Source organism: Lolium rigidum, chromosome 1, assembly GCF_022539505.1.
Source record: "Lolium rigidum isolate FL_2022 chromosome 1, APGP_CSIRO_Lrig_0.1, whole genome shotgun sequence".
NCBI classification, from domain to species: domain Eukaryota; kingdom Viridiplantae; phylum Streptophyta; class Magnoliopsida; order Poales; family Poaceae; genus Lolium; species Lolium rigidum.
Window position 1 is genome coordinate 13,138,324 of NC_061508.1, and position 60,948 is coordinate 13,199,271.

Sequence of the window (60,948 nt, forward strand, 5' to 3'; positions counted from 1 at the left end):
CCGGTTAAAAATTGCCCAACCCATGGACTGACTACTTGGATGATCATCCAAACCTTCTATGCGGGACTAAATTTTTCTTCGCGGAATTTATTGGATTCAGCTGCTGGAGGTACCTTTATGTCCATCACTCTTGGTGAAGCAACAAAGCTCCTTGATAATATGATGGTTAATTACTCTGAATGGCACACGGAAAGAGCTCCACAAGGTAAGAAGGTAAATTCAGTTGAAGAATCCTCTTCCTTGAATGATAAGGTTGATGCTATTATGTCTATGCTTGCGAATGATAGGACTAATGTTGATCCTAATAATGTTCCACTAGCTTCATTGGTTGCCCAAGAAGAACATGTTGATGTAAACTTCATTAAAAATAATAATTTCAACAACAATGCTTATCGGAACAATTCTAGTAATAACTATAGGCCATATCCTTATAATAATGGTAACGGTTATGCTAATTCTTATGGGAATTCTTACAACAATAATAGGAATACACCCCCTGGACTTGAAGCCATGCTTAAAGAATTTATTAGTACACAAACTGCTTTTAACAAATCTGTTGAAGAAAAGCTCAATAAAATTGATATTCTTGTTTCTAGAGTTGATAGTCTTGCCTACGATGTTGATCTTTTGAAATCGAAAGTTATGCCTAATAGGGATATTGAAAATAAAATTGTTACTACAGCAAATGCCATCCAAGTTAGAATTAATGAGAATATAAGATTAATGGCTGAACTGCGTGCTAGGTGGGATAGAGAAGAAAATGAAAAACTAGCTAAAAAGGAAAATGTAGCTAAAGTTTGGACTATTACCACCACTAGCAATGCTAATGATTCATATGTTGCTGCACCTCCTACTATTAATGGTAAAATAATTGGTGTTGGCAATGCTTCTACTCCTAGTGCAAAGCGCGCAAAATTACCTGAAGCTGCTAAAGCTAGCTGAAGCTGTACTGTGATAAAACTGCTGAAATTTTTTCCAACCTTGGGGATGATAATCCCATTGCTTTAGATTGTAATGATTTAGATTTCGATGATTGCCACATCTCTGAAGTTATAAAGTTCTTGCAAAAACTTGCTAAGAGTCCCAATGCTAGTGCTATAAATTTGGCTTTCACAAAACATATTACAAATGCTCTCATAAAAGCTAGAGAAGAGAAACTAAAACTTGAAACTTCTATTCCTAGAAAGCTAGAGGATGGTTGGGAGCCCATCATTAAAATGAGAGTCAAAGATTTTGATTGTAATGCTTTATGTGATCTTGGTGCAAGTATTTCTGTTATGCCTAAAAAGGTCTATGATATGCTTGACTTGCCACCATTGAAAAACTGTTATTTGGATGTTAATCTCGCCGATAATGCTAAAAAGAAACCTTTGGGGAGAGTTGAAAATGTTCATATTATGGTTAACAATAACCTTGTCCCCGTTGATTTTGTTGTCTTGGATATTGAATGCAATGCATCTTGCCCCATTATATTGGGAAGACCTTTTCTTCGAACCGTTGGTGCTACTATTGATATGAAGGAAGGTAATATTAAATATCAATTTCCTCTCAAGAAAGGTATGGAACACTTCCCTAGAAAGAGAATGAAGTTACCTTATGATTCTATCATTAGAACAAATTATGATGTTGATGCTTCGTCTCTTGATGTTACTTGAGAAACACTTTCTGCGCCTAGGCTGAAAGGCGTTAAGAAAAGCGCTTATGGGAGACAACCCATGTTTTTACTACAGTATTTTTGTTTTATATTTGTGTCTTGGAAGTTGTTTACTACTGTAGCAACCTCTCCTTATCTTAGTTTTATGTTTTGTTGTGCCAAGTAAAGTCTTTGATAGAAAAGTAAGTACTAGATTTGGATTACTGCGCAGTTCCGGATTTCTTTCTTTGTCACGAATCCGGGTCTATCTCCTGTAGGTAGCTCAGAAAATTACGCCAATTTACGAGCATGATCCTCAGATATGTACGCAACTTTCATTCAATTTGAGCATTTTCTTTTGAGCAAGTCTGGTGGCCTAATAAAATCCATCTTTACGGACTGTTCTGTTTTGACAGATCCTGTCTTTTATTTCGCATTGCCTCTTTTGCTATGTTGGATGAATTTCTTTGATCCATTAATGTCCGGTAGCTTTATGCAATGTCCAGAAGTGTTAAGAATGATTGTGTCACCTCTGAACATGTGAATTTTTATTATGCACTAACCCTCTAATGAGTTGTTTCGAGTTTGGTGTGGAGGAAGTTTTCAAGGATCAAGAGAGGAGTATGATGCAATATGATCAAGGAGAGTGAAAGCTCTAAGCTTGGGGATGCCCCGGTGGTTCACCCCTGCATATATTAAGAAGACTCAAGCGTCTAAGCTTGGGGATGCCCAAGGCATCCCCTTCTTCATCGACAACATTATCAGGTTCCTCCCCTGAAACTATATTTTTATTCGGCCACATCTTATGCACTTTGCTTGGAGCATCGGTTTGTTTTTGTTTTTTTTGTTTTGTTTGAATAAAATGGATCCTAGCATTCACTTTGTGGGAGAGAGACACGCTCCGCTGTTGCATATGGACAAATATGTCCTTAGGTTCTACTCATAGTATTCAAGGCGAAGTTTCATCTTCGTTAAATTGTTATATGGTTGGAATTGGAAAATGATACATGTAGTAACTCTAAAATGTCTTGGATAATTTGATACTTGGCAATTGTTGTGCTCATGTTTAAGCTCTTGCATCATATACTTTGCACCCATTAATGAAGAAATACTTAGAGCTTGCTAATTTGGTTTGCATATTTGGTTTCTCTAGAGTCTAGATAACATCTAGTATTGAGTTTTGAACAACAAGGAAGACGGTATGGAGTCTTATAATGTTTACCATATGTCTTTTATGTGAGTTTTGCTGTACCGTTCATCCTTGTGTTTGTTTCAAATAACCTTGCTAGCCTAAACCTTGTATCGAGAGGGAATACTTCTCATGCATCCAAAATACTTGAGCCAACCACTATGTCATTTGTGTCCACCATACCTACCTACTACATGGTATTTCTCCGCCATTCCAAAGTAAATTGCTTGAGTGCTACCTTTAAAATTCCATCATTCACCTTTGCAATATATAGCTCATGGGACAAATAGCTTAAAAACTATTGTAGTATTGAATATGTACTTATGCACTTTATCTCTTATTAAGTTGCTTGTTGTGCGATAACCATGTTTCTGGGGATGCCATCAACCATTCTTTGTTGGATATCATGTGAGTTGCTATGCATGTCCGTCTTGTCTGAAGCAAGAGAGATCTACCACCTTCATGGTTGGAGCATGCATATTGTTAGAGAACAACTTTGGGCCGCTAACTAAAGCCATGATTCATGGTGGAAGTTTCCGTTTGGACATATATCCTCAATCTCATATGAGAATAATAATTGTTGCCACATGCTTATGCATTAAAGAGGAGTCCATTATCTGTTGTCCATGTTGTCCCGGTATGGATGTCTAAGTTGAGAATAATCAAAAGCGAGAAATCCAAAATGCGAGCTTTCTCCTTAGACCTTTGTACGGGCGACATGGAGGTACCCCATTGTGACACTTGGTCAAAACATGTGCATTGCAAAGATCCGGTAGTCCAAGTTAATTAGGATAAGGTGCGGGCACTATTAGTATACTATGCATGAGACTTGCAACTTGTAAGATATAATGTACATAACTCATATGCTTTATTACTACCGTTGACAAAATTGTTTCATGTTTTCAAAATAAAAGCTCTAGCACAAATATAGCAATCGATGCTTTCCTCTTTGAAGGACCATTCTCTTTACTTTTATGTTGAGTCGGTTCACCTATCTCTCTCCACCTCAAGAAGCAAACACTTGTGTGAAGCTGTGCATTGATTCCTACATACTTGCATATTGTACTTGTTATATTACTCTATGTTGACTATTATCCATGAGATATACATGTTACAAGTTGAAAGCAACCGCTGAAACTTAATCTTCCTTTGTGTTGCTTCAATGCCTTTACTTTGATTTATTGCTTTATGAGTTAACTCTTATGCAAGACTTATTGATGCTTGTCTTGAAGTACTATTCATGAAAAGTTTTTGCTATATGATTCACTTGTTTACTCATGTCATTACCATTGTTTTGATCGCTGCATTCACTACATATGTTTACAAATAGTATGATCAAGGTTATGATGGCATATCACTTCGGAAATTATCTTTGTTATCGTTTTACCTGCTCGGGACGAGCAGAACTAAGCTTGGGGATGCTTGATACGTCTCCGACGTATCGATAATTTCTTATGTTCTATGCCATATTATTGATGATAATCAACTTGGGCTTCCGATTCTTCTTATTCTTCGAGTCGTGGGCCTTCAGTAAACCCCGGGTACTATCTTCGGCAGGCCCATTGGGGATGCCTATGTCAGCGACTCCCAGTTCACGACTTCAAACTCGGTCTTTTCCTTCCTGAAGTTGTCGGATTTGCCAAAGACGACGTTCAGGTAAACTTTGCCAAGAGAGTACGCTGGTGAAGTAGGTAGAATCCCATGAAAGCGGGTGTCCGATTCTTCTAGCATTCTCATGGTGATCCCCATACTCTTGATCGTGTCGAGAAATATCAGGTTTAGTCCGCTTCCACCATCCATGAAGACTTTGCTCATCTTGAATCCCCCGACCTGCGCCTCGACTACTAAGGCCGCGTGTCCTGGTTTCGGTATGGTCATCGGGTGGTCCGCTCGGCTGAATGTAATATTCGAGACGACCACTCCATATATTCAGGGATGTTCGCCATGATGCTTTACGCCGGGTTGATTTCTCGAGTGAGCTTCTTCATTTCTCTTCTTGAAACTCCTGTCCTGTGGATCATACTCATCCGCCCACGTGGTGGTGGGAATGCGTCGTTGGGTTGGTGAGGTTGAGCTCGCTGGACCCGATGTTGTGGTGGAGGTGGTGGTGGTGGTGGTAGCGGTTGCTTGTCCTCCTCGTTGGATGAGTTTGTGCATGTCAATGAGCTGCCGACGGTCCACGAGCAAATGGCTTGACTTCGTTTTGCCAGTCCTTAGAATCGGTATACGAGTGCAAGTAACAGGGAGCGTTGATCTGCTCAGCGTAGGGCAGTTCGGGAGTCCTCTGCTGCCGTGGTTTATAATTGTCACGGTTTCCAGAGTTGCTCCGATTGCCGTCCTGTCGATCGTCTCTTCTATCGTCATATCGGTCGTCCTGCCGATCGGAGTATCCTGCAGCCACCGGGTTGTTGTCGTCATAGCTGCGGTTCTTCCTTCTCTTGTGACCTTCGACCACCCGAATCGTGCTTCGGCTGGTCGTCGTCCTCGTCGTCACTGCGCTGTCGCGGCTTTCGCACGTTGTCCTCGCCATCAGCCCAGCTGTTGGCGATTTCCATTAACTTGGTTATGGTTTTTGACTTTTTGCGTCCGAGTTCTTCTATGTAGCTTTCACGTCGGATGCCATCGCTGAAGGCGTCGATTTCTATGTCGACAGATACGTCTTCGGCAGCGTTTAGGAGTGATACGTCTCCGACGTATCGATAATTTCTTATGTTCTATGCCATATTATTGATGATACCTACATGTTTTATGCACACTTTATGTCATATTCGTGCATTTTCTGGAACTAACCTATTAACAAGATGCCGAAGTGCCGGTTCTGTTTTACGTTGTTTTTGGTTTCGAAATCCTAGTAACGAAATATTCTCGGAATTGGACGAAACGAAAACCCGGGGGCCTATTTTTCCACGGAGCTTCCGGAAGACCGAAGAACACACGAAGTGGGGCCACGAGGTGGCGACACCACAAGGCGGCGCGGCCCGGGGGGCCTGCGCCGCCCTATGGTGTGGCCCCCTCGTCGAGCCCCGACTACGCCCTTCCGCCTACTTAAAGCCTCCGTCGCGAAACCCCCGATGCGAAAAACCACGATACGGAAAACCTTGCGAGACGCCGCCGCCGCGATCCCATCTCGGGGGATTACGGAGATCTCCTCCGGCACCCTGCCGGAGAGGGGATTCATCTCCCGGAGGACTCTACACCGCCATGGTCGCCTCCGGAGTGATGAGTGAGTAGTTCACCCCTGGACTATGGGTCCATAGCAGTAGCTAGATGGTTGTCTTCTCCTCATTGTGCTTCATTGTTGGATCTTGTGAGCTGCCTAACATGATCAAGATCATCTATCTCGTAATTCTATATGTTGTGTTTGTCGGGATCCGATGGATAGAGAATACCATGTCATGTTAATTATCAAGTTATTACACATGTGTTGTTTATGATCTTGCATGCTCTCTGTTTCTAGTAGAGGCTGCGGCCAAGTTTTTACTTTTAACTCCAAGAGGGAGTACTTATGCTCGATAGTGGGTTCATGCCCGCATTGACACTAGGACGAGTGACGAAAGTTCTAAGGTTGTGTTGTCGTTGTTGCCACTAGGGATAAAACATTGGCGCTATATCCGAGGATGTAGTTGTTGATTACATTACGCACCATACTTAATGCAATTGTACTGTTGCTTTGCAACTTAATACTGGAAGGGGTTCGGACGATAACCTGAAGGTGGACTTTTTAGGCATAGATGCGGTTGGATGGCGGTCTATGTACTTTGTCGTAATGCCCAATTAAATCTCACTATACTTATCATGTCATGTATGTGCATTGTTATGCTCTCTCTATTTGTCAATTGCCCGATTGTAATTTGTTCACCCAACATGCTTTTATCTTATGGGAGAGACACCTCTAGTGAGCTGTGGACCCCGGTCCATTCTTTAATACTTGAAATACAAATCTCGTTGCAATACTTGTTTTTACTTGTTTTCTCTGCAAACAATCATCTTCCACACAATACGGTTAATCCTTTGTTACGGCAAGCCGGTGAGATTGACAACCTCATCTGTTTCGTTGGGGCAAAGTACTTTGGTTGTGTTGTGCAGGTTCCACGTTGGCGCCGGAATCTCCGGTGTTGCGCCGCACTACATCCCGCCGCCATCAACCTTCAACGTGCTTCTTGACTCCTACTGGTTCGATTAAACCTTGGTTTCTAACTGAGGGAAACTTGCCGCTGTGCGCATCACACCTTCCTCTTGGGGTTCCCAATGGACGTGTCAACTACACGCATCAAGGAGTTTGGTGAATCTCCCGATGTATGCGCGCATTGATTCCTTCTGCTTTTGCTGGCAATGCCGTAACTCTTCGATCCCGACGGGCCTTTTATATGTTGCTTGGAAATTGGCAACGAAAGCATCTACTAGGTCGTCCCATGATTTGATGGAACCCTTCGGCAGACCCCTTAACCAGGCTCGCGCTGAATCCTTTAGGTAGAGCTGCAAGCACTGCATTGCTGCTATCTGGTTCCCCTTATGCAGAATCACAGTCTGCAGATAGTCGTCTATCCAGGACCTTGGCTCCTGCTGCCCATCGTATTTGGCGGCGTTAGTAGGGGTGGGTTTGAACTTCCTGGGTGGCATCGCCTCACGGATTTTGTAGCTTAAACAATCGGCTCCCCTGAGCTCGCCGTCGTTCTCCTGACTCTCATCCGAAGAATCACTGTCATACTCCTCCCTGGCGGCGCGTCGTCGCCTTGCTTTGTCGATCCTGCTCTGAGTGATCTCGTCCCGAGCATCTCTCGCATGATGCTTTGAGCCACTAGCCTGCAACGTGGCCCTTTCCTTCCGCGGAACTAGATTATCTCCCAATATTGCGAGACTTTCTAGGGCACCTCGGTGGGCTTGAGCCATAGAACCTTCAGGGCGCTGATTGATGAGGTATGCGGCGAGGTTGGCGGTTGCTCTGCGCGACGGTTTTTGGCCGTGGCATGCCCGCGGTGTCCGTGGTCATAAAGGACTTGGTCAGGTTCGATGTTATCTCTCTAGCATCGTCTTCCGATAGCCTATATAGTCTTGATCGATGCTTGCCTGCCCCTTGAGTACTTCGAGAGGCGCTTCCTTGCGAGCCTCTTCGTCGTTCGCTGGATCGGTCTGCCGCAGATAGGCGTCTCTTGAGGGTGGTTTGTTCCTTGAATAATCGTTCCCGGTTTTTTTCCAAAATAGAGCGGTAAGCATTGAGGGTGCCAACCGTGGTTCCTGCCGGGAGCGATGTGTTGTTAAGCACGGCTGCTTTGGCTGCTGCCCACTCTTCCTCTGCGATGGTGTGGTCGATGTTGTTGTTGCTGGCGCTGTTCTCAAAACTAGCTCGCTTGCTGGAACGGGGGGTGCGATCTCCGTCTCCCCTGTTAGCAACGTAAACTTGATGGTGCGCCGCTCCTCGGGTGACACCTCGGACGATGTTGTCGACGCTGTCCTCTCCCGATGAATACTGGGCATTGCAGATGAACGTTGTGTCGCTCGATCCCAGCCCGTGCCTGGTGTCGCAGTTCAAGCAGTAGTACGAGGTTAATTCCGAAGATGCGGGATTGTCGGATCCAACCGACATGGACGACGTCGAACGGGGAGTCGAGGGTGCGGGCCAACTCGTCGAGCCGGTCAGACCAGCCGAAAGGTCGAGTGATGATGACGCGCTTGGACTCGTTGATCCGGAGATGGGCGACTCCAGCAGCCGAAGGATTCCTTCTGAGTTGACGTTGTAGTGGACGCTCCCGAAGGTCATCTCCATGTTGCCTTGCAGATCGGAGAAGGTCGAGCGAGACGAGTCGCTGTGCGGGGTGAATTCATAGGAGCCGAAGCGAATCGGGCTCCCCGATTTTGGTGATGATGGTGTTGACGAAGTCGCCGATGACATGATGGGCTCTACCGATGTCCGATCTTGTGCTGACAGGTTTCCCACAGACGGCGCCAATTGTCGAGGGTACTCCTCGGCAATGCCCTCCGATTGGGGCTTAGGGTTGACGGAATCCTGCAAGCTGACACGAGACATCGGTTCACAGACAAGCGGGGAGAGCGATTTACCCGGAGTTCGGGGCCCTCGATGAGGTAAAACCCTTACGTCATGCATGTCTGTTCTTGATTATGAAGATATTGGGTTACAATGGGGTGCCGAATAGTTCGGCTGAGATCTCGTCGAGAGGCTAAGTGCTATGATGACCTAGCTCTAGACTTTTTGGTGGCCTAGATTGCTAAGATTGATTGTGTTTCTCGGCAGCCCCTCTCCTGGCCTTTATATAGGAGGCCAGGTCTCAAGAGGTCTAACCGAGTACGACTAGGTTTACAGTAGTTTTAGATCTAATCTTTCCTTGTTTGGCCGCCTCGTTTTCTTGCCTGCCAAGGAATCTTCTGGTGCGCCATCCGAGTGGCCCATCTTCCCTCCAAGTGCCTTTATGGGCCTCCAACTAGACAATACGGGATAGGGCAATGTCGGTTACCTGAAGGGTAATGCCCACGTCAGAAGGTATGGCAGCTCATCTCTTCGCTCTAGTTGCTTTAGGGGAACTCTACATCTGGTTCTCCCAGATCGAGCAATGGTGACGTTCGGCACCGTTCTCCCTCATGTGGGGCATCGTTTTTGGAGCACCAGGTTGAATGGTTAGAAAGGTGGAGATGTGTGGCATCTACCGCATCGACGGCGGCAGGTCTCGACGGTGGATGAATGATGAGGGATAGGCGCACGGCAGTGGCATTGTCTAGCTTAGTGGAGGATTCAACGATAGGTTTGTCAATGCCAATGTGTTGATCCCTCCTGAATATGACTTTGCAAAAGATGGCGGTGGATTCTACAGCGGCGCGCATACGATGCATTTTGAGGGTCTTGTTGGTTATGATCCTAGCTCGTCGTTGGGAGGCTTGGTGAGGCCTCTAAAATTAGATGATGTGCGTAGATGTGAGGTCAAAATACATAGCCTCGACTATGACCACCCCTATCATCAAGCTTTGCAAGAACCAGTGGCGACGCCACGAGGGGCGGGGAGGGGCAACATCTATAGGTCAAAAGACAACACTAGGAGATGGGCTGCAACACCGGCCAGGCTCCTAGCTCCTATCGTAGGAGGTGACTGGTCACTGGTCAATCGGGGTACATAATACTCCCTCTATAAAATAATGTATCGGTTTAGTCTAGATATACTCCTATATGCATCTATGCCCTAAAACATATTTATATACATGTAAATTTAGACGACAGAGACGAACCGGTACCCTTGCTTGTCGCTCCCTAGGGTGACACCAGTGGTGTTTCCTTGCGCCACCGCCAAAGCCCCCTACCGCTGCCCTTCATGCCGCCGCTGCCGCCGGCCCTCGCCGTAGTGGTGGCGGCCCCAGCCGCCGAATGGTTGGTCTGGAATGGTGGGTTGTCAGGGATGGCTGCCATTGCTGCTATGGTAGCGGTGGCGGATGCGTCTCCGTGCAGTGATCTTGGCAGCGTCCATGGTCGGGGAGGTGGTGGAGGTCCTCTCCGCCGACGCCATGACCAGCGGTGGAGGTTCAAGGCCGGGTTGGGTGCTGGTCAAAACCCTAGATCTCGATTTCGGGTTCTCCCGTGCTGCCTCCCGGTCATCTACACTGCGTGGTAGGGCCGATTCCGGCGGGGATTGACCCTGCTCTGCCATCACCATTCTCATTGTTGGCCTTGCCTTTGGGCCGCTGGTTGGTTTGGTGTGGCAGCTTGCATGTTGCCGGTGGGTGGTGTGGGGGCTGCTCGCGTGGTTTGAATAATGGTGGCGGTCCTAGGGTTCCTCTCGCGCCAAGACGAAGATCTACTTGCTGCATGTCCTTCAGGATTTGGCTGGAGTGTTGAGTTTCGGAAGGCTCCACCGGCGAATGTAATAGTGCACCTTATGCCCGGAGTTTGCTGGATCAGGTGGTATTCGGTCATGCGCACCTATGCTTTTATTCCGACCATTTGGTTCTGGAGGGAGCGGCGCGAATCTCTGTTTTGTGTTACCATCAGATGACATTCTGGTCCATGGTGAAATCATAGGCGGAGAATATGATGAAGGCCAAATTGGAGGACTAGCGATGGAGGTTTGAGTCTCGGTGTTGTTGAGGGACTTGCTTCGTATTCTGGATTTCGCAGCAGCAGTATGCACGTGGGGGGCGACAACACATGTGAAATTCATAGTCTCATATTTCAGGGTGAAAATCCAAGGTCTGGCCTTAATTGGTTGTGTCTAGCAATAGTTTTGTTGAAGGCATTGTTTTGAGAGTGAAGACTATCTTCAGGGTGAAAACCTAAGATCTTTTGATCGAGCGACGACGACGCTTGTGCACCGTTCCCTTCTTCGAGGCATCGCTTTTGGAGAGACTGGAGTTCAGGTGTTGTCTTGGTGGTGGATGTACTGAAGCTACTAGAGCTAAAATACCGTAGCGGGACTTTTTTCTCTTAGTTTTTTTTCTTTTTTGGTTGTGTGCATCCATAGTACCATTAGAGTATTGCATTGCTGTAGGGTGTAATTGGTATCTTTCGATATTAATATATACTCTTTATCGAAAAAAATGTAAATTTAGATAAAGTTAAGACACATTTTTGTGGAGAGAGGGAGTAACAGATTTACCATAATTAGGGTTCATGGAGTTTGTGGTTCTTGCTTCTTTGTGCACTTCAAAGTTATTGATCTGCACAGCTCTACATACACGGAAGTAGCAGCTTTTTCTTTTTCTTTTTGAGGGACACGGAAGTAGCAGCTAGGTACATCCCGTCTTGCACATACGCCAAGCCTGTCTGCAGTGCACAAATCTGGATCGGCCGAGGAAAAAGAGATAGGGCGTGATTGGTGAAGGTTCGAATGGGGTACGTGGATAGGCCCCACAGCCCGGCACGCGTTGATGGGCCTGGACCGACTACCCGACAAGGCGGCAGGCAGAATGGGACTGCCCATGGACCCGACACCCTCTTGTCGCCCAACGTCCCATGTTGTCCAAATCCCTCGCTCGCGCTAGTGCCAGCCGGGTGGCACGTCCCACTCAGAGCCCCCTACTGAAAAAGAAAGGAACACCGTTCAAAGCAAAAAAAAAAAAAAAAAAAAAAAAAAAAGACAGCGTTGAGCGTCTCCCGAGGATCAAATTTTCGAACCCTAGATCGCTAGCCGTCCGATCGAGTTCGTCAAATAACGTCTCCTGCACCCACCGTTGGTGATGAAGTTGCGAGAGGATGTGCTCACTTAGCTTGATGAAGACGACATCCACTACTAGGGAAAGGCTTACCACCGGCGAGTTGAAAAGGCTTACCGCCGGCACTTTCGGATTCGCCGGCGATCACCTCGCCGGTGGTAAGGGGTTACCCCCGGCGCTTTCGTATTCGCCGGCGGTAATATGAGATTACCCCTGGCACTTTCCCATACTCGCCGGCGGTAATAGGATACCACCAGCGCCTATCCTATTCGCCGGGGATAACATGGATTACCGCTGGCGAATCACGAATATGCCAGTGGTAAGTAAATCAGGAAACAAAAAAAAGGCAGGTATCAAACTGGCATATTCGTGATTCGCCAGCGGTAATCAAACTTTAGATTTCATTCGAACACATGAAAACACAAATAGTCACGTCAGCCATTCTGTATGTTCATTTTACAAACAAAAAATCGATATGTCCCCAACAGCTCCTCCGCCCACAGATCCATGACCGTCCCAGCAGCTCCTCAACCCACAGATCCATCACCGACCCCGGCAGCCTCCTTCGCCCCCGGTCAGCACCGCGCCGATCTCCTCCGGCAAGCACCGCGGTAGATCATCCCGGGATCTCGTTGACGATCGTCCCGAGTATCTCGCACCCCCGCCTCCTCGCCTCCTTTGCTCGGCACCTCGCCGCCCCAAGACCAACAGCAGTAGCAACGCCTCCCTAGCAGCAGGAAATCTGTGTAAGCAACAAAACAACATCAGCGAGAATGAAACCACCAAGTTTGGATCAAAATTGCACTCCTCCACCAGAACGACGCTATACTAAATTTTTATTAAGCAAGTTCAGCTAATCGCATTTTTTACAGTGTACACAAGCACTAAATTTATTGCAGTTACTCCAACACAAAGCAATAAAAAGATTGACACTAGCAAGCAATATTCTACCATTACCAATTTAACATTAGAGAATCAATGATTATATATCTCACAATCATATTCTTAGCAAATCGATCACACGAAAGGGGTGGAAATTATATTTAGTGGCTTTCAAAACAATAGATGGAACTTAAAAACCAAGCACATCATACTCATGACACATTTCAATAACAACAAAACCTTGTTCCAGTTAAGTCACAGGGCCACCGTCAAGTTTTTTCAGCGTTCCATCAGACACTTAAAAGGTTGTCGTCATTTGAAGGTTAGGAGATGGGACCTGATGTACCAGCCACACCTAGCACTGACGGATGCAGTAACCTTTTCTCAAAATACTAGATCAACCATATGATTTCACTACACCATAGTTTCGAATACCACAGAGAACCACACTATCATACAGTGCTTTAACGAATGAATATAATTCTATGTTATATCAGCATTTCCAGTACCAGCTCATTACTTGAGAATGGTATAATTGTCGAACGAACCAATGCAGTTGTGTTATAAGAAAACTTCGAGTAATATAATTCCTTTAGTAACAGTACAAACACAAATATAGCGCCAATGAAGTTGAACAATGGAAAACTAGATAAAAGAAGGCCATATATTGTAACTTGTAACATGTAAGGTAAAAGAAGATCGTATGGTCGTAAATTTGTTGTCTTGACATGCTATCAGTAGCAATTAATTAATCAGAACATTGCTCACGAGTTCCCAATTTAACAGAACTTGTGCAAGAATGCAAAACTTGTGCTGCTAGTAACAAAGGAGGAGATGGGTCTCACCAGCAGCCGAAGATACAATTCAATCACGCTTGGAGCTCGGCACTGCCCTTGGATACAACTCCCACCCCATGGCCACATAGCCTGCAGGTGATACAATTCAATCATTCAAACAAGGGGTGAAGCTAGAAGTAATACAAGTAATGTAAAACTGGTTAAGTATTCTGCAACATTTTCGGAGTACATACAATGCATGTGTTGTAGGCATTTAGCAAATTAAACTCAACCTCAAAAGAGGGAAATTAACCAAGTTTGAGCAATAAATGTAATGGTAACAAATCAAAGTGGTAATAGAACGAAGTGGGAGTACTAGTGTTCACTATCTGCTATAAACATGTATACAAAGAAAAAATAGCTGCATGCTAGTAAGGAAGTAGCAGAAGAGAGTTCACCATATCGCCTTAGTAATTTCACTTGGTATGTTGTTCTCTGTTACTTCAAGAGAGTTCACCATTACTAAGGCGATATGTATGTAAAATCTCTTGAAGTAACCAAGCATGGCGTGTGCCAAAAGCGATAAATGAAGTGATAACCAAGTTTAATGTTGCAGAAATTCTATAGTACATAAAGTTGAGTTCTACACACAAGACAACACATGTCCTACATAACCAAATGCATTTTCGTTCTAGAAGTGCTTCTGAATTTCATCTCACTTCTTGTCCAACTATGATGCTAGTTAATATTTTTTGTAAGAATTTTCTTTTGTAATCACATTTGCTCTCTTTTGTTAACTAAAGCTGGCAAGTTGTTATTCTGGCTTACATATATCTTGTCTGAATATTCATTTACAGATCCCTTTACAGATCGATCATAAAATAGACCAGCACTTCATCTGACCTATACACATTTATCTAAAGAAAGATAAAATATAGCATCGCGGTAAGCACATACCAGATTGGAGGACGTAGAGGCCCAGAAGGAGGAAGGCCGGCGGCGGGGACTAGCGGGCGGGAGGCTTCAGGTCGAGGACGCGGTCGAGGACGCGATCGCGGACGCGATCGCGGATGAAGGGAGGTGGCCGGAGGCGTGCCTGGGTCTTGGCCACCGTCGCTGGGAACTTGGCCGCCATCTCGTGCTCCCTGCGGGTGGCTCGCCGTTGCTGACGCCGTGATTCCTGGGGCCGCCGCCGGGGCCCTGGTGTGGAGCGGAGAGGGAGAGGGAGGTGGAGGTCCGAGCCGAGGCGGGCGGCGAGGAGAGGGGAGGCGAGGGGGAGGCCAGCGGAGGGGCCTCGGCCAGGGCGACGCGGAGCCAGTAGGGGAGTCGCTCGGAGGGGAAGACGAAGCGGATGAGGGCGATGGCGGCCGGGGGCGTGGCGGCGGCGAGGACGGCGGCGGCTAGGGCGGAGGCGTAGGTCATTCTCCAATGGGGAGCGGGGCGGGGCTAGGGTTTTGGATTTGGCAATGACGACGCAGAAGGAGGGGCGTGGGAGTGGATCGAGTGGGGGTGGGGAGCAAGCGACGGGCTGGACGCGTGCTAGGCAAAAGGAAAAGGGTGGTCCGCGGGGTTAGCCCCGGCGAAATCCATCTGGCACTGGCCGCGATTGCCAGCGGTAGGGCCTATTACCGTCGGCACCTACGGTCCACAAACGCCGGCGGTAAGTGCGGGCTGGGTGGCCTACCCTGACACTCGTTACCCCTGGCATGTTCGGTTCGTGTTCGCCGGCGGTAGAGCCCGCTACCACCGGCGCTTCTGGGCCAAATCGCCGGCGGTAAGGCCAGGCCCAATTGAAACCCCCTGGAAGGCATTACCGCTGGCATCTTTAAATCGTATTTGCCGGCGGTAAGGTGTGCGGCTATAAGCCTTTCTCTAGTAGTGATCGCCAGAAAATGTCTTGCAGTCACGGTGGGAATTGTTGTACTCCCAGCTTGATAAGGATGCAGTTGTGAGATGCTCGGGCAACTCCCCGGCAACGGCGTCAGGAAATATCTTGATGGAAATTTATAATGGATTGATTGCCTTTATGACATTGGGACTCCAGAGCATAGTGTTGTAGTCAGCAAATAATTTTCACCCACGATGGTGACTTGAGGGTTTATATCGAACTCTCGGGAAACTGTAGTCCTGTCCATGTCGTGGGCCCCACCAAAACTGCAGACCTGCTAACTCCCTAGCAACGGCGCCAGAAAATGTCTTAATGGCAATTCACAATGGATTGCCTTGATGGTGTAGAGTTATCTCTTTTCCTCTTCTTATAGCAATCATGTAAAGTAAAGAAATTGCCTTATGTCTCCAACTCCACCGTGTGGTTAACAAACATAAGATTTTGTATTAGTGTTTATAGATAAAAGATGTAGTAAAAGTATAGCAAACTAAATAAACTAAGTAAATGCAATAAAGAGATAGTTGTTTTTGGTTTTGTGTGTGATTAAGTAAATAAAAAATATTTTTGTATTTTCGGATTAAGATATTGCTGCAAATAGAAATTAAGATAAATACAATGGAAAGGTGTTTCTTATGATTAAAGTTGGACCCGAGTTCATGGGTTCACTTGTCTACTCTCTTTTTAAAAGAGTGGATTCAGTGATCAGAAAGATACGTGAGGATAGTCTAACTATCGTTGGATCAACATTGAGATTCCTTTTCTGTCTATGCTACTGGAGACGATGGTATGGATTCGTGGCAACTCCAGAATCGGACGGGGCGACCCGAGAAGGTCGCCTCCACCCTCACCTCCCTCTGCAACTCCGATGGCCGGCAGTTTGGGACTTCGTTGGAGAGCAGCGACGGGCAACCGTCGTCAATTGGAGTACAACGGAGACGACCATGGTGGACACCGTGAGCTTGGAGACGGCGGGGAATGGGCGCTGCCACACTCGTCCTCACATCTTGCGTGGAGCCGGGTCGATTTCTGCTGCCGCCCTACCTGATTTCCGCCATATCTGCCCCCAGTTCCCGTATCCTCTCTCTCTCTCACGTCTAGTCCAAGCGAATTTAAAGGCGATTCGGATCAAGCGGCAGTTGAGGACGGTGCCTTTCGGCCAGTAGACGATGTGCAACGATCGAGGACGAACGGCGTCGCGCGCGTGGAGGAAGGACAGCGACACGTGGTGGTGGAGGAGGGCTGATGACGCGCTGATGTGGATAGGCATCAGACATGAAGTTCCCTGCGATGGGTTCGAACGAGAGCAGTGTAGGGGCGGCTCGTCTAGGGTCGTGACGGCGTGCAGGGAGTCAAGAGGCACACTCCAACTCCATGGCGCTCCGGCGTCACCTCAACGGGGCGACCGTGTCCGGGCTCGCCTCGCACGGCTCCACCCATCAATTGGAGAGCAGCAACGGTGGGAGCTCTTCCTCAAGAAGCACGGCTCTTCGACGCGGTCGGCCGCCATGGTCATCTCGACGGAGGGCGGCGGAGCAGCTGCGGAAGAGCGGGTCTGTCACGGACGCGGGGAAGCACTAATTTGTCCTACCGCGCCCAAATCCGGTGGCATGGAGGTGGTCGTGCGCGTGCGCTGCTGCTGTCGTGGGCGTGTCCAGGCTGCCACACGAGCGTAGCAGCGAGGAAACTGGGAGAGCGTGGCTATAGCTTCGTTGGCCTAAGATAAACATAGCAATCCGAAGGATTTGGTTCTTCAGTCAACGTGGAAGTGATAAGGTGAGAAGCGGTTGAGAGGGAAAAAACTTAACGATGGGGCCCCATCTTATGGTCGCTGGTGGTGATATGCATCGGATACATCCTTAACGCGGTAGTGAACGGCGTGAACGGCGTTAGACATGTATCGAGTAGGCATAGCGTGCTTACCTATACATGTGATCATCCAGTCATCCGACTTTCTTAAATTTGTAGTGGATAATAACAATCCACCAATGAGATAATACTAGTGGAACTTCAATATGTATTTGATAAGCATTCATATGGGCATCACGTCCTAACATAAAGATGATGCAACACATCTCTCTTACACTCCACAAGAAAGGGAAAACTCCAAGCAATCTTGTATTAAGAATTAACAGAGCATAGTCATAAGTATTTTAACATGATATTTTAATATCAAATATGCTACCTTGAACAAACAAGTTATCACTTTTGTCACGTGATAAACATAGCACATGCATTCACTTTATCCCTAGCGAGGTAGCAAAGAAAAAGTCAAAACCATAATAGATCATGAATTTGTTGTCACTATTCAATCATTAAAACCATGCTACTACATATAATACACACATCTTCACACACATGTTCTTGTATACAAGTTGGATCAGAACCATACTTAAGAACGGGGTACATAATATACATCTATCAATATATCTTACACAAAATTGATTCCAGTATTATATCACAATATCATAGAATAAAGATCCACCACATATGAATTACATATATGACCATAATCATGTTGGGCAGCTCATATGGTACTAAGATCTATAAATCACAAGAGAGAAATAGATCAAACTACTCCCACAAACCAATAGTCCAGGGGTGGACTACTCCCTCTTCATCGTGGTGTTGATGTGAAAGACGTTGGAGAAGGTGGAGATCCCTTCGTCGGCGCCTCGGCATATATATACCGAAGCAGTTCGGTGCGGGACGAAACATTCCGGTGGGGATTTCTACGGCGGTTTCGCCAAAACCTTCACAAATAGAAATTTCTTCAAAAACTAAAACCACCTAAAGAGTGTGATGGATGTATATTGTGGTAGTATGTCTGTATATGGATTTGACAACATCCCCGAGAATCCGACCCCACCCCTCTTAATAATGCGATGTTTGCGATTAAGTCAAATATAAATCAAGGGAAGTAAAAGCCAAAACACTGGTGCTTCTCTTGTATAGAAAATGGGGGGCCTTCCACCACCTTCCAACAACACTTGCGAACTTAAACCTGCGTAGACACTCACAAGTAACATTAGTCCACACCTCAGCTCCGGTGTCATCATTAGCCAACATAAAGGTTTAAAGGTAAAATACCCTTAGACATGGACCCTATATTTCAGTGTAGGGAGGCGGAACTTGGTTCTCTACGGGGAACTACAGCGGTTGGAGGAAATCGACGAAGAACTCAATACCGCCATCGGTCCTTCTCGAAATTGGCAGTCGAATGAGCTTCAGTAGGGGGAGGGCGAAATCTAGGAAAATGGAGAAGTCCGGGAGGAGGTCTGAGCTAGGGTGGCGACTCGAAGACGTCCACATCATACTTTTGGACCGAGCTGAGAAAGGAAGGATATTGGAGACACGATCACTGTGGAGTTTTAGACACATGCTCCTCGCCACGTCCGACACCCTCGATGGAGATTGGAGCCACGGGGCCTAAGAGATGGTGGCGACTTCGTTGGCGAATCGGCAGTGACTAGTGGGTTAACCGGGAGAGAGATAGGAGATAAAAGGGTTTTTTTATTATTTTTCTTAATTGGATTGATAAATAGGTCCCATTCCACATTAGCAAATTAGCCCTACCAAATGGGTCAAAACCGCGTCAATTATTAAAAAAAACGTGGTGATATTTTGCTAAAAACTTGGAAAAATGTGGTGGTATGTTCCGCAAACATAAAGTGCTGATCTTTGATAAATTTCAATTTACAAGCGGCGGTTTTATGCTATTAAGTGGCTCAATCTGCACAGGAAGAGAAGATCAAGGGACTACTTTTCTTTCTCTCGAAGCCTCCCCCAGTTTCGCCACAGTTGAGAGTCGGCCGCTGCCGGCCGGGCCGATCCGATGTCCCTCCTACCGGAGTTGCTGGCTGGAGATGGAATAGGAGAGGCGCCGGATCTAGGGCTGTAAATAATAGTCTCAGTAGTTGTAGGACTTGTGTGTCTCGGCAGCCTGCCGGTCTTCAGCGTTTTGCTGCTCGTCGGCTTCTTGCCGGGAGGTGGGGACTGAATCCTTTGAGCTGGATTCGGGCCTTGCCGGTGGTGTGTCTTCTCGTCACGGCGCTCCGGTGGTCGGAGCCGGAGGCGACGGCGAGGACCACCGCCTGGGACCTCCGTCGATAAAGCTCAAGCTTCGGCCCTGTTTCTCCCTTTTGCTACCATGGTGGGAGGAGAAGGGAGGTGGAGCAGCTTGAGTATTTTGCATCGGATTTTGGTGGAGTTTCAGTCTGCTCTATGGAGGGTGCTGTGCTCTTCCTTGTCCTCCTGATATTTCACCCTCTTTCATCTCCGGCTCCTTGTGGTGGTGGTGAAGAGTGGGTCTGCGGTGCCGGGGACGGAGTCCCGGCCGATGTTCCGGAACCATACCTTAGTTCCTGTCCATCGGGACGAGCATTCTTGCGGCTCTCAAAGCCTCGATGGCGATGGCGTATGCGGTTGAGACGCGTGACGTCTTTTTTTCCTCTTCTTTACCGCAATGGAGTTTGGAGTGGAGGAGCATGGCGGAAGAGAGGCCGTGGTTGGAGACGACGCACTGTGGAAGATTAGCCCCAGATGGACTTCTTTGTATTGTCTTTATTTGCTGGGGTTGTTTGTGCAAATGTGTTAGGATAGCTGTGGTAGTAGTTTCTAGTGGTGTGTGTGCGTGTCATGTACTCTGTATGAGTTGATCTTTATATGCATGTACACTTTCGCAAAAAAAAAAAAAAAAAAAAAAAAAAGTGGCTCAATCTACTTTTGTAACCTTCGAGGTTGGTTCAAGTTTGTACAAATTTAGTGTTCCACTACTTCTTCATCCAAGTCATGGTACGAAACTGAGATGCAAAAGAATGACACTAAAAAAGCATGCTGGGAGCTTGGATCCATATTAAGAAGGGGAGAGCCGCCCCAAGGGCAATTTGTGGCTGCAGTTTATGATATTTGGATATTTGTAAATTTGCTTGCACAAAATTATATAAAAGAATTTTCTGAACATATGTTACATCGTCTAAGAAAATGCTCATGCATGATTAGCTTCCAAAAAAATTGACCGGAAAGAATTACCAAAACTTTTTTAAAATTATGTCATGTGTAGTTAGAATATTAATGTAGGTCGAAAGAAATGCTTGTAATGCTTTATAATTTCAACTAGTTAATATAAAAACAGGAAAAAGTAAAATAGCATACAAAATAAATAAAAAATGAAAACTAGATATTAAAATAATGTACAACTTACTAGTTTTTTGTTTGAGGGGTTGTACAACTTACTAGTTGAATTCTATACACTGTCCATTGCAAGCGCTGAGATTCGGCGATGGGCTGGGCCCATTTGATCGCTACTGTCTACATGTTCCTTTCTCGAGCGTGGATTGGTCGGGCTGCTCAGTTTTTTTGCTTGGCTATTTTCTGGTTTTCGCTCTCTCTTTTCTTTACCGGATTTTTTTGTTTATGTTTTCATTCTTTATTTTATCTTTGCGCTTTTTATTTTTCCTTCTATATTTTATATTCAATTTTCGATTTTCATTTATATTTTCCTTTTTCTTATTTCTTTACTTTTTATGTTACTTTCGTATTAAAAAATGTTCACATACTTTTTGAAAAATGTTCACGACGTTTCAAATGTTTTCATACAAAAAAAATTGGTTTTGAATATTAAATAATAATCATGAGGTTCAACAAATTGTTCATGTGTTAAAATCCACATATGTAAAAAAGAATCTTTACAAATTTATAATCTTTTCACATGTTCAAAAAAAGTTCACGCATTCAACGAAAATGTTCGGAGTTTAAAATAATATTCACGGGTTTTAATAAGACTACGTATAAAATAAAGTTGACGGATTCAAAAATTGTTCACTGGTTAGAGAAAATATGTTCAAGGAGTTTGAGTATCTTAAGCAGAAGGTGTGGCGGCGTATACAAGGATGGAAAGAAAGGCTACTTTCAAAGGCCGGGAAGGAGATATTGATTAAGGCAGTTGCACAGGCGATTCCTCCATGTCATATTTTGACCTCACAAAGAAATTATGTGATGAAATCAGTAGCATGATCAACAGCTGGTGGAGCCACCAAGATGGGAAGGACAAATGCCATTGGATAGGCTGGGAACGGATGACTAGGGCCAAGATTGCCGGTGGACTAGGTTTCAGGATCTCCATCTTTTTAACATTGCAATGTTGGCACGCCAAGGTTGGCGAATACTTCAGGTCCCTGATTCCCTTTGCGCTACTGTTTTGAAGTCGAAGTATTTTCCGAATGGATCAGTTTTACAGGCCCAACCACAGCCGGGTGATACGTCTCCGACGTATCGATAATTTCTTATGTTCCATGCCATATTGTTGATGATACCTACATGTTTTATGCACACTTTATGTCATATTCGTGCATTTTCTGGAACTAACCTACTAACAAGATGCCGAAGAGCCAGTTGCTGTTTTCTGCTGTTTTTGGTTTCAGAAATCCTAGTAACGAAATATTCTCGGAATTGGACGAAATCAAAACCCGTGGTCCTATTTTGCCACGAAGCTTCCGTAAGACCGAAGAGGAGACGAAGTGGGGCCACGAGGTGGCCGGACTATAGGGCGGCGCGGCCCAAGCCCCGGCCGCGCCGACCTATAGTGTGGGGCCCTCGTGTGGCCCCCACGTTGCCCTTCCGCCTACTTAAAGCCTCCGTCGCGAAAACCCCGATGCGAAGAACCACGATACGGAAAACCCTCCGGAGACGCCGCCGCCGCCAATCCCATCTCGGGGGATTCGGAGATCTCCTCCCGCACCTCGCCGGAGAGGGGATTCATCTCCCGGAGGACTCTACACCGCCATGGTCGCCTCCGGAGTGATGAGTGAGTAGTTCACCCCTGGACTATGGGTCCATAGCAGTAGCTAGATGGTTGTCTTCTCCTCATTGTGCTTCATTGTTGGATCTTGTGAGCTGCCTAACATGATCAAGATCATCTATCTGTAATGCTATATGTTGTGTTTGTCGGGATCCGATGGATAGAGAATACCATGTTATGTTAATTATGAAGTTATTACCTATGTGTTGTTTATGATCTTGCATGCTCTCCGTTATTAGTAGAGGCTCTGGCCAAGTTGATGCTAGTAACTCCAAGAGGGAGTATTTATGCTCGATAGTGGGTTCATGCCTGCATTGATATCTGGGGGAGTGACAGAAACCCCTAAGGTTGTGTTGTGCTGTTGTCACTAGGGATAAAACATTGATGCTATGTCCGAGGATGTAGTTGTTGATTACATTACGCACCATACTTAATGCAATTGTCTGTTGCTTAGCAACTTAATACTGGAAGGGGTTCGGACGATAACCTGAAGGTGGACTTTTTAGGCATAGATGCAGTTGGATGGCGGTCTATGTACTTTGTCGTAATGCCCAATTAAATCTCACTATATTTATCATGACATGTATGTGCATTGTTATGCCCTCTTTATTTGTCAATTGCCCGACTGTAATTTGTTCACCCAACATGCTTTTATCTTATGGGAGAGACACCTCTAGTGAACCGTGGACCCCGGTCCATTCTTTAATACTGAAATACAAATCTGTCTGCAATACTTGTTTTTACTGTTTTCTTGCAAACAATCATCTTCCACACAATACGGTTAATCCTTTGTTACAGCAAGCTCGGTGAGATTGACAACCTCACTCGTTTCGTTGGGGCAAAGTACTTTGGTTGTGTTGTGCAGGTTCCACGTTGGCGCCGGAATCCCCGGTGTTGCGCCGCACTACATCCCGCCGCCATCAACCTTCAACGTGCTTCTTGGCTCCTCCTGGTTCGATAAACCTTGGTTTCTTTCTGAGGGAAAACTTGCTGCTGTGCGCATCATACCTTCCTCTTGGGGTTCCCAACGAACGTGTGAGTTACATGCCATCAAGCTCTTTTTCTGGCGCCGTTGCCGGGGAGATCAAGACACGCTGCAAGGGGAGTCTCCACTTCTCAACCTCTTTACTTTGCTTTTGTCTTGCTTCGTTTTATTTACTACTTTGTTTGCTGCACTTATATCAAAACACAAAAAAATTAGTTGCTAGCTTTACTTTATTTACTGTCTTGCACTCTATATCAAAAACACAAAAAAATTAGTTTACTTGCATTTACTTTATCTAGTTTGCTTTATTTACTACTTCTAAAATGGCCACCCCTGAAAATACTAAGTTGTGTGACTTCACTAGCACAAATAATAATGATTTCCTATGCACACCTATTGCTCCACCTGCTACTACAGCAGAATTCTTTGAAATTAAACCTCGCTTTATCGAATCTTGTTATGCGAGAGCAATTTTCCGGTGTTAGTTCCGATGATGCTCGCTGCCCATCTTAATAACTTTGTTGAATTGTGTGAAATGCAAAAGTATAAAGATGTAGATGGTGACATTATTAAATTAAAATTGTTTCCTTTCTCATTAAGAGGAAGAGCTAAAGATTGGTTGCTATCTCTCGCCTAAGAATAGTATTGATTCCTGGACTAAATGCAAGGATGCTTTTATTGGTATATATTATCCCCCTGCTAAAATTATATCTTTAAGGAGTAGCATAATGAATTTTAAACAATTGGATAATGAACATGTTGCTCAAGCTTGGGAAAGAATGAAATCTTTGGTTAAAAATTGCCCAACCCATGGACTGACTACTTGGATGATCATCCAAACCTTCTATGCAGGACTAAATTTTTCTTCGCGGAATTTATTGGATTCAGCTGCTGGAGGTACCTTTATGTCCATCACTCTTGGTGAAGCAACAAAGCTCCTTGATAATATGATGGTTAATTACTCTGAATGGCACACGGAAAGAGCTCCACAAGGTAAGAAGGTAAATTCTGTTGAAGAATCCTCTTCCTTGAATGATAAGGTTGATGCTATTATGTCTATGCTTGCGAATGATAGGACTAATGTTGATCCTAATAATGTTCTGTTAACTTCATTGGTTGCCCAAGAAGAACATGTTGATGTAAACTTCATTAAAAATAATAATTTTAACAACAATGCTTATCGGAACAATTCTAGTAATAACTATAGGCCATATCCTTATAATAATGGTAACGGTTATGCTAATTCTTATGGGAATTCTTACAACAATAATAGGAATACACCCCCTGGACTTGAAGCTATGCTTAAAGAATTTATTAGTACACAAACTCGCCTTTAACAAATCTGTTGAGGAAAAGCTCAATAAAATTGATATTCTTGCTTCTAAGGTTGATAGTCTTGCCTTCGATGTTGATCTTTTGAAATCAAAAGTTATGCCTAATAGGGATATTGAAAATAAAATTGTTACTACAGCAAATGCCATCCAAGTTAGAATTAATGAGAATATAAGATTAATGGCCGAATCGCGTGCTAGGTGGGATAGAGAAGAAAATGAAAAACTAGCTAAAGAGAAAAATGTAGCTAAAGTTTGGACTATTACCACCACTAGCAATGCTAATGATTCACATGTTGCTGCACCTCCTACTATTAATGATAAAATAATTGGTGTTGGCAATGTTTCTACTCCTAGTGCAAAGCGCGCAAAATTACCCGAAACTCGCTAAAACCGCTGAAACCGTCTCGTGATAAAACCGCTGAAATTTTTTCCAACCTTGGGGATGATAATCCCATTGCTTTAGATTGTAATGATTTAGATTTTGATGATTGCCACATCTCTGAAGTTATAAAGTTCTTACAAAAACTTGCTAAGAGTCCCAATGCTAGCGCTCGTAAACTTGGCTTTCACAAAACATATTACAAATGCTCTCATAAAAGCTAGAGAAGAGAAACTAAAACTTGAAACTTCTATTCCTAGAAAGCTAGAAGATGGTTGGGAGCCCATCATTAAAATGAGGGTTAAAGATTTTGATTGTAATGCTTTATGTGATCTTGGTGCAAGTATTTCTGTTATGCCTAAAAAAGTCTATGATATGCTTGACTTGCCACCATTGAAAAATTGTTATTTGGATGTTAATCTCGCTGATAATGCTAAAAAGAAACCTTTGGGGAGAGTTGATAATGTTCATATTATGGTTAACAATAACCTTGTCCCCGTTGATTTTGTTGTCTTGGATATTGAATGCAATGCATCTTGTCCCATTATATTGGGAAGACCTTTTCTTCGAACCGTTGGTGCTACTATTGATATGAAGGAAGGTAATATTAAATATCAATTTCCTCTCAAGAAAGGTATGGAACACTTCCCTAGAAAGAGAATGAAGTTACCTTATGATTCTATTATTAGAACAAATTATGATGTTGATGCTTCGTCTCTCGATGTTACTTGATATACACTTTCCGCGCCTAGCTGAAAGGCGTTAAAGAAAAGCGCTTATGGGAGACAACCCATGTTTTTACTACAGTATTTTTGTTTTATATTTGAGTCTTGGAAGTTGTTTACTACTGTAGCAACCTCTCCTTATCTTAGTTTTGAGTTTTGTTGTGCCAAGTAAAGTCTTTGATAGTAAAGTAAATACTAGATTTGGATTACTCGCGCAGAAACAGCATTTCTTTGCTGTCAAGAATCTGGGTCTAATTCTCTGTAGGTAACTCATAAAATTAAGCCAATTTACGTGAGTGATCCTCAGATATGTACGCAACTTTCATTCAATTTGGGCATTTTCATTTGAGCAAGTCTGGTGCCCTAATAAAATCCATCTTTACGGACCGTTCTGTTTTGACAGATTCTGCTTTTTATTTCGCATTGCCTCTTTTGCTATGTTGGATGAATTTCTTTGATCCATTAATGTCCAGTAGCTTTATGCAATGTCCAGAAGTGTTAAGAATGATTGTGTCACCTCTGAACATGTTAATTTTTATTGTGCACTAACCCTCTAATGAGTTGTTTCGAGTTTGGTGTGGAGGAAGTTTTCAAGGATCAAGAGAGGAGTATGATGCAATATGATCAAGGAGAGTGAAAGCTCTAAGCTTGGGGATGCCCCGGTGGTTCACCCCTGCATATTCTAAGAAGATTCAAGCGTCTAAGCTTGGGGATGCCCAAGGCATCCCCTTCTTCATCGACAACATTATCGGGTTCCTCCCCGAAACTATATTTTTATTCCGTCACATCTTATGCACTTTGCTTGGAGCGTCGGTTTGTTTTTGTTTTTGTTTTGTTTGAATAAAATGGATCCTAGCATTCACTTTGTGGGAGAGAGACACGCTCCGCTGTAGCATATGGACAAGTATGTCCTTAGGCTCTACTCATAGTATTCATGGCGAAGTTTCTTCTTCGTTAAATTGTTATATGGTTGGAATTGGAAAATGCTACATGTAGTAACTCTAAAATGTCTTGGATAATTTGATACTTGGAAATTGTTGTGCTCATGTTTAAGCTCTTGCATCATATACTTTGCACCCATTAATGAAGAAACACTTGGAGCTTGCTAATTTGGTTTGCATATTTGGTTTCTCTAGAGTCTAGATAATATCTAGTATTGAGTTTTGAACAACAAGGAAGACGGTGTAGAGTCTTATAATGTTTACAATATGTATTTTATGTGAGTTTTGCTGCACCGTTCATCCTTGTGTTTGTTTCAAATAACATTGCTAGCCTAAACCTTGTATCGAGAGGGAATACTTCTCATGCATCCAAAATCCTTGAGCCAACCACTATGCCATTTGTGTCCACCATACCTACCTACTACTTGGTATTTATCCGCCATTCCAAAGTAAATTGCTTGAGTGCTACCTTTAAAATTCCATCATTCACCTTTACGATATATAGCTCATGGGACAAATAGCTTAAAACTATTGTGGTATTGAATATGTACTTATGCACTTTATCTCTTATTAAGTTGCTTGTTGTGCGATAACCATGCTTCTGGGGACGCCATCAACTACTCTTTGTTGAATATCATGTGAGTTGCTATGCATGTCCGTCTTGTCCGAAGTAAGAGAGATCTACCACCTTAATGGTTGGAGCATGCATATTGTTAGAGAAGAACATTGGGCCGCTAACTAAAGCCATGATTCATGGTGGAAGTTTCAGTTTTGGACATATATCCTCAATCTCATATGAGAATAATAATTGTTGCCACATGCTTATGCATTAAAGAGGAGTCCATTATCTGTTGTCCATGTTGTCCCGGTATGGATGTCTAAGTTGAGAATAATCAAAAGCGAGAAATCCAAAATGCGAGCTTTCTCCTTAGACCTTTGTACGAGCGGCATGGAGGTACCCCATTGTGACACTTGGTTAAAACATGTGTATTGCAATGATCCGGTAGTCCAAGCTAATTAGGACAAGGTGCGGGCACTATTAGTATACTATGCATGAGGCTTGCAACTTGTAAGATATAATTTACATAACTCATATGCTTTATTAATACCGTTGACAAAATTGTTTCATGTTTTCAAAATAAAAGCTCTAGCACAAATATAGCAATCAATGCTTTCCTCTTTGAAGGACCATTCTTTTACTTTTATGTTGAGTCAGTTCACCTATCTCTCTCCACCTCAAGAAGCAAACACTTGTGTGAACTATGCATTGATTCCTACATACTTGCATATTGCACTTGTTATATTACTCTATGTTGACAATTATCCATGAGATATACATGTTACAAGTTGAAAGCAACCGCTGAAACTTAATCTTCCTTTGTGTTGCTTCAATACCATTACTTTGATTTATTGCTTTATGAGTTAACTCTTATGCAAGACTTATTGATGCTTGTCTTGAAGTACTATTCATGAAAAGTCTTTGCTTTATGATTCACTTGTTTACTCATGTCATTACCATTGTTTTGATCGCTGCATTCATTACATATGTTTACAAATAGTATGATCAAGGTTATGATGGCATGTCACTTCAGAAATTATCTTTGTTATCATTTTACCTGCTCGGGACGAGCAGAACTAAGCTTGGGGATGCTGATACGTCTCCGACGTATCGATAATTTCTTATGTTCCATGCCATATTGTTGATGATACCTACATGTTTTATGCACACTTTATGTCATATTCGTGCATTTTCTGGAACTAACCTATTAACAAGATGCCGAAGAGCCGATTGCTCGTTTTCTCGCTGTTTTTGGTTTCAGAAATCCTAGTAACGAAATATTCTCGGAATTGGACGAAATCAAAACCCAGGGTCCTATTTTGCCACGAAGCTTCCAGAAGACCGAAGAGGAGACGAAGTGGGGCCACGAGGTGGCCAGACTATAGGGCGGCGCGGCCCAAGCCCTGGCCGCGCCGACCTATAGTGTGGGGCCCTCGTGTGGCCCCCCACGTTGCCCTTCCGCCTACTTAAAGCCTCCGTCGCGAAAACCCCGATGCGAAGAACCACGATACGGAAAACCCTCCAGAGACGCCGCCGCCGCCAATCCCATCTCGGGGGATTCTGGAGATCTCCTCCGGCACCCTGCCGGAGGGGATTCATCTCCCGGAGGACTCTACACCGCCATGGTCGCCTCCGGAGTGATGAGTGAGTAGTTCACCCCTGGACTATGGGTCCATAGCAGTAGCTAGATGGTTGTCTTCTCCTCATTGTGCTTCATTGTTGGATCTTGTGAGCTGCCTAACATGATCAAGATCATCTATCTGTAATGCTATATGTTGTGTTTGTCGGGATCCGATGGATAGAGAATACCATGTTGATACGTCTCCAACGTATCGATAATTTCTTGTGTTCCATGCCACATTATTGATGTTATCTACATGTTTTATGCACACTTTATGTCATATTCGTGCATTTTCTGGAACTAACCTATTAACAAGATGCCGAAGTGCCGGTTCCTGTTTTCTCGCTGTTTTTGGTTTCGAAATCCTAGTAACGAAATATTCTCGGAATCGGACGAAATCAACGCCAAAGATCTTAGAATCCCCGGAAGCATCCAGAACACACGAGAGGGACCGGAGGGGGGCACGGAGCCCACCACACCATGCCTCGGCGCGGCCTAGGGGGCCCGCGCCCCCTAGGGTTTGGCCAGCCCTTCGACCCCACGGCGCCGCCTCTTCGCCTATATAAAGCCCCTGGACCGGAAAACCCGATACCAATTGACGAAACCCACGAAACCTGCCGGAGCCGCCGCCATCGCGAAGCCAAGATCCGGGGGACAGGATCTCGTTCCGGCACCCTGCCGGAGCGGGGAAGTGCCCCGGAAGGCTTCTCCATCGACACCGCTGCCATCTCCACCGCCATCTTCATCACCGCTGCTGCTCCCATGAGGAGGGAGTAGTTCTCCATCGAGGCTCGGGGCTGTACCGGTAGCTATGTGGTTCATCTCTCTCCTATGTGTTTCAATACAATAATCTCATGAGCTGCCTTACATGATTGAGATTCATATGATGATGCTTGTAATCTAGATGTCATTATGCTAGTCAAGTGAGTTTTACTTATGTGATCTCCGGAGACTCCTCGTCCCACGTGTGTAAAGGTGACGAGTGTGTGCACCGTGTGGGTCTCTTAGGCTAGATTTCACGAGAATACTTACTCATTGAATGGCATAGTGAGGTGCTTATTTATATCTCTTTATGATTGCAGCATGTTTGTATCACTACTATCTATGTGCTACTCTAGTGATGTGTTATTAAAGTAGTTTATTCCTCCTGCATGTGTGTAAAGGTGACAGTGCGTGCACCGTGTTAGTACTTGGTTTATGCTATGATCATGATCTCTTGTAGATTATGGAGTTAACTATTGCTATGATAATATTGATGTGATCTATTCCTCCTACATATGCATGAAGGTGACGAGTGTGCATGCTATGCTAGTACTTGGTTTAGTAGCGTTGATCTATCTTACACTAAAGGTTACTTAAACATGAGCATTATTGTGGAGCTTGTTAACTCCGGCATTGAGGGTTCGTGTAATCCTACGCAATGTGTTCATCATCCAACAAAAGTGTAGAGTATGCATTTATCTATTCTGTTATGTGATCAATGTTGAGAGTGTCCACTAGTGAAAGTGTAATCCCTAGGCCTTGTTCCTAAATACTGCTGAGTTACTACTGCTTGTTTACTACTGCTGCGTTACTACTGCTGAGTTACTACTGCTTGTTTACTACTGCTGCGTTACTACTGCTGAGTTACTACTGCTTGTTTACTGTTTTACTGCGTTACTACTGCTGCAATACCACCACCATCAACTACACGCCAAGCACTTTTACGGCACCGTTGCTACTTGCTCATACTTATTTATACCACCTGTATTTCACTATCTCTTCGCCGAACTAGTGCACCTATTTGGTGTGTTGGGGACACAAGAGACTTCTTGCTTTGTGGTTGCGGGGTTGCATGAGAGGGATATCTTTGACCTCTTCCTCCCCGAGTTCGATAAACCTTGGGTATCCACTTAAGGGAAACTTGCTGCTGTTCTACAAACCTCTGCTCTTGGAGGCCCAACACTGTCTACAGGAAAGGAGGGGAACGTAGACATCAAGCACTTTTCTGGCGCCGTTGCCGGGGAGGAAAGGTAAAAAGGCTCTCATACTACGGTCCCAGGTAAAGTATTTTTCCGGCGCCGTCGTGTGTGTGCTCAAAGCTATTTCCTTTAGATCCTGCAATTGCATCTTTTTGTTTCTTGTTTACACTAGTTTGGCATAATGTACAAGAGTGAGCTTCTTATTCTATTTCCTGATTTAAAACATGGATTGTTTGATGCGGAAATTAAAAAACCTATGAAATCTTCTTTGCATGCTTGGTAGTAATATTAGTATGAACGTTTCGAACACCATTGTTGACAATAATATAGAAAGTTCTAAGCTTGGGGAAGCTGGTTTTCATGATATTTTTAGTCCCCCAAGCATTGAGGAGAAAATTTTCTTTGATGATACTTTGCCTCTTATTTCTGATGATGATAATGATAGTGGTCTTTTGGTGCCACTTACTGCTGAGAGTAAATTTTGTTGTGATTATACTATGCCTCCTACACTTGATGAGAATAATAATGATAGCTACTTTGTTGAATTTTCTCCCGCTATTACTAATAAAATTGACTATGCCTATGTGGAGAGTAATAATTTTATGCATGAGACTCATGATAAGAATGCTTTATGTGATAGTTATATTGTTGAGTTTGCTCATGATGCTACTGAAAGTTATTATGAGAGAGGAAAATATGGTTGTAGAAGTTTTCATGTTACTAAAACACCTCTCTATGTGCTGAAATTTTTGATGCTACACTTGTTTTATCTTCCTATGCTTGTTACTTTGCTCCTCATGAACTTGTTTATTTACAAGATTCCTATGCATAGGAAGCATGTTAGACTTAAATGTGTTTTGAATTTGCCTCTTGATGCTCTCTTTTGCTTCACATACTATTTCTTGCGAGTGCATCATTAAAACTGCTGAGCCCATCTTAATGGCTAAAAAGAAAGAACTTCTTGGGAGATAACCCATGTGTTATTTTGCTACAGTACTTTTTTTTATATTTGTGTCTTGGAAGTTGTTTACTACTGTAGCAACCTCTCCTTATCTTAGTTTTGTGTTTTGTTGTGCCAAGTTAAGCCGTTGATAGAAAAGTAAGTACTAGATTTGGATTACTGCGCAGTTCCAGATTTCTTTGCTGTCACGAATCTGAGCCCACTGCCCTGCAGGAAGCTCAGAAAATTATGCCAATTTACGTGCATGATCCTCAGATATGTACACAACTTTCATTCAATTTGAGCATTTTCATTTGAGCAAGTCTGGTGCCATTTTAAAATTCGTCAATACGAACTGTTCTGTTTTGACAGATTCTGCCTTTTATTTCGCATTGCCTCTTTCGCTATGTTGGATGAATTTCTTTGATCCACTAATGTCCAGTAGCATTATGCAATGTCCAGAAGTGTTAAGAATGAGTGTGTCACCTCTGAATATGTCAATTTATATTGTGCACTAACCCTCTAATGAGTTGTTTCGAGTTTGGTGTGGAGGAAGTTTTCAAGGATCAAGAGAGGAGTATGATGCAACATGATCAAGGAGAGTGAAAGCTCTAAGCTTGGGGATGCACCCGGTGGTTCACCCCTGCATATATCAAGAAGACTGAAGCGTCTAAGCTTGGGGATGCCCAAGGCATCCCCTTCTTCATCAACAAATTATCGAGTTCCTCCCCTGAAACTACATTTTTATTCGGCCACATCTTATGTGCTTTTTCTTGGAGCGTCGGTTTGTTTTTGTTTTTGTTTTGTTTGAATAAAATGGATCCTAGCATTCACTTTATGGGAGAGATACACACTCCGCTGTAGCATATGGACAAATATGTCCTTGGTTTCTACTCATAGTATTCATGGCGAAGTTTCTCCTTCGTTAAATTGTTATATGTTGGAATTGGAAAATGATACATGTAGTAATTGCTATAAATGTCTTGGGTAATGTGATACTTGGCAATTGTTGTGCTCATGTTTAAGCTCTTGCATCATATGCTTTGCACCCATTAATGAAGAAATACATAGAGCATGCTAAAATTTGGTTTGCATATTTGGTTTCTCTAAGGTCTAGATAATTTCTAGTATTGAGTTTGAACAACAAGGAAGACGGTGTAGAGTTTTATAATGTTTACAATATGTCTTTTATGTGAGTTTTGCTGCACCGGTTCATCCTTGTGTTTGTTTCAAATAAGCCTTGCTAGCCTAAACCTTGTATCGAGAGGGAATACTTCTCATGCATCCAAAATACTTGAGCCAACCACTATGCCATTTGTGTCCACCATACCTACCTACTACATGGTATTTTCCAGCCATTCCAAAGTAAATTGCTTGAGTGCTACCTTTAAAATTCCATCATTCACCTTTGCAATATATAGCTCATGGGACAAATAGCTTAAAAACTATTGTAGTATTGAATATGTAATTATGCACTTTATCTCTTATTAAGTTGCTTGTTGTGCGATAACCATGTTTACTGGGGAACGCCATCAACTCATTGTTGAATTTCATGTGAGTTGCTATGCTTGTTCGTTGTGTCTGAAGTAAGGGCGATCTACACTGAGTTGAATGGTTTGAGCATGCATATTGTGAGAGAAGAACATTGGGCCGCTAACTAAAGCCATGATTCATGGTGGAAGTTTCAGTTTTGGACAAATATCCTCAAGTCTCTAATGAGAAAAGAATTAATTGTTGTCAAATGCTTAAAGCATTAAAAGAGGAGTCCATTATCCGTTGTCTATGTTGTCCCGGTATGGATGTCTAAGTTGAGAATAATCAAAAGCGAGAAATCCAAATGCGAGCTTTCTCCTTAGACCTTTGTACGGGCGGCATAGAGGTACCCCTTTGTGAAACTTGGTTAAAGCATATGTATTGCGGTGATAATCCAGGTAGTCCAAGCTAATTAGGACAAGGTGCGGGCACTATTGGTACACTATGCATGAGGCTTGCAACTTATAAGATATAATTTACATGATGCATATGCTTTATTACTACCGTTGACAAAATTGTTTCATGTTTTCAAAATCAAAGCTCTAGCACAAATATAGCAATTGATGCTTTTCCTCTATGAGGACCATTCTTTTACTTTCAATGTTGAGTCGGTTCACCTATTTCTCTCCACCTCAAGAAGCAAACACTTGTGTGAACTGTGCATTGATTCCTACATACTTGCTTATTGCACTTATTATATTACTCTATGTTGACAATATCCATGAGATATACATGTTACAAGTTGAAAGCAACCGCTGAAACTTAATCTTCTTTTGTGTTGCTTCAATGCTTTTACTTTGAATTATTGCTTTATGAGTTAACTCTTATGCAAGACTTATTGATGCTTGTCTTGAAGTGCTATTCATGAAAAGTCTTTGCTTTATGATTCAGTTGTTTACCCATGTCATATACATTGTTTTGATCGCTGCATTCTCTACATATGCTTTACAAATAGTATGATCAAGTTTATGATGGCATGTCACTCCGAAATTATCTTTGTTATCGTTTTACTCGCTCGGGACGAGCGAAACTAAGCTTGGGGATGCCGATACGTCTCCAACGTATCGATAATTTCTTGTGTTCCATGCCACATTATTGATGTTATCTACATGTTTTATGCACACTTTATGTCATATTCGTGCATTTTCCGGAACTAACCTATTAACAAGATGCCGAAGTGCCGGTTCTCGTTTTCTGCTTGTTTTTGGTTTCGAAATCCTAGTAACGAAATATTCTCGGAATCGGACGAAATCAACGCCAAAGATCTTAGAATCCCCGGAAGCATCCGGAACACACGAGAGGGACCGGAGGGGGGCACGGAGCCCACCACACCATGCCACGGCGCGGCCTAGGGGGGCCCGCGCCCCCTAGGGTTTGGCCAGCCCTTCGACCCCCGGCGCCGCCTCTTCGCCTATATAAAGCCCCCGGACCGGAAAACCCGATACCAATTGACGAAACCCACGAAACCTGCCGGAGCCGCCGCCATCGCGAAGCCAAGATCTGGGGGACAGGATCTCTGTTCCGGCACCCTGCCGGAGCGGGGAAGTGCCCCCGGAAGGCTTCTCCATCGACACCGCTGCCATCTCCACCGCCATCTTCATCACCGCTGCTGCTCCCATGAGGAGGGAGTAGTTCTCCATCGAGGCTCGGGGCTGTACCGGTAGCTATGTGGTTCATCTCTCTCCTATGTGTTTCAATACAATAATCTCATGAGCTGCCTTACATGATTGAGATTCATATGATGATGCTTGTAATCTAGATGTCATTATGCTAGTCAAGTGAGTTTTACTTATGTGATCTCCGGAGACTCCTCGTCCCACGTGTGTAAAGGTGACGAGTGTGTGCACCGTGTGGGTCTCTTAGGCTAGATTTCACAGAATACTTACTCATTGAATGGCATAGTGAGGTGCTTATTTATATCTCTTTATGATTGCAGCATGTTTGTATCACTACTATCTATGTGCTACTCTAGTGATGTGTTATTAAAGTAGTTTATTCCTCCTGCATGTGTGTAAAGGTGACAGTGCGTGCACCGTGTTAGTACTTGGTTTATGCTATGATCATGATCTCTTGTAGATTATGGAGTTAACTATTGCTATGATAATATTGATGTGATCTATTCCTCCTACATATGCATGAAGGTGACGGTGTGCATGCTATGCTAGTACTTGGTTTAGTAGCGTTGATCTATCTTACACTAAAGGTTACTTAAACATGAGCATTATTGTGGAGCTTGTTAACTCCGGCATTGAGGGTTCGTGTAATCCTACGCAATGTGTTCATCATCCAACAAAAGTGTAGAGTATGCATTTATCTATTCTGTTATGTGATCAATGTTGAGAGTGTCCACTAGTGAAAGTGTAATCCCTAGGCCTTGTTCCTAAATACTGCTGAGTTACTACTGCTTGTTTACTACTCGTTGCGTTACTACTCGCCGAGTTACTATCGCTTGTTTACTATTGCTGCGTTACTACTGCTGAGTTACTACTTGCTTGTTTCTTGTTTTCTTGCGTTACTACTGCTGCAATACCACCACCATCAACTACACGCCAAGCACTTTTACGGCACCGTTGCTACTTGCTCATACTTATTTATACCACCTGTATTTCACTATCTCTTCGCCGAACTAGTGCACCTATTTGGTGTGTTGGGGACACAAGAGACTTCTTGCTTTGTGGTTGCCGGGTTGCATGAGAGGGATATCTTTGACCTCTTCCTCCCTGAGTTCGATAAACCTTGGGTATCCACTTAAGGGAAACTTGCTGCTGTTCTACAAACCTCTGCTCTTGGAGGCCCAACACTGTCTACAGGAAAGGAGGGGGAACGTAGACATCACATGTTATGTTAATTATGAAGTTATTACCTATGTGTTGTTTATGATCTTGCATGCTCTCTGTTATTAGTAGAGGCTCTGGCCAAGTTGATGCTAGTAACTCCAAGAGGGAGTATTTATGCTCGATAGTGGGTTCATGCCTGCATTGATATCTGGGGAGTGACAGAAACCCCTAAGGTTGTGTTGTGCTGTTGCCACTAGGGATAAAACATTGATGCTATGTCCGAGGATGTAGTTGTTGATTACATTACGCACCATACTTAATGCAATTGTCTGTTGCTTAGCAACTTAATACTGGAAGGGGTTCGGACGATAACCTCGAAGGTGGACTTTTTAGGCATAGATGCGATTGGATGGCGGTCTATGTACTTTGTCGTAATGCCCAATTAAATCTCACTATATTTATCATGACATGTATGTGCATTGTTATGCCCTCTTTATTTGTCAATTGCCCGACTGTAATTTGTTCACCCAACATGCTTTTATCTTATGGGAGAGACACCTCTAGTGAACTGTGGACCCCGGTCCATTCTTTAATACTCGAAATACAAATCTGCTGCAATACTTGTTTTTACTTGTTTTCTTGCAAACAATCATCTTCCACACAATACGGTTAATCCTTTGTTACAGCAAGCCGGTGAGATTGACAACCTCACTCGTTTCGTTGGGGCAAAGTACTTTGGTTGTGTTGTGCGGGTTCCACGTTGGCGCCGGAATCCCTGGTGTTGCGCCGCACTACATCCCGCCGCCATCAACCTTCAACGTGCTTCTTGGCTCCTCCTGGTTCGATAAACCTTGGTTTCTTTCTGAGGGAAAACTTGCTGCTGTGCGCATCATACCTTCCTCTTGGGGTTCCCAACGAACGTGTGAGTTACACGCCATCACCGGGGATGTCCTATTCATGGCGCAGTATTTTGCGAGGTGTGCAGCTTTTGAAGGAAGGTGTGGTCTGGAGAGTGGGCGACGGGGAGCATATCAATGCATGGTTGGACCCATGGATTCCACGGGGTACGACCAGGAGGCCAGTAGCGACGAGGGGTTTATCCATCATCTCTACAGTGAGCGAGTTGATCAATCCGATCACTGAGCAATAGGATGAGGAGCTGATTCGTGATAATTTCACGGCTGAAGATACTCGAGACATCCTATCTATCCCAGTTCGGCCTGGCATGGAGGATTGGATAGCCTGGCACTATGATAGCAAGGGTGTTTTCAGTGTTAAATCTACGTACCAGCTGGCTATCAGTATTCGGGAAGTGAAAGCTAACAGAAACGCGGGCACTTCTACGGCTGCTATTCAAACTCCAGTGAAGGAATGGAATAACATCTGGAATTCTGGATGTGCCTGGGAAGGTTAAGATTTTCCTTTGGCGTTTTTCCCACAATAGTCTGCCAACGCGTATGAACATTCAGAGAAAAGGTGTGGAGTTAGACACTCGTTCCTCAGATGTAGGTATGTAAAACATGTCTGGAAGCAGCTAGACCTTGAACATGTCAGACTGGAACTTCTGCACCACTCAAATGCCCGGGAAGTACTTCAGCATGTATAGACACTGAAGATCGATGTGCTTCTGTGGGATTGGTGGACACGCAGGAACAAAACTAATGCACGTGAGGCCAGAAAATTGACGGATGACCTGTGCTTCCTTGTGAATAAACATGACCGTGAATTCACACCTGAGCATAAGGAGACTATCACCATAAAATGCCCATGTGCAAGTGGGAGTTACCGCCACCTGATTATGCAAAGGTCAATTTTGATGCTTCTTTTATAAACGAGAATCAAGATGGTGCTTTCGGTTTCGTTGTGAGGTCTGATACCGGGACAGTCATTGCACGGGTGCAGGTAAGTTGTACCATCTCCACGGCGCTCTACAGGCAGAAGCGAGCGCGTGTGTTGATGCAATTGAAGCCACGGCTAATCTGGGGATATATCAAGTGAAGTTTGAGTCTGACTCTTGCACGCTGGTTAATGCAATTAAGAATGGAGGTTTTGATCTTGCGAGTACTGGAGTCCTGATACGTGAGGCGAGAAGTTTAAGCATACTGCATTTTGATCATGCAGATTTTCTTTTATGTCCCCGTGGTTGTAATAAAGTGGTTCATAGCCTGGCACAGTATGGTTATGAGGCTAGTGTTCCTTCATCTATGGATGATCCTGCTGAGTTTGTAATCGGTTTGGTTGCCAGCGATATTGCTGGGCAACAAGTTTAGTGGAATACAATTTCCATTTCAAAAAAAAGAGTCCAAAAAAATGTTCACGGGTTTGAATAAAATACTTTCACATGTCCAAAAAATAGTTCATGAGTTGTAGAATAACGGTCACAAAATTAAAAAAATTCATGGATGCCACAAAAGGTTCACCGTTAAAAAAAAGGTTTCAAAAAATGTGTTCATCGATCCAAAAAAAATGTTACTGAGCTTGACAAAATATTGTTGGCTTTTGGAAAAATGTTCACAGGTACCAGTTTTATGTTCTTTAAAAGAACTAGCACAAAAGCCCGTACGTTGCTACGGGTTAATTTTATGATTCAACAATTTTAGGTAATTTTGTGCCATATGTATTTTCCACAACAGCTAGTGCCTTCACTATCGCAAGTTACATCCTTATCTTCCACCGTCACTATCGATAGATGGCGGATTGATATTTCATAAGTAAGTAAGTTTGTGGTTGTGTTGCTCCAGTTTGGTTTTTATTAATTGAATAATATTAGTTAGGTGAAAAATAATTTTATTATTGGATTTGAGTTTATATTTTGATGCGGTAACGGAGACGTAAAAATAATTAGCTTATTTTTCATTGACTCGTGTTATCTTAAGATAGCTTTTTTGGCGGTTCTCGTCCCACCATCAAGAAAATGGTGGTTTTCCTCCATATGGGACGGCATGCGTAGCAGTAAGACACACATCTAATCGTCGCTCTCGCGCTAAGTTGGTAAAAATATCGTTGGAAATAACAAAATCGAAGAGAGTGCATATGTAGAGCTTTTTTCGCTCAGCACATAGTAATCCTCCGTGCTATCGCTAGCACGATAGGTACACGTTAACGCTGCGCCCCACTATAAATCGAGGCAACCTATGTGACTGGCACAAATAAACTGTTCAGAATGTACACCCTCAGATATAAAATAATTGTCAGAAATAAATGTATTTGCTAGGCAATTATTTTTAAACCATAGTAGTTTTTAACTTTTGGAATACCATTTCAGATTTACTGATTTACCACAAAGGACGTGTGAAACATGAAAAAGTAGTTTTCCTTATATGTGGCCAGATTGGGGAGGGAGTCGTGCGCGTCCTTTACTTTGCATCCCGATCCCCACTCCCCACCAGCAGGATAGGATGTGACACGTTTTCTCAGCCTCTGAGGCTTTGTTTTCCTTTCCATCTTTCGTGCCATACTTCGTCCCCTTTATCTGCAAACTGCGGCCACCCAGCACTTTTTAATCGGATCTCTCTTTTTTTGGAAGCATTCTATGATCAGATCTTAGTAACGAGGCTTGTTGTTTCCAGCAAATTTGACGTATATAAACCAGCCGAGCTCGTTATAACAAAGCGATGTGGGACTATTTTTAGCGCAAAATATCCAGGCGTCCATTAGGTGGGATGGAGCTTGACGAGTGACTTTTGGTTTCGGCCCATACCAGGCTTACGAACTCAGCTAGCTGGCCCATGCATGATCGAGACACCAGATCCTAGCGCGACGGAAAATAGCCGAACTGTTTTCATCTAACCGGTGGCACTCACCGTAATTTCTATCACAAAGTATAGGCAAATTTAAAACGGACGAAAAAATAAGGGAGAAACCTTACTTCCTTTATTAGTAGGTAAAGATTATACATAACAGCTTTGTAAACACGAGTGCGTACGTGTCCAGGAGATGTACATGTTGAATAACGGAGCAGCACATACTTCCTTCCCTCCCTCTCAGATTCAAATACACGTACGAGTACGAGTACGTAAAAATACAGAACAGGAATTTGCAGACTCAAGAGACGGCCCGTTGTCCATGCGAACAGGAGTACCCGCACAGCGGATCATCTTCAAGAGTAGGCCCAAAATTTACAGCCAGCATCAGGCCCAAAAAGCCCAGTAGTACTGGTACAGTCATCACATGCTCATTTTGCCCAAACAAGACAGCAGAAATTGGGCTCCTTTATTCTGCATGTGAAAATATTAAAAACACTTGGAAAAATATACTTGTTCTCCTTTGCTGCTTTTACTGTCTGACTTCTCAATACAAAAAGATAAATTAACCACTAAATTTGGCATCTGATTAAGGTTAACCATGAGACTGACTGACACTACACTAATATATCAGATATTTAAGGTCAGCATCAAATCTGTGCTAGATTACATTGGGCACTAGGCCAATCATACTAGTTAAACCTCTCTTTCTAAGATGCTGCTCTGATATATACAATCATTTTGCTTTTCTTTTTCTCCAAAAGCACAAATGCAAATCCTTCTCTTTTCTTTTTTGAAAACTTTTGTGGCAGGTTAAAGCTACCTTTTGTTTCAGCATGGAGGAGGCTCAGCACTTTGCTCAACCATAGGCCTATGGATAAAGCCAGTGCTTTCTTTTTCTTTGCTGCTTAACGTGCTTTCTTAGGTTAGGGCATGTACTGTGATTGGGACAACACCACACAGTTCCATCTATCTGTCCTTGCAAGAAGCTAAAGCCTTAAAAGGGATATGGCTGCATGTGTGGCTCAGACTGTGATCTGCAAATCAGTTCAAACAAGAATGTTCATTGAACTATCCTGAATTTTACCATACTGGTGCCTGAACAGAGTAGCTAGTTGTATGTGAATTAGTTACCTGAACAGTCATGCTATACTTTGGATGTGCATAATTCAGCAGCTTGTCTGAATCCACCCCCTGCAGTAGAAACAAGTGGACAAGTGGCGGTAGCGTCGTCTCAACTGAAAGTAACAAGTGGGTTGATGCTCGCCGCATAATGTGCATAGACTACATCTGATCTCGGGGAATTTGGTGTCACCGCACCGGTCTGGATCTACTAGCGGTTGTCGGCGATGGAGATTATTCTTCCCTGCTGCATCTAGGAGCTAGCTCTGGCTCGCTGGCCATTTCCTGATCATGAAGTAAAAATGCTGTGACAGCCAAGTGCAGTTCCACCATGGGCAATGCCGCATTGCGAAAACCTGCTTTCGTTGTTCCTTCTCTGCAATTGGGAGCTGAGCTCGGCCCTCCGTCTTTCTGTTGCTCCAATTTTCAAGGGACATGGATGAGACGGGGAGCTTTCATACTAGGTGATCACTCCACTTACAACTCACCATCCTGCTTTTCCTTTGGATTGGATCGGATGGGATGGTGCCGCCTTTTTTGCACAACTGAACAGCTTTGCACCCTTACCATGATGGGAATAGGGTCAAGTTTGTAGTCCAAACAGGAACCTGCCAAACTCACCAAAGTGTGCAAACAGTGGGATCCTTCTGGTTGATGCTTCCACTGCCACCGCTAGCTCAGCAATAGAGGAAATATCCTGACAATTCATGTCAGTATCATCTTATGGCACTGCGAAAAAAGTTCATGTGAGGATGGACTGTTTCATGCCAATAAGTACTCGATGAGAAGAGCATTGGAACCTTTTTTGGAGGGTAAAAGGGTCATTGTCGCGTATCCTCCACGAGATCTCTTTAATTTTCAGAAGGGTCTCCACATAGTAAAATATTGCCTATAAGTAGTCCATGACAAGAGCATTGTCATGGCAATATAAGTGAAGGGTGTGAAAGATTCAGCTGCACCAATGTGGGGGATGGCGCACATTGCTGAGTGGAAACCGGTGATCGCAATGCTGGTCTTTGACCTCATCTCTGCCGTGACAACGGCCTTGATCAAGAAGGCCCTCGAGGAGGGGCTTGACCGTCTAGTACTCATCACGCTGCGACAACTGGTGGCCACAGTCTTCCTTTCTCCGATTGCATTTTTCAAAGAACGGTACATAAATTTAATTCAAAGCATTTGATAAGATTTCAGAATTGGGCTATAAATTGACATTACCGTTGTTTTCTCAGGACCACAAGGCCTAAGCTCACACTGGAGATCCTCATATACCTCTTCTTCAGCGCAGCGCTAGGGTATGGTTTCAAGCATAACTTCACAAATGTCACTTCCTCATATTTGTACAGTGACCTGGCTAATGTCCTCCCAGATATGATTCTACTTAAAGCTTAACTCATCATTTCCTTTTCTTGTGTTTTTCCTCCCATTTAGCGCGGCTCTCTCTCAGTATACCTTTTTCTACGGGTTGCAATACACAACAGCAACATTTGCCATAACTTTTACGAACTTAGCTCCTGTGCTCACTTTCATCATTGCTGTCTTGCTAAGGTGTGCCAATTTTCAAAATTTTCCTGGTAACTTTCATGCACCTTGTTCTTCCTAATGTTATCTGAAACCTTTTGGAATGCTACTCATGGATGCAGGGTGGAGTCACTGAACATAAAGAGCAAGGCAGGAGTAGCGAAGATCACCGGGACACTCATGTCGTTCGCCGGCGTCATGCTTCTTACCCTCTACAAGGGTGTGGCCTTGACACACCAAGGTGACCAATCTGTGCTTTCAAGCCAGCATGCAGAAGCAACAACAGAATCTGGCAAGAAAAGCTGGACGCTGGGCACTCTAGCATTACTGGCAAACTGCCTGTGCTTTTCCTTCTGGCTCCTGCTGCAGTCCAAGCTCACTAAGAAGTACCCAGCACTCTATTCCAGCACTGCATACATGTTCCTCATCAGCTCCATGCAGGGCGGGGGACTGACGGTGGCGATACAGAGGCGGAAATCGGTGTGGGTCCTCAAACAGACAGTGGAAATTGTTACTGTTCTATATACAGTAAGATCATCCCGTTACAATTCATTAAAGTTAGTTAAGAAAACTCTGCAGAGAATTGACTGAACAAAACAAAACCACTTTTTCATATGTTACAGGGAATTTTGGGGTCTGGAGTAGGATATGTAATAATGACATGGTGTGTCGAAAAAGAGGGCCGGTGTTCACTTCATCCTTCATCCCTATCATCCAGATCATGGTTGCCATAATTGATTTCTTCTTTCTCCATGAGAACATCTACCTTGGAAGGTGAACCTTACTTGCCTCAGTTGTTAAATCAAGATGGTACCATGTTACTGAAATCGTGCTAACCTTTTAAGTTTCTGAGCGAGTTATCGTAAATTTACATTTCCAGAATTGCAATGGCTGGTCTAAATGGCATCATCTTTTGTATTTTTGTTATATCATTTCAGTGTACTGGGATCCATACTGATGATCATGGGCCTCTATATTCTGCTGTGGGGAAAGAACAGGGATGCCTCAGTGACAGTAGCATCTGTCAAAGAAGAGGAAGAGGAAGAGGAAGAGGATAAGGAGAAGCAAACCAAATCATGAGGACCAAACTATGCCATTGTTTGGTTGTCAAACTGCCGCATAGATTCCTCCTTAGTTTCCTAAAACCTATATGGTATAACCAAGAGTAATAGTATACAGTACTACCATTAGTGCAGTTGTCGGATGTGTTTTTCCTCACACTACGAAGCGATATGTCGGACTAATTTCCATGGCAATATGCCTGAATTTAGCCCCAGATTCTGCAGGCGATGGAAGTGGCGGCATAAGCTGCCCACATCTCAACACGTTAGAACATCTCGATCTGTCACATTGAACATGACAAGAAAGAAAATAAAAGAAAAGGAAAGGAAATATTCTCCACACTTCTATTCGTACGACTGCCCCACCGTCCTTTGAGGGCCGCTATCGAATCAATGCTTTGTGATTTGATTAGGCCACAAAGATATCTTTTGCTCATCAAAGAAGAGGCAGTGGGCATTGGATCTTGGAACATGCCCATGGGAAGGTGTTTCTCTACATTGTTCTTTGTAGACCCTAAAATGGGCTCATGCTACAATTTTCAGTGCTAAGACAGCATCTAATGCTCTACAGTAGAAGAAGGCCATGCAGGAAGGATCACAGGTTATATTTTGCTTGCTAGAAACTGGAAAAAAGAGGGACAGAGCTTTACTTTGTTCCGCTGCACTGTGTAATAAAGGCAGCTATTCGATTCAGCTGGTTGTGCAATTTGCTCGAGAAATTTCCACAATTATTCAGACATTCTGATGTCAGGACACAACCATTGTCCTCCTTCCTCTTGGGCCATGTTTTAGTTCTCGGTCACGTGTGCGAAAGCAAAGCCGCAATCGGAAACATGCCTGCAGATGCCAATTTTCAGGACCTCTTCAGTCACAACCCTTATAAAAGCCATGGCATAACCCAAAACAAATTGCACATCAGATCATCAACGCAGACAGACCGAGAATGTGGAGTGCAGGATGCATGGAGCAATGGATGCCAACAGCAGCGATGGTGGTCACGAACATCGTGATTGCCGTCATGACTGCGCTTCTCAAGCAGGCGCTGAACCAGGGGATGAACCGGCTGGTCCTCATCACTTTCAGGCAGATGCTGGCCACTGTATTCCTTGGCCCCATTGCCTACTTCAAGGAAAGGTACCGTCATTACTATCAAAAAGCAAAGGCAAATAAATCATCGTGATAAAGCCTACTCGTACCAGTAGTTGTCGCTGGTATTGCACTGCTGCTGATCATGCACATGCACTGCCTTTTTTTCTTCTTCTTTCAGAAAGAGAAGACCAAAGTTCACTGCTGAGGTCTTTGTGTACATGTTCCTTAGTGGAATCCTCGGTCCGGTGCTGCTTCAGTACACGCTCTTCGTCGGATTGGAGTACACAACAGCAACATTTGCTGCAACTTTCTCGAATCTGCTCCCAGTGGTTACCTTCTTGATATCACTCGCTTTCGGGTAATGTTCCTTCTTTTTTTTGGTGCCAAAAAGACACTTCTGTGAAAAGAAGGTTTCTTTCTTGTAGGTGAGGTGCAAAGTTTCATATACTTCTATGTACTACATGTCTACTTTGGAAGTTCAATTGATTCTATCTGAATAATTTCAACTGTATTTTCATTAATTAAACTAGTAGAGCATCATCTTGAAATAAACTATAAGATCCTAATAGCTAGGTTTGATTCCGTGTCAATACTTTTATATGTGTTTTCACATGGCAGCATCTTGAAATGGACCAACACCAAAAGAAAAAACCTCAACTTTATGAAGCGGCTTGAATCCTACTATATATATATTCCTTCCGTCCCATAATATAAGATGTATATTGGATGTACCAATATATTATATTATGACAAGGGAGTAGAAAATTGATCGGCATCTCGTATCTGAACAGAAATTATTGAACACATATTTTCAGAACCATGATTTTTTGCATAAGCTAGTTGCATTGCACACTCATGAGCCATGAACATAATTTGAACAGCAAGGAAATAATTTAATCCAAAATTTTGTAGGTATGAGGCCCTAGAGGTGAGGAGCAAGTCAGGAAGCGCCAAGATATCAGGCACTCTGGTGTCCCTCACCGGAGCCATGCTGCTCACCTTCTACAAGGGCACATCCCTCACCCACCACCACCATTTAGCATCCTCTCCACCCAGCACCCCAGTGGTCGTGTCCAGCGACGTTAACGACCATGGGCACGCCAGCGCGGTGCGATGGGTGCTGGGCTCAGTGTCGATGCTGGCCAACGTCGTCGGCTTTGCGGTGTGGCTGCTGCTGCAGCGTCTGCTCATGCGAAGGTACCCTGCAGTGTACTCTGCCACAGCTGTCATGTCCCTGCTCAGCTTCGTACAGGCGGGGGCGCTGGCGCTGTCAACGCAGCGGATCACCGTGGAGATGTGGAAGCTCAGGGGCACCGTGGAGATCGCCGCCGTCGTGTACTGTGGCGTGGTGGCTTCTGGGATCGGGTACCTCCTGCTGACGTACTGCGTGGAGAAGAGGGGCCCGGTGTTCACCGCGGCCTTCAGCCCGCTGTCCCAGATGTTTGTCGCCGGCATCGACCTTTTCTTCCTCCATGAGCCACTCTACCTCGGAAGGTCAGCCAGCCATTCTGAACATTGCTATTTCTCGTCAGAATGTTGTGTCTAGATTGCAGCAGGCAGTGAGCTCCATCAGTGGTGATTTGGTGTTGACTTGATGATGATATGATGTTGCAGTGTGCTGGGGTCAGTGCTGGTGATCATGGGGCTCTACCTTGTCCTGTGGGGCAAGAGGGAGGAAGCTGCCGCCGCAGCCTCGGCGGCTCCGGTGAAGCCGGTGCCCGTGCAGGTAGCAGCTGGTCAGGGAGACGTGGCAGAGCAGCAGGAGAGAGTGTGAATCTGATCTGTACATATTATCTGTTAAGAGAACCTGGTCCGGATTGACACACCGCCGTGCATGCCATGTATTATCATCTTCCAAGCTCCGAGTAGCAGCCATGGCTTGCCTCTTGGCTGAGTTTACTCTTGAAATTGACATTGTACCATAGCAGATTGCTCCTGCTGAATCTGTCTTAACAATGGCGCCCTGGTCGATGAATGCTATGATCAGTTACTGAACTACTTGTGGTGCCGGATCTATCTACTATATATAGGAGCCTCGACGAACCGCTGGTTTTGCTCATGACAAAATTAGCAATGACGAACGATCTCCATCTGGAATTCTGAATGATTCAACGACAGAATTAACCTGTCTTGGCATGCGCGCCACCTGCGTCGTCCTCCATTGACGAATCCTCACCTCACGAGCTCATACATAAATACCATGGCGCGAGCGCACGCTCCCGCAGCACGACCGGGGAAGCATGGCCACGCATCAGGAACTCAACCGCAGCTTCATGGCGGCGGTGGCGGCGGCGGTGCTCGTCCTCTTCCTGGCCACGACGGCGCGGGCGGGGATCGAGGAGGCGTGCCGGGGCGCGGCGAGCCGGGACTCGGCCGTGGACTACGCCCACTGCGTCTCGTCCCTGTCCTCGGACCCGCAGATCCGGCGGGACGCGGCGGACATGCACGCGCTGGCGGCGGCGGCGACGCGGATGGCGATCGAGCACGCGGCGGCGACGGAGGCGAGGTTCGACGGGCTGGGCGAGGCGGAGGAGTCCCCGCGCGCGCGGGCCAGGCTGGGCCACTGCCTGGAGGTGTACGGGGCCGCCACCGACGTGCTGCGGGACGCGCTGGACAACATCCGGGCGCGCGTGTACGGGCGGGCCGTGGAGCAGATCGCGGCGGCGCTGGGCGCGGCGGAGCGGTGCGAGGACGCGTGGAAGGGGGAGGAGGAGCAGCGGAGTGTCCCCGCCGTCGCCACCGAGCACGACAGGGAGTACGGCCGCTTGGCGACCGTCGCGCTCGGGCTCACCGCCGGCATCGCCTGAGCCGCCGGTCGGACGAGCACCTTCGTCCTGGAGCGCGCGACACGTCCTATCTAGCACTAACTGTTTTGTTAATTATTACTGGAATAACGAAGAATTCGAATAAAGATGGTAGGAAAATGTTGCGACCAATGTGGTAGTAACAAAAGCATGGCAATGTGTGACTCATACCTTTTTTTTGGAAATTTAAACACCATATATTAGGACAGCAAGCCGCCTCATTAAAAACCTTTCAGCTCCCTTAGGTACCCTGGAAGGAAAAGAGTACGTCAGAAACTTGCCGCCTTTCAATCATAGTTCGTTTACATCATCAAGAAGGCTACGAAGAAGGAAGCTAGGGGGATCATCGTCCCAATTACAAGGAATTTCATCTATGAAACAAACTCTAGCTAACTCATGAGCAGTTTTATTCGCTTCTCTTGGACAATGAGCATAAGAAACATCTCCGATCTCAAGGGCCAAATCAATGCAGTCCGCATAAATGGCAGCTGAACCTGTCCACCAGTTTCCTGGTCCAGACAGCGCCTCAATTCTTTCCAGAGAGTCCGATTCGGCAAGAATAGCATTACACCCCTTCCTATTTGCCAACCACAGTCCCTCCTTCATAGCAATAGCTTCCGCCTCCGCTACCGAGCCAACATAGGGTACGTACTTTGTTGAAGCAGCTAGAAACCTTCCATGAGAGTCACGTAAAATAGCTCCCACCGCACCTGCTCGAGAATCCACATGAAATGATGCATCAACATTTAGTTTCACATACCTCGGCTTTGGTTTAACCCAAACAGCACCCGTCGAGTGGCCCTTTGGACCCACCTTAGCATTAGACGTGATAGAGAGAATTGAAATCATACATCTATTCACCGGAGGGACCTCTTCATCATGAGTTCTCCTTCTTCTTAGCCACCAAATATACCAACATGCAACCATCATTGTCTCCTTCAGACCCAAATCAAGATTCTGATACTCTTGTTCATCTTTACAGAGAATGTGCTCGATAACAGCTGACCCAGCCCGATCACAAAGCAGGGCATCTTCAACCACATGAGAAATACCAAGCGCAGACCAAACCTCAATAGCCTTTGGGCAAGTGAAAAGAAGGTGAGCTATATCTTCAGGCCCCGTATTACAGACTGGGCATTGTCCCGAGGAGCCGATATGACGATTCACTAATATACTTTTCAGAGGGAGAATACCATGCAGAGCTCTCCAAACAAAAATTTTAATCTTACCCGGGAGAGAAAGTTTCCATAGAGTTTTCCACACTGGATTAACAATCGAGGTACCTGGCAAGGCAAGGCTTCTTCCTGTTGCGCCAAAGTGATGACGCCACTGAAGGTGATAAGCCGAACGCACTGTATACATACCGTGAGTGCTAAAACTCCACGCAATAAAATCTCCAAAACCTTGAGAATTCAATGGGATCCGCAGAATACGATCAACATCAATCTGATTAAAAATACTTCTCAGCAGAGATACATCCCACTGACCAGAAATGGGGTCTATAAGTTGACAAACTTTTGTATATACTGTATTCCCCCTTAGCGTGGTAACTTTTCTATCATGACTCGAGGGGATCAAGGGGTCCTGCCAGATATTTATCTTTTCGCCATCGCCAACTCGCCAAATATACCCCCTCTTGAAAGTTGGAATGCTTCCCACCAAACTTTGCCAAGTAAAAGAGGAGCCTCCCTTAGGACCAGCCTTTAGGATATCACCATTAGGATAGTATTTGGCACTTAAAACCCGAGCACACAAGGACGTTGGGTTAGAGACCAATCTCCAGACTTGTTTCCCCAACATAGCCAAATTAAAAGAATGAAAGTCTCTAAAACCCATGCCCCCTTCATTTTTAGGGAAACACAATTTCCACCAGGCATACCAATTCATCTTGTTTGTGTTCTCATCATCCTCCCACCAAAATTTTGATATAGCGTCCATCATCCTTTTGCACACCCCCTTAGGGATAAGAAAGACAGACATAGCATAAACCGGAATAGCTTGGGCCACAGCTTTTAGGAGGATCTCTTTCCCACCTATAGAAAGAAGCTTCTCTTTCCATCCATTTATACGCTTAATAATTCTCTCAATAAAATTTTCAAAACTATCACTTCTATCCGCCCCCACCAAAGCAGGAAGCCCCAAATATTTATCCGATAGAGCCTCAGTATCAATATGCAGCTCTACACAGATTTCAGCTCTCATCAGAACATTGGTATTTGGAGAGAAGAAAACACTTGATTTAGGTAAACTCACTAGCTGCCCCGAATTCGCGCAATAAGTATCAAGCACTCGCTGCAAGGAAGTTGCATTGTTCATATCCGCCTTCATGAGAATAAGGGAATCATCAGCAAATAAAAGGTGTGAAACTGACGGTGCATTTCTGCACACCCGAACCCCATCAATGCCACCAACTTCTTCTTCATGCAGCAAGAGGCTAGATAAACCCTCTGCACATAAAAGGAACAAATAAGGAGAGAGAGGGTCTCCCTGCCGGAGCCCTCTAGTGGGAATAAAAGAATTTGTCTCCTCTGAATTAAAACGAACTTGATATCTCACAGACCTGACACAAGCCATCATTAGAGTTATCCAACCATCACCAAATCCTAGCTTCCGCATCATATTTTCAAGAAAAATCCACTCCACTCTGTCATATGCTTTATGCATATCCAATTTAACAAAGACAATATCCATTCACCCCAGCCCTTTTATTTTTGATAGCATGGATAGATTCATAAGCAACCAAGACATTATCCGTGATGAGCCTCCCGGGAACAAAAGCACTTTGCATTGGCGAAATAACATCAGGTAAAATCATCTTGAGTCTGAGAGCAAGCATGTTTGAGATAATCTTATAGATCACATTACACAGACTGATTGGGCGAAATTGAGAAACCAACTCTGGGTCATCAATCTTGGGAATTAGAACAATTGTTGTATCATTCCACCCATCAGGTATTACTCCAGAACTGAGAGCTTGCAGAATTTCCTGAGTAATCTCCGTACCACAGATGTTCCAATTTTTTTTATAGAAGATAGCATGAAGTCCATCAGGGCCAGGAGCCTTAAGATCCCCAATACTGAAAGCAGCTTTTTTCACATCATCAGCCGAGAAAGGGGCCATAAGTTGCTCATTCATTTGTTGTGTTACTTTAGGAATAATTTTATCCAAGAATACAGGATCCGTTGCATTAACCTCAGAGGAGAAAAGGTTAGCAAAATAAAGTAAAATATGTGGCTGGAGCGAATCCGTACCTTCAATCCAGTCACCACTGTCATTTTTCAGGCGCTTAATATAATTTTTTTTGCGCCTGGCTGAAGCAAAATTATGAAAAAATGAGGTATTACGGTCCCCTTGATTGAGCCAATTGGCCCTAGAACGTTGAAGCCAATGAATTTCATCTTGTTCGAGGAGCAGTTCTATCACCGTTGCCAATTCTTTCGCTTTGGTTTCATTCTCCTCATCCATCGGACCCCTCATAGTTTTATCAAGATCACGCTGAGCTTCCCTCAGCTTCCTCCTCGGTTCTTTGTTAATCGACGTGTCCCACGCATGCAACGTGCCATGCAGATGGGCTAGCTTGGCTAGCACGCCACCCTCCTGGACCGCTAAAGAGGCCTCGGCCCAAGATCGCTCGACCACCTGGCTGAACTGTTTATCCTTCAGCCACTTTGCCTCAAACTTTTTTGATCTGTTACTTTGCATTATAACTGGCACAAAATCAGTATCTAGTAGCAAGGGGCGGTGATCAGAACGAGCATACTCCAGATGCTGCAACCTAGCCCCCTGGTGCATAGTCAACCAATCCCCATTTGCCACAAAGACGATCCAGCCTTTCTCTAATACGTCCTCTTTTCCATGTGAATATGTCACCCGAAAAGCCCATATCTTCCAAACCGCAATCAGACAAAGCATCCTGGAAAGCTTGCATATAGTTAAGAGGGCGAGGATTACCACCCTCTTTTTCATCGGAGAACAAAATCTCATTAAAATCACCTAACACAACCCACGGAAGGTTAGCATCATTCTTTAGACTTCTCAATCTATCCCAAGTAATATGTTTGTCCTCCCATTTTGGTTCTCCATAAATGCCCGTAAGCCTCCAGACCTTAGAGGGATTTTCTTTAACCTTAACATCAATATAATTTGGATGTGAATAAATTTGTTCGATCTTTACCTCTTTTTTCCAGAACAAAATAACCCCTCCACTACGGGATGTAGTGGGGTTAACAATCTTGAAGTCCATTTGTAGTCTTCTACGAAGACACTCAGCCGGATAACTATCGAGATGAGTCTCCGACAAAAACATCACCTCGGGGGAATAGCGCCTATTAATATCCATAAGCGCGCGAACTGTCGGGTCATTCCCCAAACCCTGACAGTTATAGCCCAAAATCCTCATTGCGACCGGACAGGGCCCTCAAGTGACCCCGCCGATCCTAGTGAAGAGGAGTTAGCTCCGTCCTTCTTGGTGCGCTTAGCACGATCTTTGTCCGTCTCTTCCACAACCGGTACCAAATTTTCATCATTTGCCATCGCCTCTCCCCCGGGATTGATAGCCAGAGCTCCTGTATCCGTAAGACCCACATTTTCCATATTTAGAGCACGTTTTGCTAATGAGTTGAGATTGCCCTGCTTGTCGACCTCCATATCTTTCTTTCCTGGACTAGAGGCAGTATCATCAGTTTCAGATTCTTTCACTTGACCCGCATTAGAAGGATTCTTCAGTTCACCAGCTGCTGGTACCCGTCCATCGACGTATGGTAGGGCATTAAAACGCCAGCTAGGATTATTGCCATCACCACGGCCCCTAGGAGCCCAGTCTCGGCCACGGCCCCCGAACCTATCACGGCTAGCTCGATCACCCATACCTTGTCCAGAAAAACCTCCTCGCCTACCTCCAGAACCTCTGCCAAACCATGAGTCCCAATCTGCTTTCAAAAATTCTCCCCACTTTAACTTGTCTTCGTCAAACTCACCTGTTCCACACTCGAGGTGGGTATGGCCAATATGACCACACGCTCCACAAAATCTAGGCATATTTTCAAATTTTAGCGGATACACTTCTCTTGCACCATCACGGATTATAGAAACGAATCGAGCCAGCGGCTTCCTCACATCAAGCCGAACTTTCACACGAACAAAATTCCCGGCTCCTTTGACATCAAGCTGAGTTTCAACAACAGTTCCAACTTGTTTTTCAGTCATGTTTTTGATTGTCGACTCTGTTTGCCTATAGCCCACTGGAATTCTGTGAATCTGAATCCAAGTTGAGAAAATGTTAAGATCAACCTTCTCCGGGTCGGAAAAACCATCGTATTTCTCGATTGAAACCACAGCTTGCCGGAACAACCAGGGCCCCCCTTCTCAACCTTTAGCCAGTCACCCAAACAGAAACATTGAACGGTGAAGAGATTGTCTTCTAGATGTTGAAATTTCACATCCTGGGCAGGACTCCACGCACTCCTCATGTTCTGCTCAAACGCTTGGGGGCTGAAAGAATTTGCCGTATGGACTTTAGCTAACGCCATCCACTTTAACCCCTCTTTTGGAGCACCTTCCTCTCTTTCATAGATGAAATCATCAAACTCATCCTCCTCAATTCCCAGTCGAAACAACATGTCATCGATCTGATCGGCCTTCTTCACGCCCGAACCTCCAGCCGCGGCCTCCGCAGACGTCGAGTTTGCCGGCGAAGCCATGGTTTTCACACAGCGAGAGATCCTACCTGAACCCGTCCAGGAAGGAGAACCTGACCCGCTGGTCCCCGATCTCGCCCAGCAGAAGTCGGGAGAGAACACAGAATCACGACACAGGAGAACTCCGAGCCGGCCACGACCGGCGGCGGAGAAAAAAGAACCCTAATCGCCCTGGTGATCGCTGATCGCCAGAGCCTTAGGTAAGAAAACGTTTCGATCCTATGTGTGACTCATACCTTATGCATAAAACAATATTCGTTACGAGTTGCTACGAAACCTCGTGCAAAACATTCACATTGCAGCCGGTAAAATTTCGGCGGAGTGGTGATCTTGACAAGAGATCCATGCAGCACGAGAAAAAATAGCGGTGCCAAAAGGGAAAGGCGGCATGGTTTTCGGCATATGCACGTGCTTTATTTCGTGTTTCTGAACAAGTTCTAAAGGGTCGTTACTATCTGGATCGTGATTTCGTGAAGACGGCGAAGCCTCACGCAACATCAAGAACTTGGAGGTTGATCCTTGCTGGTAGAAGGGCTCTCGACCTGGACCTTATAGAGAGGATTGGCACCAGAGACACGGTGTTAGTTTCGGAGGATAGATGGATTTCCTATTCCCACACTATGTCATATGGGGCGTTTGATCGATACTCAAGTGTAGACGGTTAAAGAGCTCATCACCGATGAACACATGTGGAGCGAAGAGAAAGTCTAGTCCCATTTTTCTAGCCCCCAATGTTGATACTATCTTGCATATCCCTTTGAGAAGAAGTGTGGCGGAGGACTGGATCGTGTGGGCGAAGGAGAAATCAGACATATACACAGTTCGCTCAACATACAGAGATTTGACGATGAACGAGGAGGAAAATATAGTTGATGCATCTTCAGCATACACAGTTCGCTCGGCATTATATATGTCTTCGATGTCACTCTTTGTCCAGCCATGTTGTTGTCACATGGGATAGAATACTAGCATATATTTATTCAAGTACATGGGCTTTTTAAACAAATCACAAGCATAATCCTATGGATACTTCCATGCTTTGCAGATAGCACTAACAACATGATTACAAGGCAACCCAGGCAAATCACATTTCCTACAAGAACAAGTTTTGTTATCTAGGTTAACCTCATATGTGTGATCACGACTGCTCTAGACCTGCCACAAATCCAACATCTGCTCTTTTAGGCACACAAGGCCTTGAATATTGTTTCATCACTTCTAGCCTCGATGCATAAAAGAGGAGTGATTTCACACCCTGCAGTTTCTCCTCCTTCTCTCTTACCATCAAACCTGACCATTTGCTTGTCATAGATCCCAATTAACATGGTCAATATTGGTTTGCTTCTCACATAAAGTATGTACCCACTGAAGCCTTCACTCAAATTGTTATTGACTAGACTAGTATTGCAGCTGGTGTCTATGGCCCACCTTGCCCATGTGTGCACATGCATTTTGGAGAGACACTGCCAAGTTGGTTCACACTGTTCCTTCATTTCTTCCATTGCTAGGTCATAACCATGTTCAGTGTAGGAGTAAGCTGCATTGCATTTGTTCATATCATCTCCTCTGAAACCTGCTTTCTGGAAATTGGCATAGATTTCTCTAAGGCAAAAAAAATTATGGACTATGTGGGAACACACTAGTCACAACTTTTATTAGGCCCTTCTGCATGTCTGCATTATGGTATAATAACTAAACTTGCCTTGTTCTCCACCTAAAGCTTCTTTCAGTTGTTCCAGAAACCACTACAGTTTTCTGTATCTTTTTTTAGCAACCACAATCCATGCAATATGATATATGTTATTGTTCTCATCCCTATCAGTTCCTGCAAGAATCTGAGCTCCAGTTGTTAGCTTTATGAAGCAGCCATCCAACCCTAAAAAGGGCCTACATCCTTCAAGGAACCCTTGCATTGTAGCATTAACACACAAGAAAAGCCAGTGAAATCTTGGCTAGTCACTGCTTGCTAGCCTCTCTGCATTGCCTCTGCCTCTTCCTCTGTGGGATCCATTACAGTTGTGACAATGCATCTAGACCCTGAATTTTTATCAATGTGTTGACGTCAGAAACCCCCTGGCGGGCAGAGACGGGCAACACAGTAGAGCCGGGAACAACTAGGGTTGCGGCTGGCCCCAGTCCCTCAGAGCGACGGCCCGCAAAGCCTCCCCGGTCGCACGTCCGATGCTATCGCAAGGGCGTGCCACCCGACCTATACCCGGTCGGGAAGGTGTGGTTGATGCCTCGCTTAGTTTCTCGCATGGCATACACGTAAACATTAAATACGAGCCTCGATCGGCTCTCGAGTTATCTCGTGAATCGGCTCAAAGAGCCGATCCACCCATGATTCGAACGAGGTGTCCGAATATATGGTGGTCCCGCTTGATCAAGATAAAGCTAATGAGATCTACGACGATTTAGGGTTTTCACCGCATAATCGGATCATCCTACTCACGATTGGGCCTCGCGCTCGCGCACGGTGACCGTAAGCCGATCCTAGACAGGGCCTAAAAACCAACACGAGGTTGATCCCCGGAACATCCTTTCTAGGGCTAGCAAACGTCACCCTACACGCCGCCGGATCCTCCAACCCTTTGTAGGGCCTAACTATTGCGGATGTTAAACTAATCCTTGATGAACAAGGAGCAACCGTAACGGATCAGATCTACTAAACTATGATCAAGCGGGGTGCCGCCCCTACACCTAAGATAGGTGTAAGGGCGGCTAGATGCGCAAGGGTTGCATAACGAAAGCATGTAATACGAAGAACAATGCTAACCCTAACGCATCTAAGATAACTACGTTGCTCGCCATCAAAAAGGCTTCAGCACGAGCAACGCATGAACAACGTGGGCAGGCTTAGGCTGCCTAGATCGCAAGATGCGATCTAGGCAAGCATGGTGCTTACCGGAGAAACCCTCGAGACGAAGGAGTTGGCGATGCGCCGAGATTTGTTTGTGTTGAACGTTGGTTGTTGTTTATTCCATAAACCCTAGATACATATTTATAGTCCAAGGGACTTTCTAATTTAGGCGTGCACCTAACCGTGCCCGGTAAAACTCTAACTAACCGACGGTATCCTAATATGTTACGTATACACGGGCCAACTAGCCCACACTTTGCATATAAAGGCCGATTCACATATTTCTCCCATGCATATCCTTTAAATCCATCTTGATCGCGGCCCACCTCCGACTTGGTCAAATTCCGGTGATAACACATGCCCCCTCGGTTTTGGAAATGACATTTCCAAAATCATTACGCTTTTCTTTCGTCGGGTCATGTCGTGGCAGAGCAGAACCGTTGCAGCACTTCTCATCATGATGCCCTGTCTCCTCAACTATCCCGCGTGATTTGACCGCTGTCTCTGGGCACCGCCTTCTCGGAAACTGCTATGGCATCGAATTCCTACTATAGCCCTTTTATTTAAACGCCTTGAGCAGTTTGCCACTCCATCACTTTGCCCCGTTCTGACCATTGGCACCCCAAAAACCCCCAATCTCCTATAGCCATGCCTTCCTCTTCTTCCTCCTCCACCTCATCGGTCTTCTCTGACTCTTCCTCCTCTCGCGAGCCGACGCCGGAGTGGGGCTCGTTGGCGGCGCACGACATCCTTGCCCCGACGACGTGGGACAAGGAGGAACATGATTCCTCCATCCGGTCGGAGGATGACAAATCCCCGACCGATGGAGAGGGCGACCTTCAATTCCTCGTCGAAGGGGAAGAGGAGGCGAGAGCGAGGACGACCGCTTCTCCCGGGACGATTTCACCTCCTCCGAGGAAGAAGCGGAGGAGGACGACGATGACTCCCTTGATGGTTACCCACCAGCAAAGCGCCTCCGCACTCGGTGGGAAGACGATAGCGATGACGATGATGAGGAAGATGAGGCTCCCGTAGAAGGCTACGGAAGCTCCGATGAAGAGCCTCTCAGCGAGCTTGCGCCGGAGGCGGCCGACGACGAGAGCAAGCAATGGCCTCTAGATCAGGGATCAGTAGTAGTAGTTGGCTTTTGCCCTCTTCTCCCCTGAGCAATCGGCTCTTTGCTTGTAAGAAATCCCTCTATTAATGAAGAAAATATTCCTCACTTAATTTCGCCTCTTTGTTGACTTTGCCGATCGTCGAATGGAGTCGCCGTACGAAGAGCCGATAGCAAGACATCGGCTCGCATCGCGATCTGGGGCCAAGCCGTTGCTTACCCACACGGTTCAACATGTCTTACTAGGCCTAAGCCTCGTCCAAACCACCGAGCTTGAATTCTTTATCAATCTCTCCTCCGGTCCGAACCGATTCCATTAACTTGTTAATTTGAGCTCATTCCTCTAGAGTCGATATCAGCCGTATCGGCTTTGTTATTCGAAGTCGATGCCTATACATCGGCTGTATTTTCATACTCGTCATCTCTGTGTGTTTTCTCAAGTCGATGTCCGCGCATCGGCTGCGATTTTTTTACCGGCCGATTTAAAATCGGCCTCCATACCTCATCGCCCATCATCCCACATGCTTGGGAAATACTTCTTGAGGTGTTGACCATTGACGGCCATCGGGAACTTCTGTCCGTCCAATTCTTCCAACATGTATGCATTACCCTTCAAGGCCTGGACGACTTTATACGGACCGTGCCAATTAGGAGACCACTTGCCATATGCCTTGTCTCTGGTTCCTAACGGCAACACAGCTTCCCATACCAGATCACCAACTTGAAACTCCTTTGGTCTAACCTTCTTATTGTAGGCACGAGCTACCCCGGCCTTGTTCTCCTTAATCTTCTCCAATAACCAAAGCCCGAGTTCTCGTTGCGTCCTCAATAGTGTCACTCATCAAAGCTGCATATTCTTCCGCCGTCGGATCATTCCGAAACGTGACACGTCTTGATCCAGCTCGTAATTTCCCAAGGTAATACGGCTTCCCGCCCATAGACAAGCCGGTACGGCGAAGTCTTTATAGCTCCATGGCACGACATGCGGTAGGCCCATAATGCTTCCGATAACTTCTCATGCCAATCCCTAGGGTTCTCGTCAATCTTTCTCTTGATCAGCTTGATTAAGCTCGATTGGACGCTTCAGCTTGCCCATTAGCTCCGAGCATAGTACGGAGATGACCGGATCGGTTTAATCCCCATGTCATCGCAGAATTTCCGAATTCTTTAGAAACAAAGACCGAACCTCCATCGGTCGTGATAGTTTGGGGAATCCCGAACCTATGAATCACGTGTTCTTTCACAAACTCGGATCACATCTTCTCGATTTCACCTTCTTCATAGGGACGGCTTCCACCCACTTGGTGAAATAGTCTGTGATGGCCAAAATCCATTCATGTTTTTTACTCGACGCCGGATGGATTTTGCCGATCATATCCATGCCCCACCCTCGGAACGGCCAAGGCTTGATGATAGGGTTCATCGCCGATGCTCGGTACCATCCGAATCTTCCCAAACATCCGGCATGCTTGGCACCCCTTATAGTAATTGAAGCAAGTCTTCAAGCATGGTGGGCCAATAAAACCCCGAGCGCCCGACTAGCCACTTCATCTTGTGAGCCGACCGGTGAGTTCCACAGCGCCGTCGTGCACTTCATGCAAGAGCCGATTAGACTCGGCTTGGTCCCGTGCACTTGAGTAGTAACCCGTCCAACGTCCCGTAGAACATATCGTCTCCTATGAGGACATACTTCATGGCTTTGTATCTTATCCGTTTAGGTGCCCCCGAGCCGAATCTTTTAAGTAATTGAAGATTTCGGCTCTCCAATCATCCTCGTTCCGGGAATTGCACTGGACTTCCGACCCTTCGTGTATATCTATGTAGCTCCGACGCCATTTGTGCGAGATTGTTGGCCTCGGTGTTTTGGGCTCTTGGGACCCAATTAAAGTTGATGTACCGAAACCGTGTCATCAACTCACGGCATTCCATCCAATACGGGAAGAGCGATTCACTCTCGCACTTGTATTCATCCGTGAGCTGGTTAATCACCAACTTGGAGTCTCCAAAAGCTCTACCGCCTCGCTCCGGCTTCCAATAGCAACTCCATCCCCTTACGTACTCGCCTCATATTCCGCCACGTTGTTGGTGCAAGGGGTAGATAATCGATGGAGAAAGAGTACTCTGCCCCCGAGGCGACACGAGCGGAATGCCGATGCCACAACCATCGTCGCAAGCCGATCCATCGAAGAACATAGCCCATGCACGTATGGATAGTGCCGCTATATTGGTACCGATTCGCTCGCCTATGAGATCGGCCAACGCTTGCCCTTTGACCGCTTTCGCAGGCTGGTACCGGAGATCGAACTCCGATAGCGCAAACATCCACTTTCCCGGCCGGCCCTTCAACACAAGGGCCGACAGCATGTGCTTGACAACGTCCGACTTGCATATGACGAAGATCTCTCGCCGTCAAAAGGATGTGATGCAGCTTGGTGCAGGTAAAGAACAGTACAGAGGCACAGCTTCTCGACCTCGGGATACCTTGTTTCCGCGTCCAACATCCTTCCGCCGAGGTAAAAACGACCTTTTCAACGCCCTCGTAGAGTTGTACCACCACCGAGGCGATGGACGTATCAGCCTACCGACAAGTAGATGTAGAACGGCCTCGTCTTGTCGGGGCGGAACTAGCACGGGCGGCGTCGTCGGATACCGTTTAATTTCATCAAACGCCCGCCGCCGTTCTGCCCCCGGTGAAACTCGTCATCAGATTTAGTCTTCACCAACGCCATGAACGGCTCGATCCGTCCTGACAGGTTAGAGATGAATCGGCGGACGAAGTTGATCTTGCCGATAAGACGTTGGAGTTCCTTCTTCGTGGTGGGCGGCCGCATGGTACGCACTGCCTCCTGACTTTTCAGGCCGATCTCAATTCCTCGTTCATGAACCAAAAATCCTAGGAACTGACCGGCCGTCACACCAAAGGCACACTTCTTTGGGTTCATTCTCAACCCGAACTTCCGAGTTCGGTCTAGGACGCGTCGCAAATCTCCCAAGTGTCCCTCCATGGAGACAGACTTGACTACCACATCATCGATGTAGATCTCCACCAACTTGCCGATCAGATCGTGAAATATATAATTCATGGCTCTTTGATATGTTGCACCAGCGTTCTTCAACCCGAAGCTCATGACCACATATTCAAACAAGCCTACCGCCCCGGTACTCGAATGCGGTCTTATGTATATCTTCCGGAGCCATGAAGATCCGGTTATAGCCGGCGTTGCCATCCATGAAGCTTAAAACCTTGTGGCCGCGACTGCATTGATCAATGTTTCCGCCTACGGGCATTGGATACTCATCTTTTGGAGTGGCTCGTTAAGATCTCGGAAATCGATATCCACACGCCACCGGCCGTCCTTCTTTTCTACGGGAACGATATCGGAGATCCATTCCGCATACCGCATGGCCCGATGAACCCGACGGCCAACATCTTTTCGATCTCTTTCTTGACCTCCTCCAGGATTTCGGCCTTCATCTGACGTGCTCGTTGTTGGAACGGCCGAAATCCTTTCTTAAGGGGGAGCCGATGTTCAATGATGCTCCTGTCCAACCCGTGCATCTCTCGTGTAGTCCCATGCAAAGCGATCCGGGTATTCCTTCAATAGAGCAATCATCCGACTCCCGAGCCGTGGATCTAACTTCCCGCTGATAAAAGTTGGCCGAGGCTTATCCCCGGGGCCGATGTCGACTTCCTCTAGCTCGTCGGCCGAGGTGAACCCATACCCCAGCTTTCCGTCACCTGTGAGGTCGACGCCAAATACTTGGAGAGCCGGTGGCGCGGATAATACGGTCCGATCGCTAGAATCGGCCTCCATCTTGATCATCACCAGGATCTTGTGGCAGTGTCGGGGCCGGTCGCGTGGATCGGCTC

The 60,948-nt window shown here is 45.2% G+C and overlaps 2 protein-coding genes and 2 long non-coding RNA genes across 5 annotated transcripts; 2 read left to right on the forward strand and 2 right to left on the reverse strand.

Moving 5' to 3' along the window:
- Nucleotides 1-40,424: 40,424 nt before the first annotated feature.
- On the reverse strand, nucleotides 40,425-43,112 carry LOC124684941. 2 transcript variants are annotated; one of them, XR_006997235.1, is made up of 3 exons: nucleotides 41,735-43,112; nucleotides 40,947-41,663; nucleotides 40,425-40,849 (listed from the first exon to the last, which is right to left on the reverse strand). It is a non-coding gene; the product is annotated as an uncharacterized LOC124684941 (long non-coding RNA). The 2 variants fall into 2 exon arrangements; XR_006997236.1 differs by having other exon boundaries at nucleotides 40,947-43,112.
- LOC124684938 (WAT1-related protein At3g30340-like) lies at nucleotides 41,845-43,855 on the forward strand. The gene is given in 7 exon segments (XM_047219196.1): nucleotides 41,845-42,086; nucleotides 42,164-42,226; nucleotides 42,363-42,479; nucleotides 42,575-42,980; nucleotides 43,076-43,121; nucleotides 43,124-43,226; nucleotides 43,391-43,855. Coding segments are annotated over 7 exon segments (1,068 nt in total). The 5' UTR covers nucleotides 41,845-41,895; the 3' UTR covers nucleotides 43,533-43,855.
- A 140-nt stretch (nucleotides 43,856-43,995) lies between these two features.
- LOC124684940 lies at nucleotides 43,996-46,873 on the reverse strand. The gene is made up of 4 exons (XR_006997234.1): nucleotides 45,602-46,873; nucleotides 44,710-44,999; nucleotides 44,452-44,632; nucleotides 43,996-44,350 (listed from the first exon to the last, which is right to left on the reverse strand). It is a non-coding gene; the product is annotated as an uncharacterized LOC124684940 (long non-coding RNA).
- A 2-nt stretch (nucleotides 46,874-46,875) lies between these two features.
- LOC124704247 (pectinesterase inhibitor 8-like) lies at nucleotides 46,876-47,409 on the forward strand. The gene has a single exon (XM_047236496.1). It carries the CDS (start codon nucleotides 46,876-46,878, stop codon nucleotides 47,407-47,409), a length of 534 nt encoding a protein of 177 aa, XP_047092452.1.
- The last annotated feature ends 13,539 nt before the right edge of the window (nucleotides 47,410-60,948 follow it).

Bases quoted from the DNA above. Each gene is read 5' to 3' on its own strand.
- LOC124704247 (XM_047236496.1), top strand. From the start codon at position 46,876: ATGGCGGCGGTGGCGGCGGCGGTGCTCGTCCTCTTCCTGGCCACGACG.